The following is a 72,089-nucleotide window of genomic DNA, read 5'->3' as shown; positions in this document are numbered from 1 at the left end:
TAGTTCGCGGGCGATAAGGTGAAGAACGGTGATGCTGAATTTCCCGGAGCTTGGGTCCGCTGGGATTGTTGTATTAAAGATTGTATGGTATCCCCTTTTGAAGTTTGAACTATTGAAGCTTGTAGATGTTTGTAGAACTTGAACCTTTGCAGTTTGTAACTTGAATTTTGTACTTTGGAATTGTGGATGCCTTGCTTGGCACAACCTTTCTCGGTTAGAGATTATAGAACTTGAATTTTGAATCTTTGTATTTTGAATCTTGTACTTGTTGAATAGGTCTTCACATTCCCCTTGGAAATGGGTTCCCTGATCACTGATGAACTTGTGAGGAACACCGTATCTGTATATGATGTTTTCTTGAATGAACTGGGACACTTGCTTGGAACCCAATACTTTGAAAGATATGGATACTTAGACTCTCGAATAAACCCGGCCTCTAGCTGCTTAGAGACTTCTTCTTGAATTTAGAGGGAAACATCCGGTTTCATGCGACGGAGTTTCTGCTTGATGGGCTTTGAACCTGGGATGAGGGGAATTGTATGTTGACCGATGCTTGGATCAACCCCAGGCATATCATGATAGGACCATGCGAAGACGTCTATGTACCATGAAAGTAGCTTGATAAGATCATCCCGCTCTGATTGAGATAGAGTCAAACCAGTCTGAACTAGTTTTGGATCACTGCTGTTCGAAAGGTTAACTTTTTCTGTTTCCTCAATTATGGGCGTCCTATTTTCATGATTTTCAATAGCTTTTAGTATTTCAAGGTCAGTTTCTTGTGAAGAAAAGTTGTTTGGATTAGGAATATGTTTTAAAATTGGACTTGAAGAGTAGGAGGAAATTGAAATATATTGAAATTAGCAATCATTACATCGACATCTTTAACTTGAAGTTCGGCCTTTAGAGGCTATTGATTGATGCAAGACTCTAGCCCTAGACTCTTAGACTCATCACTAGACTCAGATCCAGACTCATCCTCTGACTCGGACTCGCTTGTCATAGATCCTTCGCCCACAGTAATCTCGAACATTTTGCCATTTGGAGCAGAGATTTTGAGGGACTTCCTCCAACCATTGACCATCTTCTCACTTGGAGTAATCAGCTTAGATGAGTCAAAATCTTCGATTTGAGTAATCATTTGGACCATAGTATCTTCAGGAATGATTGGTGTTGAGGCTGGCTACAGCGGCCATGAGCTGGGTGATTTGATCGATGGCGGCCATTTGAACTGTTTCTTGAAAGGGACTAGAAGTTTGATTTGTAGAAGGTGAGCTGGCTGCTCGCTCGATGCCGGCTATAAGGGAGGCTAGGGCTGATGGAGTTCTCTTCAACCTTTCTCCTCTTCGGCCAACCCACGGGATCTTTGGACTCCTAGTTTGACACATGGCATGATTTTAGAACTTGGACTTCCCGACACATGATATGATATGCATGCAATAAATGAGACCTAGACTTGATTCTAAGTGCCACTCCGAAGATTCGGGATTTTGAATTTTGTATTCGGGATTTGCGACCCGTTGGAAGTATTTGAAAGGAGCTTCATTTTTTGTGGAGGCTCTCTCCTTGTACTAGAACTTGGAATATTTGAAAGGAAATTTCGACCTCTTTGGATTTTGTACATCATGAGGGAGTTTTGACCCAACATAGAGCATGGAATATTTTAGGGGAATTTCAACCCGATAGAATTTGGACTATTTTAGGGGAATTTCAACCCAATAGAATTCGGAAAAAGCTTGAATTATTTCAAGGGATTTTCAACCCGATGGATTTGGAATGTTTCAAGGGAATTTCAACCTGTTGGATTTTGTATTATTTCTAGGGATTTTCAACCCGATGGAAATATTTTTGAATTGGATTTTGTATTATTTCAAGGGATTTTCAACCCATTGGAAATATTTTTGAATTGGATTTTGTATTATTTCAAGGGATTTTCAACCCAAAGTAGAGTTTGGAGTATTTTAGGGGAGTTTCAACCCATTGGAGTTTCGAATATTTCGAGGGAATTTCAACCCATTGGAAATGTACTGAATTTGTATTATTTTAGGGGAGTTTCAACCCGGTAGAATTTTGTTTTGGGGGATCGAATTTGTATTATTTTAGGGGAGTTTCAACTCGTTGGATTTTGTATTATTTCTGGGGATTTTCAACCCGTTTGAAAAATTTGGAAATTGGGTTTGTATTATTACAAGGGATTTTCAACCCATTGGAAATATTTCGAATTTTATATTTGGGAGCAATGGAAAGCGAGAATTCTTGTAGTTTGAAGATGGATTTGAAATTCGTATTTGATTTGGAATTTGAACATGGAAATGGAAAAGATGTATTTTGTATAGAATATGAGGCTTTCAATTTGAAAATGTGGACTTGAAAATCCGGCATTACGCCTCCATGGATTCTAGGCCTTTTGAAATTGGATTTGGAACTTTTGACTTTTGGAAGGGGAATTGAATAGGAATTTGAAAGTTGAAAGTCCGGCATTATGCCGCCGTGGACTTGGGATTTTGAAGTGCTTGAGTATAGGACTTGAAATTTGAAAGATTAGATTTAGGAATTCGGTCTTGAAGTTTGAAAGGTTAAATTGAAAAGTCGGCATTATGCCGGTATGAGTTTGGACATTTGAACTTGAAGCTTGAGATTGGAATTGGTAGTTTGAACTTGAGGTTCGAAAGATGGAATTGAAAAGTCGACATTTTGCCATCATAAGCTTGGACATTTGAACTTGAAGTTTTGAGGTTTGAATGATCGAATGGCGAATTGGATTTAGGAATTTGAACTTGAGGTTTTGAACACGTAATCGGAGGTTTGAAGGCTTGAACTAGAAAATCCGGCATTATGACGTCGTTGAATTGAATTTTGAATTTGGAACTTGAAATTTGGACTAGAAAATCCGGCATTATGATTTCGTTCAATTGAATTTGAATTTGGAACTTGAAATTTGGACTAGAAAATCCGGCATTATGACGCCGCTGGATTGAATTTGAATTTGGAATTTGGAATTTGGAATTTGGACTAAAAAATACGGCATTATGACACCGTTGGATTGAATTTGAATTTGGAATTTGGGCTAGCAAATCCGGCATTATGACGCCGTTGGATTGAATTTTGAATTTGGAAATTGAAATTTGGACTAGAAAATCCGGCATTATGACGCCGTTGGATTGAATTTGAATTTGGAACTTGGAATTTGCACGTGAGGCGTGTTTAAGGGTTTTTGAATCAAATGAAGTGGCACTCCTAAAAGACCTTAAATCGGCGATTTTGGATGCATGAATTTGGAATGATGCTCCTAGGGGTTTGGTTTCCTAGTTGGAGGCTAATGGTTTTGGCAAAGCTAGAACTCGAGGTTAGTCATTCACGCGTGCAAAGACGCCCACACAATGCACAAATAGCACGTTGTCACACTAACATGGATATGAAATGCGACATGCAAAGTTCTCAACCTAAGGTCGGTCTAAGTTTTGTATGATGCGAGTGGTCGGATTTGGCTGTCAAAAGGGTACTTGACTAAGAGGAGGATCCGGCAACAACTTGCACATCCACCTAAGGGACGTGTGTGTCGGCAGACGACCTCCATACTTGACATCGTGAATGTCAAGCAAATGCCAAGTTTCGGTAGGCGCGGAAATGGTCACACACTTTGGTCAGGAACCGTATGGAGAGTCACCATTTTGTTGCCCCCGGGGCTAGCCCGAATGTAGAACACATCCGTATTAGGCAAGGTAGAAATTCGTTTTGCACAAATATGGTTTTCGAAATATGCATGAAATGCCTAGAAAATGAAAATTGAAAATCGCATTCGAATATTGTATTTGAAAGGCTCGTTTTTCGACATTCGTTCTCAAGGTTTAGGAGTGTCCTTCGAAATTCAAAAACAGACTGACTCCCACTTGAAAACTTGAGCAACATGGGCAACGAGCCACTGTGAGCCACTGTGCTGGATGCAGGCAGTGGCGTCTGGCGCAGGGGCCTGCGCCTGGCGCCAGAGATGGCATCCAGAACTTAAGCAGATCGGTGGCTTGCTGCTCAAAGTATGCTCGTATTTTCAAAGTTGAAATCAGGAACTCCCCAGTGGAGTCGCCAGAATTGTAGGGTGCAATATTTAAAGGCATTATTGAAATTGCAATATTGAAGTACGTAATTGAAAGGTGCGATATTAAAATTGTACTATTGAATTTGAGATCCGAACGCTAAACGAGTTCTTAAGAATAAGTGCGTCCGACAAGGATTCATGTCTAAAAATCTCAACTTTAGGTCAAGTTGCTCAACCCAAAGTGTCTTAGATTTTGGACATAGAAATTGAACTTGAAATATTGAATTTTGAACATTGAACTTGTATATTGAAATGATATTGAACTTGTATATTGAATCTCAAAGACTAGACCTTTTAATGTTAAAAAGGTTTCATCTTTGATATGCTCCATGTATTGAAATGATTCTAGTTTAAGGAAGTGATTACAAACAACCTTAAACATCATTGAATCTTGAAATTTGGAAATTTGAACTTGTATATTGAAAAATGGAGTCTTGAATCTCAAAGATTAAACCTTTTAACATTGGAAAGGCCTCACCTTTGATTACTCCATGGTTTGAACATGATTCTAGTTTAAGGAAGTGATTACAAACAACCTTAAACATCATTGAATCTTGAAACTTTGTATTTGTATCATGGAAAATATTGATTTCGTAAAAGTATGTGATTGTTGTAAGTGACACATTTAAGAGTAAAAGTGCCAACTTTACTAATCATTTTGAAAGAGAAATTATAGAAACATGGTATATTAGGATTGGGATTCGGAAATACCTAGTTAGGTTTAGGCTAGAATTTCTCTTGGAGCTCCCAATTGCATATAAATTTGGGATTTGTATGAGATTTTTGAAGAGTTTGTATTTTGGATTTTGAGAGGCAATTTCAGAATTACGACGTTCTGGTTGTAAACTGTTGCCCTAAAATGCTAGAAATTAGGGATTTAAATGGGAAAATGGGACGCTAAACGCTGATGACAGTTGGCGCCAAACGCATCAACGGCGCCTGGCGCCCCTGACGTGGCACAGAAGGCGCCAAGCAAGGACGAAAGATGTCGTCCTTGCGTTTGGCTTGTAGTTGATGTACCTTGTACGAATTGTACTGTTTTTTGGCACGTTGCTTTGCTTGGTGGTTAAGGAAATTTGCGACTAAAAATTAGTCGTTTCGGTTTTTGAATTCGGTTTTAGGGGACGAGGCCCGGCTTGCTCGGTTTTGTGGGTCAGCGCCCGAATTTGGATTGCTTAGTGTCATTTCGACTGGAAAAGGCCTTGTAAAACCAATGGAGTGGTCCATTGGGTGAGATTGTACTTGGATTCTGAAATTGATTTTTGGAAATTGTATTTTGTACCGAGTTCCGTAAGGGGAACGGTCTCGGGAATTGGACTTTGCTCTTGAATTTTGGAATATGTCTTAGCAATTGGGACTTTCGCACCGAGTTGTCCCAACCACCTAGCTATAGGATAATGGTATCGTCATCATCCCAATGGGGAGACACGATTTAGGTATCTACAGGTACACATTCTTACCCTTGCTTACCCCTTTGCGTTTGTAACGCGACACTCCGCACCGTGGACACTTATCCAAATTCTCATACTGCTTATGATATAGCAGACAATCATTTGGACAAGCATGTATCTTCTTGTACTCTAAACCAAAGGGACACATGAGCTTCTTGGCATAATAGTTCGACCTGGGAAGTTCATTGCCAGCCGGTAACATATTGTTAGGTTATGATACATATGACATTACATAGATCATGCGGAAACAACCATTAACCCAGGACAACATATTATTTACACATAATCATATAGCATAATTTAGATGCATACTCTTTGTTGCGTGCCCTCCCTAGCTGCGCCCGAACCGAACAAGAACAAGTCTTTAGGACTCCAAGTGTCGTCCCTCCGTAGATAGTCCACAGCACGTCCGGATCCGCCTTAAGATTGACCAACTAGAATCGCCCTTAAGGTACTAGAAAATTTCGGCACTTTTATGAGCAAGATGTGTGTTTTAATTTTCTCTCAAAAACTCACTTTTGAATACTTTTTAAACTTCTTATAAATTGTGAGCCCTAGCCTCATATTTATAGGGGTATGGAAAAGGAATCGAAATCCTATTCAGATACAAATTAATTAAACCTAGAATCCTACAAGAACTCTAATTTAATTAATTTATCAAATAGAATTAGGAATTTAATCATTAACCGAACTCTGCATGTTTTAGGAAACGTGCACGAACACAAACACTTGCACACACACACACGGCTGCCACGATGGGCCCCATGCGTGCGCGCGAGCAGCAGCCCACGCAGCGCCCGCGCGCGCTGCGCGCTGCGCGTGCTGTGCGCGATGTGCGCGCTGCGCAGCCTGTTGGGCCTGGCCTTGCGCTGGGCCTGGCGTGGCTGTTTGTGCGGCGCGCTTGGCTTGCTGGGCGATGGCCTGGCTTCGTGCTGGGCCTCGTCCGGCAGGCCTCGTCCGATGCTTATTCGTACGATGCGCTTCCGATTAAATTTTCCGATTCCGGAATTCATTTCCGATACGAACACTATTTAATATTTCCGATTCCGGAATCAATTTCCGTTTCGAACAAATATTTAATATTTCCGTTTCCGGAATTATTTTCCGATTCCGGTAATATTTCCGATTCTGACAATATTTCCGTTTCCGGCAATATTTCTGATTCTGGCAATATTTCCATTTCCGATAATATTTTCCGATACGTACCATGTTTCCGTTTCCGGGAATATCATCGTTTCCGGAGTATTCATTTCTTGCCTGTGACGATCTTAGCTCCCACTGAAACCAAGATCTATCGGTTCTGAATATTCATAGATGGAGTATTTAATGCCATTAAATACTTGATCCGTTTACGTACTATTTGTGTGACCCTACGGGTTCAGTCAAGAGTAAGCTGTGGATTAATATCATTAATTCCACTTGAACTGAAGCGGCCTCTAGCTAGGCATTCAGCTCACTTGATCTCACTGAATTATTAACTTGTTAATTAATACTGAACCGCATTTATTAGACTTTAACATAGAATGCATACTTGGACCAAGGGCATTATTTCCTTCAGTCTCCCACTTGTCCTTAGGGACAAGTGTGCATTTCCTAATTCCTTTGTCGCTCGATGCTTGCTCTTGAACATAAGGTAAGAGTTGTCATCCTTATTACGTCCAGAGGTGTTCCTCGGTTTCAGAGTTCAACTGATCAAATAAACAGATAATCATAGCCTATGATTCATCCGAGCACGGCCATGCATTTCACAGTTTCTAGCTCTCCGAGTGGCCTTGTACAACTTTTAAGCATCTCATCCCGATTTATGGGAGGACAATCCCAATCTTGCGATCTTGAGATTAGACTTCGTTTGATAGGTGATTACCTGAGCGTTGCCTTTATAGCCTCCTTTTACGGTGCGACGGTTGGTCAACGTCAAAGCAACCAGTTCTCAAACAAGTAATCTCAAATCACTCAGGTATTGAGGATTTAGTGTCTAATAATTTAATGAAATTTACTCATGACAGATTTTCATCTCTTACAGTAAAGTTTCATAGGTCTTGTCCGATACTAGTCTTCCCAAAGTAAGTATCTATGCAAATGATTATGACATTGCCATGTCCACATAGTTCAAGAAACAGAACTACTAGTCATCTTGCATTCTAATCGTCTAACGTTTTCTATGCGTCCAATTTTATAGAAAACTCTGATTAGGGACCATTTTCAACCTTTGACATTCAAGTTCACTTGATAGACATTTCTTAGTCACAGGACTGGTCCTGACAGTCTATCTTGAATATATCGTCAAATTGAAGGGACTCATCATTTAATAAACCACAAATTAAATGGAAAAATGAATTCATTTCATTTATTGTGAATGATTAACCAATAATGTTTTACAAAGATTTAAACTCTAAAACTTTAAAACATTAAACAGAGACATCAAAGCCATTCTCCAATATGCTTGATTCCCATAGCTGCAGTGTGCGAGTTGTGCTTCGCCTGCGGCAGAGGTTTAGTTAATGGATCTGATATGTTGTCATCAGTTCCAATTTTGCTTATCTCGACTTCTTTTCTTTCAACGAACTCTCGTAGAAGGTGAAATCTACGAAGTACATGCTTGACTCTCTGGTGGTGTCTAGGCTCTTTTGCCTGTGCAATAGCTCCGTTATTATCACAATACAGGGCTATTGGTCCTTTAATGGAGGGGACTACACCAAGTTCTCCTATGAACTTCCTTAGCCATATAGCTTCCTTTGCTGCTTCATGTGCAGCAATGTACTCCGCTTCAGTTGTAGAATCCGCAATGGTGCTTTGCTTAGCACTTTTCCAGCTTACTGCTCCTCCGTTGAGGCAGAAGACAAACCCAGACTGTGATCTAAAATCATCTTTGTCGGTTTGGAAACTTGCGTCCGTATAGCCTTTAACAATTAATTCATCATCTCCACCATAGACCAGGAAGTCATCTTTGTGCCTTTTCAGGTACTTCAGAATATTCTTGGCAGCAGTCCAATGCGCCTCTCCTGGGTCTGACTGGTATCTGCTCGTAGCACTGAGTGCGTACGCAACATCTGGGCGTGTACATATCATAGCATACATTATTGAACCAATCAATGATGCATATGGAATCCCATTCATTCGTCTACGCTCATCAAGTGTTTTTGGGCACTGAGTCTTGCTTAGAGTCATTCCATGAGACATGGGTAGGTAGCCTCGCTTGGAGTCCGCCATCTTGAACCTATCAAGCACCTTATTGATATAAGTGCTTTGACTAAGTCCAATCATCTTTTTAGATCTATCTCTGTAAATCTTGATGCCCAATATGTACTGTGCTTCTCCTAGATCCTTCATCGAAAAACATTTCCCAAGCCAAATCTTGACAGAGTTCAACATAGGAATGTCATTTCCGATAAGCAATATGTCGTCGACATATAATACTAGGAAAGCAATTTTGCTCCCACTGACCTTCTTGTATACACAAGATTCGTCCGCGTTCTTGATGAAACCAAAGTCACTGACTGCTTCATCAAAACGTATATTCCAGCTCCTGGATGCCTGCTTCAATCCGTAGATTGATTTCTTTAGCTTGCATACCTTTTTAGCATTCTTTGGATCCTCAAAACCTTCAGGCTGTGTCATAAACACAGTTTCTGTTAAAACGCCGTTTAAGAAAGCAGTTTTGACATCCATCTGCCATATTTCGTAATCGTAATATGCAGCGATTGCTAACATTATTCGAATAGACTTTAGCATTGCAACTGGTGAAAAGGTTTCATCGTAATCCACACCGTGGACTTGCCTGTAACCTTTTGCGACCAATCTAGCTTTGAAAACTTCAAGTTTCCCATCCTTGTCCTTTTTCAGTTTGAAAACCCATTTGCTTCCAATGGCTTGGTAGCCATCTGGCAAATCGACCAAATCCCATACTTGGTTTTCAGACATGGAGTCTAATTCAGATTGCATGGCTTCTTGCCACTGCTTGGAGCTAGGGCTCGTCATAGCTTGCTTGTAAGTCGCAGGTTCATCACTTTCAAGTAATAGAACGTCATAGCTCTCGTTCGTCAAAATACCTAAGTACCTTTCCGGTTGAGATCTATATCTTTGCGATCTACGCGGGGTAACATTTCTAGATTGACCATGATTCTCACCAGATTCTTCTAAAGATCTCTGAGTTTCATCCTGAATGTCATCTTGAGCATTCTCTAGAGTTTGTTGTTCGACTCGAATTTCTTCGAGGTCTACTTTTCTCCCACTTGTCATTTTGGAAATGTGATCCTTCTCCAAAAAGACACCATCTCGAGCAACAAACACTTTGTTCTCAGATGTATTGTAGAAGTAATACCCCTTTGTTTCCTTTGGATAGCCCACAAGGATACATTTGTCAGATTTTGGATGAAGTTTGTCTGAAATTAATCGTTTGACGTATACTTCACATCCCCAAATCTTAAGAAAAGACACATTTGGAGGCTTTCCAAACCATAATTCGTATGGAGTCTTTTCGACAGCTTTAGACGGAGCTCTATTTATAGTGAGTGCAGCTGTATTTAGTGCATGTCCCCAAAATTCTAATGGAAGTTCGGCCTGACCCATCATTGACCTGACCATGTCTAGCAAGGTTCTGTTCCTCCGTTCTGACACACCGTTCCATTGTGGTGTTCCAGGAGGAGTCAATTCTGATAGAATTCCACATTCTTTCAGATGGTCATCAAATTCATAGCTCAGATATTCACCGCCTCTATCAGACCGCAGTGCCTTAATCTTCTTGCCTAATTGATTCTCTACTTCACTCTGAAATTCCTTGAATTTGTCAAAGGATTCAGACTTATGCTTCATTAGGTAGACATAACCATACCTACTGAAGTCATCAGTGAAAGTGATAAAGTAGCTGAAACCACCTCTAGCATTTGTACTCATTGGTCCACATACATCTGTATGGATTAAACCCAATAGTTCATTTGCTCTTTCTCCAACTTTAGAGAAAGGTTGCTTTGTCATTTTGCCAAGTAAACATGATTCGCATTTACCATAATCCTCTAAGTCAAATGGCTCTAGAATTCCTTCCTTTTGAAGTCTTTCTAAGCGTTTCAAGTTTATATGACCTAATCGACAATGCCACAGATAGGTGAGATCTGAATCATCCTTTTTGGCCTTTTTGGTATTTATGTTATATACTTGTTTGTCGTGATCTAATAAATAAAGTCCATTGACTAATCTAGCAGATCCATAAAACATCTCTTTAAAATAAAACGAACAACCATTGTCTTTTATTAAAAAGGAAAATCCCTTAGCATCTAAGCAAGAAACTGAAATGATGTTTTTAGTAAGACTTGGAACATGGAAACATTCTTCCAGTTCCAAAACTAGCCCGGAGGGCAACGACAAATAGTAAGTTCCTACGGCTAATGCAGCAATCCGTGCTCCATTTCCCACTCGTAGGTCGACTTCACCCTTGCTTAACTTTCTACTTCTTCTTAGTCCCTGTGGATTGGAACATAAGTGTGAGCCACAACCTGTATCTAATACCCAAGAAGTTGAATTAGCAAGTATACAGTCTATAACGAAAATACCTGAAGATGGAACGACTGTTCCGTTCTTCTGATCTTCCTTTAGCTTTGGACATTCTCTTTTGTAATGGCCTATTCCATCACAATAAAGACAGCTTGATGTGGACTTGTCCTGCTTTGATTTAGCATTGCCCTTGGACTTTCCACCTTTCTTGAATGGTCTCTTTCTAGCCTTGAGTAAATCTTTGGCTTCACAGTCCAGTACTATTTCAGCCTTTCTGACAAGGTGAATAAATTCTGCAACTGTTTCTTCTCTTGGTTCACTTAGGTATAGTTGCTTGAAGCGACCAAACCCACTGTGTAGTGAATTGAGCAAGACAGAGACTGCCATCCTTTCGCTTATTGGTGTTCCTAGTAGACTTAGGCGATCAAAATATGAACACATAAGATCCACATGGAACCTCAGTGGGACGCCTACCCTCTGTTTAGTGCGAAGGAGCTGAACATGTGTTTCTTGGACCTCCATCCTATAACACCTGTTGGGAGAACTAACCTTTAGACCAGACATTGATTCAATCAACTCATGGACGTTCAGGTCCCTGTCCTCCGTACTTCCACGACAGATATCCCTCAGATTCTTGATGAGCGTAAAAGGTTCATAGGCTACAAACCTTTTAGTCCAATCATCAGGGATATTGTTCAACATGAGACTCATAACCTTTTTGAGATCCGCATCCCAGGCGTAAAATCTCTCAGGGGTCATGTCTCTGGCATAGTAGCTTGGCATGGGATGTGACAGTACATACTCAAGTCCATTGAGTTTGACTATTTCAACTAGCTTAGCTTCCCATTCAAGAAAATTTGTCAGGTTCAGCTTGACCATAAGCTCAGAACCCATGATGATGTTTTGATTGTTGTTTGCCATATTAAAAACTACAATTGAAAAGAATAAACAAATAAATAACCATTCACAGTTTCTCTTAATAAACTTAAATTCTAGCATACATGCATAATTCAATGTTTATTAAGCATTTTATTCAAGTTATGTGTTCCGACAGGTGTGAATAAAATGATTCCAAGATCCTAAAATCATTGAAGAACTAAGCACAGTTTGTCGACTTAATCCTAGAACATCTTAGGTAAGCAAAAGCCTTTTGCTAATAGTCTAGAAACTATTCTTGGTTGATAGGTACGTCTAAGAACTTATTAGGTAAACCTATCGAATTTGCCACGACATAAAAGGACTCCTTACTTATATCGTTGAGTTTCACCAAAACTAACATGTACTCACAATTATTTGTGTACCTTGCCCCTTTAGGACCAATAAGTAACACCTCGCTGAGCGAAAACTATTACTAGATTGATGTAAAGGATATCCAAGCAAGTGTATATTTTGGCATGGCACCTTTTAACTCAATTTTTAAGTTTGGAACTTAAGGCTCTTACTATGTTGGTTAGATTTTAAGTGAACTAAAATCCTTAATCATGCAACATAATCAAGCTTTTGATCTCATGCATTTTAAGACATATTTAAAACAATAAATAACTTAAAACATGCATAAGATAAATGTGATCTAGTATGGCCCGACTTCATCTTGAAGCTTTGACTTCAAAGTCCGTCTTGAAAATCTCCGTGGGAGGCACCATTTTCTTCAAATAGGATAAGTTATAACTAATTACAACTATTTGATAGTACGCAGACCATATTTGAATTGAAAAATAACTTTGGTACTTTAGACCAATTACATTCAAATTAATGGTACGCAGACCATATTGTCTATCCTATTTGGGCCATACTAGTCACTTCATAACCTGCAAAACAGTACATATACAATATATACCATTCACCCATTCATTATCATGAATGGCCCACTTAGCTGGTTAGTAAAACACATTATGCATCACGTAAACATTTGCAGAAATTAATCAAGGGCACCAATAATCTACCAATTATTCAGTCCTTATTAATTCTAATCAAGTTGTTTTAACCTTAAGGATTTGTAGACCTAATCAAGAGTTTATGACTAAAAGCGCTCCCACTTAAACCAATAAATTTATATGCTTTACTAATTTTAAACATAAAAATGTATTTCTAGTCCAACCGGAAACATACAAATTTAATTAAAATTTAAAGCTCATATCAATTTATAGTTGAATCCAAAAGTTTAATTTAATTTCAGTCGTATTTAAATTAATTCATGATTTTAATTTTAGTAAAATAATTAGAATAAATAAAATTTATTATAATTACAATATTCAAAATTAAAATCCAAGAAAATAATTTAAATTATTAATTTTAAAATTAATTAAAATTACGTGAACTGAAATTTTCAAGTTAAACATTCAAAACGATCTTTAATCGTAACGCAAACACCCTACGCGTTGCACGCCCATGGGCCGCACGCACACAGCCATTGCTGGCCATGTGCGCGCAGCCCATGCGCTCGTCGCATAGCTGCTGCATCCCCATCGCAAGCCTCCGCACGCATTGGTGCTCGCTGCGCGCGCCAGCGCTCATCGCACGCGAGCTATCGCTCGCAGTGCACGCGCGACATCGCTCGCTGGGCGCGCGACATCGCTTGTCCTCGCTCGTTGTGCGCGCGAGCAATGCTGGGCGCAGCGCTCGTGGCACGCGAGCTTGCGCTCGCTGCGCGCGAAGCTGCGCGCTCTTGTGCGAGGCAGCGTGCGTTGTGGCGCAGCTCGCTTGCTGCCCACACGCGACTGCCTTGGCTCGCCCTTCGCCCATGCCCATTCGTCCATTGCTCGTGGCATACGACACAAGGCAGTGCTGCTGCCTTGTGCTCGTGCACTACGCCCTTGCTCATTGCATTCGTGCCGCACGGGCGACGAGCTCCCTTGCTCGTCGTCGCATGCCCGCATTATACAACACCCCTTAAGGGTAACACGAAGCGTCCATTGCTTCGTGCGTGCAAGTTTTATGAACGAATCGCATAAAAATTTAAAATTTATATTTAAAATTAATGACAAATTAATAAATAATATTAATTTCATAATTTTAGGGCGAAAAAATCGAAAATTTATTATCCAATTGATTTCCGATTGTTATGGATTCAAGTCTAGGTCATAAAAATTTAAAATTTATCATAAATTTACAATTTTTATGGTGGTTTTTAATCATAGGTTTCTAATTAAATTACAATTAATTATGAAAATCAAATTAATTCTAAATTATTCTAATTTTCAACAAATTAATCATAATTACAAATTAGATTGCATAATTAACAAGACTAGGCATTCAAACTTGTTAAACATATGCAGTAGGTCAATCAAAAATTCAAGATTTATCAACAAGAATCGCAAATATTTAATTTAACATCTTAAATTTACGAAATTTTGCATTCGAAAAACTAAAACCTTCGAAAAGTCATAGTTAGGCTTCGAATTTGAGAATTCTGGGTTCGGCAGAAAAATAATATTTTTGTCAAAATTTTAGAATGCCTTTTACATGCGGAATTGACACAAAAATCACTCAATTCGGATGAGTAACGAAGAAACTGCCGAAAAACTGCGTACGTATAATTAAATAAACGCAATTTGCAATTAATTAACAATTACGAAAATTAATCACCCCTTTTAATTCTTGCAAATTTGTAATATTTAACCATGTTCATGCAATTTAGATTATGAAAATAATAAGGGGCTCGTGATACCACTGTTAGGTTATGATACATATGACATTACATAGATCATGCGGAAACAACCATTAACCCAGGACAACATATTATTTACACATAATCATATAGCATAATTTAGATGCATACTCTTTGTTGCGTGCCCTCCCTAGCTGCGCCCGAACCGAACAAGAACAAGTCTTTAGGACTCCAAGTATCGTCCCTCCGTAGATAGTCCACAGCACGTCCGGATCCGCCTTAAGATTGACCAACTAGAATCGCCCTTAAGGTACTAGAAAATTTCGGCACTTTTATGAGCAAGATGTGTGTTTTAATTTTCTCTCAAAAACTCACTTTTGAATACTTTTTAAACTTCTTATAAATTGTGAGCCCTAGCCTCATATTTATAGGGGTATGGAAAAGGAATCGAAATCCTATTCAGATACAAATTAATTAAACCTAGAATCCTACAAGAACTCTAATTTAATTAATTTATCAAATAGAATTAGGAATTTAATCATTAACCGAACTCTGCATGTTTTAGGAAACGTGCACGAACACAAACACTTTCACACACACGCACGGCTGCCACGATGGGCCCCATGCGTGCGCGCGAGCAGCAGCCCACGCAGCGCCCGCGCGCGCTGCGCGCTGCGCGTGCTGTGCGCGCTGCGCGTGCTGTGCGCGCTGCGCAGCCTGCTGGGCCTGGCCTTGCGCTGGGCCTGGCGTGGCTGTTTGTGCGGCGCGCTTGGCTTGCTGGGCGATGGCTTGGCTTCGTGCTGGGCCTCGTCCGGCAGGCCTCGTCCGATGCTTATTCGTACGATGCGCTTCCGATTAAATTTTCCGATTCCGGAATTCATTTCCGATACGAACACTATTTAATATTTCCGATTCCGGAATTAATTTCCGTTTCGAACAAATATTTAATATTTCCGTTTCCGGAATTATTTTCCGATTCCGGTAATATTTCCGATTCTGACAATATTTCCGTTTCCGGCAATATTTCCGATTCTGGCAATATTTCCATTTCCGATAATATTTTCCGATACGTACCATGTTTCCGTTTCCGGGAATATCATCGTTTCCGGAGTATTCATTTCTTGCCTGTGACGATCTTAGCTCCCACTGAAACCAAGATCCGTCGGTTCCGAATATTCATAGATGGAGTATTTAATGCCATTAAATACTTGATCCGTTTACGTACTATTTGTGTGACCCTACGGGTTCAGTCAAGAGTAAGCTGTGGATTAATATCATTAATTCCACTTGAACTGAAGCGGCCTCTAGCTAGGCATTCAGCTCACTTGATCTCACTGAATTATTAACTTGTTAATTAATACTGAACCGCATTTATTAGACTTTAACATAGAATGCATACTTGGACCAAGGGCATTATTTCCTTCACATATCACTTAGCGCCACCAACAACTCAGTGAAACTAATGTCAGTCCAACCTCCGCTTGTCTTGATATTGTAGAGTGTTCAAACAGCGGAAAGCTTGCTATAGTTTGTACAACCAGGATACAATGGTGTTTCAGCCGCCTTAGACAAGCACTCAAAAACACGATCGCGAACCTCATCCTCGACCTCGTGCAACATGTCCTCCACACGATCATTATCATCATGAATATTATTTTCAACGTCATTGTCATCCTCAAAACAATCGGCTTCCTCTTCCGCATAGATAGCTTCTTATTGTTCATGCACAACATTCTTACTAGAATTACCTACGTACACTCCACTCTCACCATGATAAACCCATACATGGTAATTAGGTCTAAACCCACGCATAAATACATGATCTCTAATCACCAAAACATTATTGACCGTGTTCACATTCTCACAATGGGCACAAGGACAATAAAACTCTTTGATCCCCGCACTAGCTTGATGTTGCAAAGCACTCATACAGAACTCCGAAACCCCATGCATGAAATCCTTTGTGTCACGTCTACCATTCACTACAAGAAATTGATTAATTTCCGACCGCCAAAAGTAGTTGGTAAAACGCGAAAAACGGTTGGTAAAAGATTTACCAACCGCCAACGGTCGCAAAATGGCGGTCAGTATTCACCTAGACGGTAATTAAGTAAACTCCGACTGGAAGGCGATCGCTAAAATTTACTGACAGAACTAGCGACCGCCAAGGCAGTCGCTAAATTAGTGACCGCCAAGGCAGTCGCTAAATTAGTGACCGCCAAGGCAGTCGCTAATTTAGTGACTGCCATACCGCCAAGGCAGTCGCTAATTTAGTGACCGCCAGACGGTCACTAATTTAGCGACTGCTAAGGCGGTCACTAATTTAGCGACTGCTAAGGCGGTCACTAAATTAGTGACTGCCATGAAACCTGTGACCTGTATTTAAGCGTTTAATTAGGTTATAATTTGTAAATCCTGTAATATTAATACGAATTTATATAAATCCTGTAATATCGTATGAAACCTGTCAATGTTATAATATTAAACTTGTTCAAAGTCATACAACAAGATTCATAATACACCTGATTTTGTTTAAACATGTTACTACATTCATAATATATAGGACTCAAAAGAAAACTTGTAACTAGGTATACAAGAATACTAACTACCTAACACAAAGGTGTCCCGCCGCCGGTTGGATCTCGAGGATCCTGCGACTGCGAGAAAGGAAAACCAGTACATTGACTGAACATCCTCTCGTAAGACTCCATTGCCTTTTTCATCTGGGCGGCATGTTCTTCTCTCTCTCGTCTCTCCCTTTCTCTCTCTTGTCTCTCCCTTTCTATCTCCCTTTGATGCTCTAGTCGCTCTGCTTCTCTTTCTTCTCTCTCTCTTTGCCTCAAAAGTAGATCGTCCTCCAAAGCCTTTAACATCTGATTTTTTTGTTGTTTCAAGCTCAATGGATTTTTGGGTCAACTGTTGTTGAGTCTCTTCCAAGCGATTTGACATTTGAGAATAAATAGATGGGGTGTATGAGCTAGAAGAACTACCACCCTCTCTAGATGGTGCAAAGTATAGAGAGTCTCCACTCCCCAGCCCGGGGACCTTTCCCTTCTTTCTCCCACCTACTGTCTCAAAGTAGATTTGGTTGGGATCTTTAGCAATGCCTTTTTCAACGCATTCAGCAACATTTTTTTCATAGGTTTCCTACAAGAATTAAAATGATTATCACCAATGCATAAAAAATATATTAAATTGAGCACATTTAAACTTAACACATATATAGGCTAAATAAGGCATTTTCGCTCCCATTTTTCAACTAAAAGAACTAAGGGCTGATTTTAAACTTAAAACGTGTTTCATAAGCTTAGTTTGAACTTGCTAAGACACATTCAAATGTATTTACTCACATCTAAGTCCTATTTGGTCGTTATAGGTCATATTTTGCCTAAAATGTCATTTTCTCGCCCAACTTTGAGCTAAGGAACCAAACTTGTCATTTCAAACCATTTACATGTTTTATGTGGCATATTCAAGCTTTCTAAAACTGATTCTAATCAATTTAAGCACATTTAAGTCATATTTGGTCGATATAGGACCTATATCGACCAAATAAGGCATTTTCGCTCCCATTTTTCAACTAAAAGAACTAAGGGCTGATTTTAAACTTAAAACATGTTTCATAAGCTTCTAAACAAACCAAAACCCCCGTTTAATTGGCATAGAAAAACAAAAACTCTACCACTTTAGCATATGTATACAGAAGTTGATTTATCGAATGAATGCATGCTTCCAAAGGTCCTTATCACTTCAACTTAACCCATCCTTGAACGTCTAACCCCACTAGTGAATGCATGTCAACTATTCAATTCTAAGGAAAATCCGGCAGCATTTCCCTACTGTTCACCAAGTACACGATGTAGGTAAGTTATTACCTACATATGTACCCAGAGACCAAAATAGGGAAATGACGAGCCAGTATATTCCTTAGAATAAAAAAGAAGACATACATTCACTTCCTAAGTGAGATTAGACGTCCAAGAACAGTCCCAAACCGGGGACTATTCAAGACTTACTCCTAACGAGTAAGTCTTGAACGGGTATCTAGGCATATGATGATGATGCATTTACTTCTAGACAATAATGTAAACGGTAAACATATATACATAAATGCTCGAAAATAAAGTGTAAAAGGAGGAAAACTCACCTAAAAAACAATCGACAATTGAATTTTCTACTGAACAGGGTGGGGAAGCGTCTAGCCTGCACATAGGAGCAAGAAGCTATTAGATTACAAAAAAGTGAATTGTGTTCTTGATAATAAAAAGATTTTAGGCCGCATACAGATGAGATCAACAAATTAAAAATAAGAAATTGTGTTCTTGATAATAAAACATTTTAGGCCTTATTTTCATAACTCATTTTTTTCTTCGTTTTTATAAAATTTTAAAGTTTAATTAGTTTAGTTTTTAGTTTTCATTATTTATTTCTAATTGTATTTGTACTTCTATTTGTATTTCTATTTTTTTTTTTTATTATTATTATTATTGTTATTATTATTGTTGTTATTGTTGTTATTGTTATTGTTATTATTATTATTATTATTATTATTATTATTATTATTATTATTATCATTATTATTATTATTAATGTTATTATCACTAATGTTATTATAATTATTATTATTAATTATTATTATTATTTGTTATTATATGATTAACGTTATTGATGTCTCTGCCTTATAGCTCCACCATGCCTCAGCCTCCCTCCCACCACCTCCCACCACCACTAAACCACCTCAAGCCACCACCTCCCCCACCACTGAACCGAGCCTCTGCCTCCCTCGTCCCCCTGCATCATCCAACCCCCTCCCACCACCACAGAATCACCTCCACCAACTCAACCTCCTCAAGCGCAAGAACAAAATAGAATAAACCATTTTCGCACAAACCAAGCAAAAATAGAGAAAATAAGGGAGTAATTTAACTAAATTATGCAATTACACCATACCTAGGAACATCAACCACCGAAAATGGAGAGAATTGCGTGGTGAGTGAAGAGAATTGTATGCCTCGTCGCCGGTGAAGAAGGAGCAGAGGAGGGCGTGCCGGACGCCGGTGAAGAAGGACGCAGAGGAGGACGAAGGTGAAGAAGGACGCAGAGGAGGACACCGGTGAGCGAAGAGAATTGAGAGTACGTGACTGCGAAGAGTAAGGACTTCGAAGAACTGCCGGAGTCTGGAGGCCGGCGAAGACGAACGGGGAATGCGCCGGTGGTTGGAGGCCGGTGAAGAAGAACGGCCGGACGTCGGAGGAGAGGAGACGACGGTGATGGTGGGCGGTGATGGAGAGAAGAAGAAGGAGATGAGATTATGGAGGTACTGAAGGAAATAATGCCCTTGGTCCAAGTATGCATTCTATGTTAAGTCTAATAAATGCGGTTCAGTATTAATTAACAAGTTAATAATTCAGTGAGATCAAGTGAGCTGAATGCCTAGCTAGAGGCCGCTTCAGTTCAAGTGGAATTAATGATATTAATCCACAGCTTACTCTTGACTGAACCCGTAGGGTCACACAAATAGTACGTAAACGGATCAAGTATTTAATGGCATTAAATACTCCATCTATGAATATTCGGAACCGACGGATCTTGGTTTCAGTGGGAGCTAAGATCGTCACAGGCAAGAAATGAATACTCCGGAAACGATGATATTGCCGGAAACGGAAATATGGATCGTATCGGAAATATGAATATTATCCAAGTCGTAGATGTTGCCGGAAACGGAAACATGGTACGTATCGGAAAATATTATTGGAAATGGAAATATTACCAGAATCGGAAATATTGCCGGAAACGGAAATATTGTCAGAATCGGAAATATTACCGGAATCGGAAAATAATTCCGGAAACGGAAATATTAAATATTTGTTCGAAACGGAAATTAATTCCGGAATCGGAAATATTAAATATTGTTCGTATCGGAAATAAATTCCGGAACTGGAAATTTAATCGGAAGCGTATCGTACGAATTAGCATCGGACGAGGCCTGCCGGACGAAGGCCCAGCACGAAGCCGGGCCATCGCCCAGCAAGCACGCGCGCGCCACAAGCCCAGCCAAGGCAGCGCCCAGGCCTACCACAAGGCAGGCCCAGCGCGCGCCAAGGCCACCGTTGCGTGGGCCGCGCTGCGTGGGCTGCTGCTCGCACGCGCATGGGCAGCCCTTGTGGCTGCCGTGTGTGTGTGAGTTTGTGCTCATGCGTGATTCCTAAATCTACAAGAGTCAGTGTATGATTAAATTTCTATTCCTAATTGGATAAATTAATTAAATAGAATTCATGTAGGATTCTAATTTCAATTAATTCGTATCCTACTAGGATTACGATTCCTTTTCCATAACTCTATAAATAAAGGCCTAGGGGTCATAATTTATACACAAGTTTCAAAGTATTCAAAAGTGAGTTTTTTGAGAGAAAATTAAAACACACATCTTGCTCATAAAGTGCCGAAATTTTCTAGTACCTTAAGGGCGATTCTAGTTGGTCAATCTTAAGGCGGATCCGGACGTGCTGTGGACTATCTACGGAGGGACGACACTTGGAGTCCTAAAGACTTGTTCTTGTTCGGTTCGGGCGCAGCTAGGGAGGGCACGCAACAAAGAGTATGCATCTAAATTATGCTATATGATTATGTGTAAATAATATGTTGTCCTGGGTTAATGGTTGTTTCCGCATGATCTATGTAATGTCATATGTATCATAACCTAACAGGTACGTACGGTACTACGTGACTGCTGCAATCTGGAAATGAAGTGAATGCTAGGTTAAGTTGCGCTTGTTTCAAATTGGAGGGAAAATATTATTGATTTAAATATTTTTTTTTTTTAACTATCAAAAATTTCTCTTGTTGTATAAGGGCAACTTTTGATGGGCAACCTATAAGGTTTTTTCCTCTAGTGTGACGACGCCTGACCTGGCAACGACATGTCCCTGACATCATTCCATCTTCTGACGACGACGCAGTCTAATGAGGACGCCTGACCTGGTGACGACACGTGTCCTGACGTAACTTCATCTCATGGTGGCGACACTTTATGGCAGAAACGCATAACCTGGAGACAACTTCTTTGGTGAACTCAAGTGGGTCGGACTTCGTGTTTGGGAAGGATATTTGTGGATATATGTTTGGAGGTAGAATCTAGCCATCTCCCCACAGACGGCGCCATACTGTTTATGCCAAATTCCGTATGGACGATCTTTGGTTGGGACATAGATGACTAGATAAGTAAATGACGAGAAATAAAGAGAAGAAAATAAAGGAAGACAAGACACGAGATGGTGACGCGGAAAACCCAAAAGGGACAAAAACCGCGGGTGGCAATGAGTCCACCAATCCACTATGTTGTTGGCATAAATAACCTAAGTGATTACAAATACAATGTATATTTGCGAGTATTAACATTGCTAATAGTAGAACATAAGTTAAGATAGTGTAGGACATACGAAGTGGGTGAATAAGTATATTGGTTAATATCATTGGTGGTATGACAGAAGGTATTTTGTGAGGGTGAATGGATCATGGAAGGAATTATATTATTTAGGATATAGATTAGATAAATATGGGTTGGAGAACGTAGTGGAAGGTCTATGTGGAAGGTAATGGGAAGACTTCTTTGTCTTGGTTGCAGGAGCTACGAGAATTCAGAGTAATTGCAGTAGCTAGTTTAGCTCTGGGGAGATAGCTTGGCCGAGGAAGTAGATAACGGGTAGTAAGGATTTTATTGTAGGTATTTTCTGGATATCGGAAGTAGTATTCATCGTAGTTTAGTAGTCTTTATATAGTAGTAGGTTTAGTATTGTTGAGGGAATAACGGTGGTAGTTGACCCTTGATTTTCTCTACCTTCCTTGGTCTTCTCTAACTGTTTGCTTCATTTTGACTAACTGATTTGACCTTGTCCAACAAAGCATGAAGTGGAGATATTGACTCCTTAAATGTAGGAACCGAGCGCGGCACGTGCGGTACAAAACGACCCATAACATGATTCATTTTCAATTTTTTTTTTTATCATACTTAAGAAAAAGTAACCCGACCCAAACAAGCATTCAAATAAACTCCAGTAGACCAGCACAACACAAACCGAAATCCCCAAACCATTGTTGTTTATCATCCGGCCCAATTGCATTCAAATTAAAAAAAATTGCTCTTCAAACTTTAAACTGGTCTGGCTAAAAATTTGCGTTTAAAGTCTACTCTTTTAACTTTGTTGGAGTTTGCCTACCATCTGTTCGATGAAATGTCTGATCGAACTCTTCTATAGAAATTCTCTCTTCTAACCCAGATTTACAGATCATCCTTCCCAAACTAATCTTTCAATTGTCGCGAAGTTAAATTACAATGCAAAGATTACGCAAACTTACATCATCTTCAATTCTAAGCATAGTCAACAAAACTTTGCCTTCTTTAGTACAAGAAGCTGGCGCTGCAACCCCAGGGAGCTTCCTGAAATGGGGTTCACTTGGTTTTGTTCGTACATCAAAGTTTGCATCTGGGTTTTCTCCATTTGAAGTGAAGCCATTAAATTCGATCATGGATGTTGAGCGTGCTAAGTTTAAGTCTCCTGAGGATCTTACTATGATATGGGATGATGTAATAGCTTTTGAACTTTTCAATTGCTTGATTGTTTATTGCTGGTTTTGAATTTATTGGTTGTTTGGTTTGTTTTTATGGTGCCGAAACCTTATTCCCAAAAGGATGGGTTCGGTAAATGGGTGTGGTTTAGGTTTTACCCTGGTTGTCCGTACTACAACCCCCGGGTTTACCGGGAATGGGACTGGCACTGAGTAGCAAAAGAGTAATGAAAGGATTGTGTTTGGTTAGTTGAAATGGAGTAAGTTGTGTGCTGTGCTAAATGTGGGTACTTTTACAGGTTAGCCTATGTTTGAAGAGAAACCTTAGTGTTTTGCTGTTTAGTTACTGTGCCTCAGCATTGCTACAACTAAGAACTAGGAGGATAAAATCATATAAGTCATATAACAAGTGACATTGAGCTTAGTCTATGTTTGTGCGTTAACATGGTTTCATTGAGACTGAAGGGAAATCTCTTCATATGTTTGTACATGTCCCGAAGATGTGATCTTAGTATCCTACCGAACTTTGCTTGATTCATATGTGGTCTTAAATGATTGTAAACTGCAATGGGGATATTATCCAATGTCTGTTCAAGTAAATTAAGGTTTTTGACATCACTTATATGCGTGCAGTTAATTACGATAGTCTGTTTGGGGAATTCAAATGGAATAAATTGTCTGCAGTGCAAAATGTGGGTCGTTTTATGGTTAGTTTGGAAACATGTTCCTTTGTTTTTAATATTTAAAGAGAAACAGTGAGTTATTCTTTCAATTTACCACGCCTTAACTTTGCTGCAAGTAAGAACTAGGAGGTTATGACAAGAAATATTTAGCTTAGACTGTTTTATTGTGTCCATGTTTGTGCATTCACATGGTTTCATTGAGAATTTGAGATCTTAGTGAAAATGAGTTTTTGGCTGATTAATTCCTGAATATATGTTCTTAGTATATTACTGAGCTTTGCTCGTGTCGTTTGTAGTCTCGAATATGATCCTAAACTGTGATGGGAATATAATCCAATATTTGTCTAAATATTAGGCAAGTTGGGGTTTTGAATGCACTTATATGCATGCAGTTAATTAATCTGTATAAAAGAAAGCGTGTTTTATTTTCATATCTAGTGATTTTGTTTCCTTTATCTCATTACATACAGTTGTGATCTGGACTTATTGAGGCTTTTCTTCATTGTCAGTTTCACTTGGGAAGAGGTCATATTGGCGCAACCATGAAAGCAAATATGTACAAGTTATTCGAGCAAAGGGCAAACGATTGGTATTCCATTGTAGTATTGCTCATCTGGATTGCTTCTTAACGGTCTATAATAATGCTTTCTTATTTATGCTTTTTTTGCCCTTGTAGTCAATATTTTGTCATTCCGTTGTGGAGAGGAAATGGATATACAACCATGTTTTCTCAAGGTTTGTTTCCTTACTACCTATAGTATGAAAACTTATAAAGATAATGCAGATTTTTAGGCTTGTTAACTCCTGGACGTTAGTGTTATAGCGTGAATGACAGTGTGAAATAATATTTTTTGGCTAATTAATAGAATTAATCATTAGGATCAGTCTTTTTCATTCACATAGCCCAGAAAACCCAACAAAAGCATTGGTATCCAACCTACTGTCACCCACTTGTAGCATCTGTTTGGGTATTACATCCAAACTCAGAGTGAAAATGTCTGTGCATGCCACTTCTAAACAATGTCTTCTAAAGCAGTATGTTTACATTTTTCGGTCAAAAATGATGCTGACCCCTGAATCCGCTTCAGAATCTCAACAAAGTACATCAGATAACGTATCCAGGCAGAATGCTCTTATTCGTACTGCTCTTGATTGCAACATCTAACCCTGGTCTGACATTGGTAAGAACTCACAGAACCTAAACCAAGACTGCACTAGCATAACAAGGCTGATCCTATTCTATCAATACACAAATTTTGGAGCTTCAGAAGTTAGAAGAAACAAAATTTGAAGTTTTTGTTCGATATTTCGTCCATATTGGTGGTCTGTGGCCGACCTAGTTGAAAAGAGTTGGTATAATATGATTGAAGAGAATGAGAAATTACTTATAATTCCTCATGAGACCTGTAAGAGGAACTTACATGTCTCTGGTCGACCTCTTAGTTCTATCCCAGTATATATATGGTGGCCTAGGAAAGGAAACATACTGTTTGTAGGAGATACAATGGTTGGACAGTGCAGCATAAACGCTTTACATCACTCTATAACTGCTGATGTATGCATGCTATAGAGTGCATTGTATGATGAGAACAGAAACTGGATAAGGTTAAGGGTTTTTTCTGTTGGGTGTGATTAAGCAGTTTTAGTTGCAACAAAGCAAGTGTCCTAAGCGCATCTAACTTATACGGAGTAATGAAAATTCTCCTTTTCTCCCCCAAATACCTTTGTACTCACTTCAATCTACCCCCCTCCTCTTTCATCTTGTTAATAGTAAGAAATAACAAAACTATGGATTTGCTTCTTTTTGGGGGAAGAAGGTTATTGGCTAGGTTTCCTTTTAGGAATTGTTAAATTTTTTCTTTATCTATTTTTCTTGTCAAGAACTTTCAGCTATTGATTTATGTTAAACCTTTGAGGGGCATTAGAGTTACCCTCGAGGTCCTGCAAGGTTGCAATGGGTCATAGTTATGGAAAGGAGAGATGGAGTGGAAACGAGAATGAAGAGGATATGAGAAGGGTCAGGGTGAAATTAGAAAAGGACACGCAGCCACGCAGGTTAATTAGGAAAAGTTCTATTCGAGGTTTTCCTGTGTTAAGGATATTTGCCTGGTGCCACCTGTAGGATGTATTCCTTATGATATAGTACTGCTAGGGCTGACCACAAAATTGAAACCAGATGTCATAGCTTTTATTTGTGTAACATGGTGAGACATTATATTTTGCGCTATTATATGAGCATGATGCTATTTTGTGTCAGTAATTTTAGATGACAACTTTGTGAAGGTCCATTAAGTAGGGCTTTGAAATTCTGATTTCTGAAATGTGAAGCCTATGCTGACAATTGATGTTGTGAAAGGTGAGGCTTAGCTATTGACCAGAACTACCTAGTTAGATGATTTAGCCACTCTTTTGGTTGGAGTTTTAGCAACTAGCCAATACCACCTGGTCTATTTTGGAATGAGAGTTATAGATTATGAATTTGTTTGGGTAGAATTGTGAGTCCTCCACTTTTCATCTACGTGTTATTGTATTTAGCTTGCTTCTTCTGCCTATCTGCCGTGGCTTATGATTTTTGAGCTGGAGCACTGGATTTCGTTCTTATCACCCTTTAGTAGGCGACGTGAACTTTATAATCATTGAAAAGGTACCAGACAAATGAATCAAAGTTTTGGGAAAACTGTTGACATTGATATGTACGGAGTATCTTTTATCCCTTTCTCCCTTTACTGAAGTTTCATGTCTATAAGCCTTATTCAGTACAATGTAGTACTCCGTGAAATGGTTTATGTGAGGAGAGTGCTAATTCGTACTTCTCCGTCATATATAAGGTTTTCTTTTTTGGCATCTGGTTTAGGTGTAGCCTAGAGGCCCAAGACTGGTTTTGGCTGATTAATGCCATCTAGTTTATATGCTTGAAAAGGTATCTCAAATTCTCAGTTTTAGGACTCTAGCAGTCAATCCAAGTTATGTCCCGTATATGCCATTTATTGAGAATCAGCAGGCAGGTTAGCATTTCATGGCCGCTTTTGAGTTTTATTAGCTAATTTAAGCTGGATAATTAAAAATTTGGTACTCTGATCTCAGCTCTGTGCATTTGATCTTCAACTCTTTAAGGGTTCAATTCACAGAACGAATATATTAATGTTTGTAACGCAATCATTCTCTTGGACGTCCTCCCGAATGAGTGTTGGAGTTTTTTGTACAGATGTGCATGTATCAGTGTACAAAGTAGCTTGCACAAAGTAACAACTAGCAACATAAGGAATAGTTTTGATGTTTCCATGCATTTGCGCAGATTAGTTGGCTGATGATAAGATCCTTTTAAAGTTTTGGCATCTTTATTTTTTTTTAACTCAAACCTTTCCTGTAATATAATTGCAGTGAAGATCCCACACATAATTTTCACTGGGCTGGAAGATTATAAAGCTCGAGGAACTCAGGCATCCCCGTATTTTACTGTTACACACTACACAGAATTTACAGACACCAAAGATTTGGTACTTGTTCGTGGAGACGTAGTATTTACCAGCAAGCTCACTGACGAGGAAGCAAAAGTGCTTTTGGAGACCACTCAATCTTTTTACCTTAATGATGTGAGGTACAAGCTGGTGGAACGGTTCAACAAACAGACTCATGACTTTGAGTTCAAGGATGTATTGCAGGCCTTGGAAATGCCTTCAATGTAATTTTTTTTTTCCAGCAAAATCATACTCGGGGTCAGTCAATTCAGTATATTTTTGGGGGAACTAATACTTAGAATAAAAACTCATGATTAGTTGGCTTCCTGCTGCTGTTTAGGTTTGTTGTTTGCCTCAATGTTCAATGTGGTGCAGTTGATATACATTATTCAAGTAGAATCGAAATCACTTTGGAAGAGTGGGATATTCAGATTTGTAATTTATACACTGTCTGGGTCACTTCCTACCAACACATACGTACATTACTTGTATGATGCATGTCACAGTGATTTCCTAATGAAAATTTTATAATGGTTCTATTAGAGTTCAAATTTTCTGCCATACAATCCATTTACTACTTTGTGTGCCACTCTTTCTCATTTGTTGATAATAGTGCAATTTTATATAGAGTATATGAAAATAAAAGTGGTTGACTAATTGTAAATATCAACGAATATGAAGAAATGACACACAAGTGGTATACAAATCAGAGGAATTTGACTCGTTTTATTAATCCATGTGTTGTCATTAAACGATTACAATTTGTTGCCGTTGATAAACGGGGAGGGGGGGGGGGCTAGTTCCCTTTGTTCCTTCCTTCCTTCCATGGGTAAGAACATTAGGGATTTAGGGTGCAATATCACCTCCTTGGTGAATAGAGTTCAAATTTGAAAAAAAAAATCATTGTATTTCGACTATTCGAACATGACACTTGTTTAAGGAGGACGTCTCTTTAAATAGAAAAGGGATATAGAGTTGAGCATTATGTAGACGAAAGCCTTTATAAATGTGTCGACAAACAATGTGTAGAGTGAGGGAGTTGAATGCTTTGCAGAGTTGAACTAGATACGTAAATTCATACATTAACACCAACATTTATAAGTAAAACCATGACGATATATAGCAATTCACACACTAATACGGAGTAGCGTGGAATAAAACTAGAGATGACAATATCTAACATAACACAACTGAAACCGACACGACACAGATACATAATTACCGAGAGAAAACACAGAACCAATACGACACGACACAAAATCTACCAACCTGAACACGACCCGTGTAGTTTAATTTGTCATGTTATGCGATTATCCTACTTAATTTTAATAAATTTTGTAATATTGACCTACGACCAAACACGAACACGACAAGACACAAAATCTACCTGAACACGACTCGTTTAGATTAATTTATCATATTATGCAATTACCCTATGGAGTACTTAATCTAATATATATATATAAAGGGGAGTTTTTTGGAGAACATTTAGAGCGTCCACGTAGGATTTCCACGTCATCACATGTTATTAACTTATTAATTAATTAAATAAAGAATATTAGAGTCTTGCCATGATTGACCACTTAATAAGATAAGATGATAGATAATATGATAAGATAGATTCCAACTAAAATTTATCTTACTTCTCTTCAACCTTTTTATATATATACATATAAGTTTTTGATGGGAATTTATCCTACTTCCTTTCTACGTTTTTGTGATAAAATATGCAATGTGACGCAATGTGGTGTTAATTATACCCCGGGGACAGATGAGATTATTATCCAGTGTTGTTATTTTTTGGTGTCTGTTTATTGTTTCAGAACATGAGAGGATGAAGCTTAAGGTGTGAATTCTGATTCGTGGGAAACAGTTGATATGTTGTGTTGTTTCTTTGATGGTTTTTCTGTGACACATCTTGCTAACCATGTCGTCTAAGTTTATATGCTTTGTTCTCATAAATCTCTTTATGGGCTATTGGCATATCACACATTTTTGGTCAATCATGATTTTGCTATGTCTATAAACTTAAATGCCTATGTCTTGAGTAGTTATCGTATTTGTGTTTTGTATTAGGTTCATATGTATTAGAAAGCGTTGTTTAGTTTTGATACGTAGTATAGCGGACTATTTTGGATGGGTATGCGTTATTTCCATGTCATCAAATCTCTGAATAATATATTTCAGATTATTAAAATAAAAATAGATAAATAAGCACCTAATAAAAGATAATAAGAGATAAATTTTACTAAGAATAAAAAAGATAAATAAGTACTAAGTAAATAACAGAAAAAAATACAATTATCCTATTTAAAAAAATAAGATAGAATTACAAATAGTGAATTTTCACAAAGACAAAATACCATTGGGAGTGGATAGAATAGTCAACGAAGAAAAGTAGATATAATTACAATTCTTCATTCTATACAATTGCATACGTATGCATATCCTTAATAGAGTTTATGTGACCATTCTATACAATTCTTCATTCTATACCATTACATACTTATGCATATTCGTTATAGAGATTATGCATATTCGTAATACTATAAAACACTCTATGCCTAGATAATTATCAAATATGTAATAGAGTTTTATTTATATTAAACCTTCAATATTTGGATTAATTCATATCATAAATTTAAATCATAATAACTATTATTAAGCATACAATAGAATTCTACTTTCTATTATACTTATAATTTATAAAATACCTATTTCTATACGATGATATGTATGAAAATTGACAAACCCGTGCATCGCACGGGCTTCAATACTAGTTTTAATAAATTTTATAAAGAACATGATATTAACCAAACACGAACACAATACGACACGACACAATTACCGGCTCTAAATAAAACCTTGACCTCCAAGCATCCAACTTGTGTTTCTGTGAATCGTGATTTGTGATTTGGGAGTACTTCAAAAACACCCCCAAATAAGAAGAAGAAATCAAAACCTCTTAACAGAGTACCGTTTTCTCTATCTTTCCCCCAAACCCTTCAATTCCATATTTCAATCCCATCTCCTTCTACACTATTCCACGCTTCTTCAAAAAACCCTGCTCTGCTTCCTCACTCTTGTAAGTCCCCCTTTCTTTCTCTCTGCAAAACCCTCTCAATTTTTCATGTTGTTGTTGCGGCAATCGCATTCAATTCCTCCTCACTTCTCTATTCTTGTTTCTCTACTTTCCAGGCGTTTCTCTCTCCTCTCCGTCAATGGCTGACGCCGCCACCACCTCCACCACAGCTACAACAAATGCTTCCTCCGCCGCCGTCGCTGTAGAAGACGCCAATAAGGACATTGAAAAGCTCTACGAGTTTGGCGAGCGTCTCAGTGAAGCCAAGGACAAGTCTGAGGTTTCGCTTAATATTTCTCACATATTGTTTCAGCTTTTAGGGTTTGTTTTTTTTATAAGTTCTTCAATTGTGAGGTTTAATTTGGAGTTCTGAATTTTTTATGTTGTTAACTGTAGAATGTGAAGGATTATGAGGGGATTATTAAGGCGGCGAAAGGTAGTTCGAAGGCTAAACAATTGGCTGCGCAGCTAATTCCGAGGTTCTTCAAATACTTCCCCAACCTTTCGAGTAGTGCCGTTGATGCTCATCTTGATTTGTGCGAAGAGGAAGATCTCGGGGTTAGTTTCTACTATTAATGGAAGTGATTATATGTGATTGTTTTAAATGCTTCATTCGTTCTGAATTAACTGCCACATTGATACTTTGATAACCGGATGGAGTATATTTTTTTGGAATTCATACATAATGCCCGTTAGTTACTACTAAAGATTCAATGGAAGTGTTACTAGTACAAAGTGATTTGGTTCTGGTCGAAAAGGTGGGGTCTTGGGACATTTGGACTTGCTTTCTTTAATGATTTGGCTAGCTGGTGGATGATTAAAGTGAACACTGTAATGTTGTCTAGCTAATGTGTGATTTGAGCATAAATGCTACTCTTAGGGCTCTTGTTAGCTTATGTAATATGTGGGATTGGATGGTAGTGAGCACACTGTTTGGAAGTGTATCTGAAGCATTTGAGTTTTCTGCCTGCTCCGCAAATGGAGACGACATCACTACATTGCATAACTAGCTAGAAGTACAAGATTAATTGGGAGAAGATGCTGATCACTTGAAGTAGTGAGTTTGTTGCTGGATGTGAATTAATTTATCATTTTTAGTATAAAGGTTTGTTACATTATCTATGAGCTTGGTCTTGTTGAAGGATTTGGTTATAAGAGTACACAGCTCTGTGTTTAAATGAATTATGCAAGGAGGCAGTGATTTTTTTGTTTTGTTGTCTGATCGTGTATTATCTTCACCAAGAAAATTAACCGTTAATGAAGGTGGGTGGTTTATCAATGTTCAGCTTGTTTTAAATCTTGTTACCCTGTGACTGAGATAGCTTTTCTTCAGCTCTTTTGGTGTTAATCACTTTACTATAATTGGCGATACAATATTTCCGTGGATGATAATCATACCCTAATAGAATCCGCAGTATAGTGGTTTTATGGAGGGATTAGGTAAGAGACTCTTTACCTCACAATAATCTTGCTAGAAGGTGGAGATGATTTAGAGTAGTATTGGAAATATTCTTGGTCTTGTAGTAGGGATTTTAAGATTCCTGTTCGTTACTATTTTTTCAGGTCTTATAACCAACTGAAAATAATCTTTACAGGATATGTTTTTTGTTGTGGGTAGGGTGGGCCGGTGGGGGGGGGGGGTCTACTGCAAGAGAAGTGTTATGAAGAATTTTGTTGCAAGATCTTTAATTATATTCATTTATATGTCATCCCTAAGAATGAGAAATGGAAATGACAGAAAAGGTTAAACCAGTAGAATTGAAGTATCAAGAAGATTGAGTAACGGAAATTAGTGCAGATACACGCTTCTCCTTTAGAAAATGAAGGATATGGATTTAAGAGAATTCTTCATTTATTTTTGTAATTCTCGCTTATCTAATGATGCCTGAATTACTCCTTCATGCCTAGTGTAAAATTGTGCTTGTACAAGCATCAATTCTTGACGTAGGAGCAACCTTATCATAATTAGAGCTCAAAATGGTTGCAAATCTCTTCCTTGTTATTTGGTGATAATTCTGGTTTCATGGACTGGTCTTCGCTAAGAAAGGCGTATTTCAGTTGCTTTTGCCTTGGTCTTGTGGCTATGATTAACCCAAATTCTGTGGGAGGCTTGGTTTTTGGTTATTAGGCAAGTTGAAGTTGTAAAAGGCTTGAGGGGTAAGTTCAAGTGACATTCTGCATTATGGTGCAATGATGTATGTCCACGCAACAATATGTGTTGAGGAACATGCAGCTCCAAAGAAACAAATGGTGTGCATATTTTGTGCTGTTCGAACATACTCCAGCTATGACATCAGCAAACAGCTGGTTACACACAGTTACCTCAGATTATGGAACTTTAGGAATCATTATACAGTTAGGTGGAAATAAACCTCTTGCCAAAAAAATTCTGCTTCTTAACCCCCCCCCCCCCCCCCCCCCCTTTCCCCCTGTTTTGTCAATTCACTCGAGCATACATTGCTGATTGAAATGATTATAGGCATATAGCTTAATATTCTTTTTTTGACAAATTTAGGGCTGGTGCACTATAGACTTGAGCGTACATGCTTGTGGTTATAACCTATTGTACTAGTGTATTGGTCAGCATACTGAATTTTCCTATAATTATGTCTTTATTGGTGTATAAATCTCCCTTTGTAGACTCGTATTTTCTGAAACTAATCAGAGAGAGTACTAAATTTAATGCTAAAGCTATTTTTTTTGTTATTGTGATTGGTGAATACCCATGAACACCTTTTATTTCATGCTGGAATAAATATCAGTCATGTGTTGACTTGATTCTGCTACTTCTATTGTATCCTATAGTTTTTTTTTTACCACAGCGGCACAGCCTGAATCTGTTGTTTGTAGGATGATGCTTTGGACTTTCAGGGTTAATATTCATATTTGTAGATGTTTTAGTCTTATGTTTGTTCTGTCTTTGAGCCTTTGTATGACCAAAACACTAACTCCTGTGTCTCTTTTGCAGGTTCGTGTCCAAGCTATAAGGGGTCTTCCCCTTTTCTGCAAGGATACACCAGAATATGTCTCTAAGATTGTTGACATTCTTGCTCAATTACTCATGGCTGGTAATATATGTGTGTTTTTATGCTGTACTTGGTTAACGTTTTGCTTACTTTTTAGATTTTAATGTATGATTCCATGACAGAGGAGAATGTGGAAAGGGATGCTGTTCAGAAAGCTTTGATGTCTCTTCTGAGGCAAGATGTGAAAGGTATGTTACATTAGAATTCTTGCCATTTATATAATCAAGTTTTTTTTTTCAAATGGCCAGCTACAACGTCCTATGTCTCTTACAGTCTTACGCTCTTACCTCCTTTATTTTGTTTTATCATGTTTTCTGAGTGATTGGAAGGTAAAAGATCCTAGACACTTTTGATGTGTTCATTTGTAGATGTTAACTTTTAAGTTGTATCATTCCCAACTGACAAGGATGCATCAGTCCAAGATACGTTTTACCACCATACTATATCATCTGCATGACCTAACATTTCTTATTCCACATTTTCTGTTTACTTTAGAGTATTAGTGCACTATTATTTGTCAGATAAAAAACCACTGCAATGTTACTTGTCCCTTGTCCCTTGTCAGTGAGTGATACTAATGCAATACTATCAACTCCTTAATGTATGTGCCTAATTTTAAAAGATACTTATTTGGAAAGGATGGTGTAGCTTTTCTGGAACCAATAAAATTTCCTTGAAGGACGTATTCAATATTCATATGCCAAACATCTTAAAACTCTAACTAGGTTATTCATATTCAATATTCAATATTCATATGCCCATGCTATGCGCTGGTTATATTTTCTAAACAAATCTACATAATGGTGTTGAAATAGAAGTTGAAAAGAGTAATTAGCTAATTAATAAAGTGATCAACTATTGTGAATGAGGAGGTTATAAATGTTAAAAATTTAGGGAAAGAATTGACACCAACAATCCCACCTTTCATCGACCTTCTTATATTGGTCCGGACTATCAATTAACTCAATATAATCCCACCTTTTGCGTACTTATTCTTAAAATGGACGGATGGAGCCATAGTGAAAAATGACCTGCTACAGAAGGTTAAAAATCCTATGTGGCACCTATGTGGCATAAATGGCTACTCCGTATCTCCTTATAACAGTTTAAACAACCTCTCTGATTTTTTTCCTCCATCTTTTCACAGCCTTTTCTCTCTTTTCTTTAATTTTCTTGTATTTCGCTCTCTCTTGTCTGCTCCCTGTATCTTCTACATTTGATCTTCTCATCTCCTTTATCTTCTCTCTTTCCGATGCAGCTCCTTGAATTTGCAAATTAAGCATAAGAATCAAACCCAATGATAAGAATTAACAAAGCTGAAATATTTTAATTCAACGAAATTCCTTCCTCCAGTGAGGTGATATGACTAAGCAAATCTGATTTTGCTCTAATTTCCTCATGTGAGAAAATACTCCATTACCCAACAAGTGGGTTTTGTGATTCTGCTCTAATTTTCAAAGGTTGGGATTATTTGGAACTCAATTCACTGCTATAACTTCACGAAACTAATACGGAGTATAATTATGGATTGGCAACCATTATTTCCCCTTATTTTTGAGCGATTATGATTGCAGTTTCTTCTTTTGGATGGTATTGATTTTTCCTTCTCCTCATCTATGTTAACAGTAAGCAACTCGTAATTTCGGTATATACTACAGAGTATTTACCTTTTTAAATATTTAGAAAACTTTTCCTTCTTGATTATGTGTATTGGTCTGGTTTTGGATAGAAAAATGACGACTATGTCATAAATTATGTTAATGGAGGTTGTTGAAAGTGAAACTATGACTATTTATTTGAACACTTACCCTATCATTGTATTTCGCGAGTACAAAGAGTGGTAAAGCAGCACTAGGTACGCTACCTTGCTTGACAGACAAGAGGGTCTTGGATGGTGTTTTGGATGAATGAGTAGTACGAGTAAATGAAGGGGATGGGTAGTTGAAGTATTAGTGCGGGAATTAAACAAGAGTCTTAATTTTTTTTTTTTCATTTTTTTGACGAAAACAAAATTCAGCTTCAAGTTGGCTGGCCTTCTCTCAAACCTTATTAACTGCCACATAGGATTTAACTTGTTGCTACCAGTTATTTGTCACTAGGGTCCATTTTAAGAATGAGTGTGCAAAAGGTTGGATTATATTGAGTTAATTGAAAGCCTGGACCAATATGAGAAGGTCGATGAAAAGTGGGATTATTAGCGTCAATTTTTCCAAAAAATTATAATTAAAAGTTTTAGGAGGGTCATGAAATATTTTATTTCTTTTTTGAAAAAAAGAAAAATAAATGGGATTTTTATTGAGTGCAAATTTCCTATTCTAAACTATTAGTGTAGATACAAAGTACTACGTATATGAGTTCCCTCTAAAAGAAAGGTTAATGTGAGCTTCTGTTCCTTCCAAATTACACAGAATGTTCAATGGGAGACAGTTGTAAAAGAGCTAAGGAAAAGAATTTAATTAGAATTTAATTTGTTTTAAGGCAAAAGATATTCAACTAATAGGTGTGGAGAAATTGGACAGGTGGATTGTACAAAAAAGAAATGCATGCTCTTCCTTTTGACAGTTTCTATATAAATAAACCCTTAATAGGGAGTTACAAATCTAACATCACATGAAGGATCTCTGAAAAAGCTACTGGTATAGACTCAATTGGGTGCTCAACAGGATTCGTATAAGATTTTGATGATTTGGTTCTATGAGAATGACTTTGTATTGGAAGTTGTAATAAAGTTGAAAGGCGTGAAACTTTCAATAGTCGCATGATTTGGCCTTGAAGTTGGAGAGCTTAGTATGACTAGTGTATATAATATTTAGGATGTGGGTCACTGATAGTAAAGATTAAAGACCGGTGCAAGGTTACATCAGTTGAGAGTCTGAGATCCTGTATATAGTGTACACTACTGTGATGAGTTTTTTATGGTAGGGTTGTATATTTTGACTGTTTAAGTTGTGATACTATTTGATGGAAACAGCTGAAAGGCTCTAATAAACTGTGTCAGAGTGTCAGACTGCTTATGGAATCTGTATTGATGGGATGGAGTTATATTTGGCAAAGGTTGTTGACTGGTTCAGACTTCAGATATTAGTTATACTGGTTTGCTAGTGTCTGTAGAGCTCAAGGAAAAACTAGAGAAGCAGTGTAGAGGTGTGATATGAGGGCTTGGCATAAAGGCTTAAGAAGACAGGTTTTCCCCAAGTCCCCATTCCCGCGAACCCATTTCATGGCTAATGGGATGCTTTGTGTTGCCGACGAATCTCACTGTGGTATATATATGAACCTTAAGATTTTTTATTTTCCATGACTGATGCTAGTGTACAATGTAAGTAATTTAGTTTGGCAGTAGTTCTAGGAACAATAGAAAAACAGTGAAATGTGGCCATTACTTATTTCTTTTTCATAATTTTGAAGAAAGAGTACTGATGTTAAAAACATAGATTTGAGAATAAGGTGCTGACCGTTGTTAATCGCTAGATACTGAACTATGAAGCTCTAAGAGATCACAATAGGTCCTGGGGAACATGTCGTATGTTCAGCAGGCTTCTTTAATTTGCAATACTCCAATCTTATCTCTTAATATTATATTTGACGATTTGTCTATTGCTTTTTTATAATTTTGAAGAAAGAGTACTGATGTTTAAACCTTTGTTAATCGCTAGATACTGAACTATGAAGCTCTAAGAGATCATAATATACTGGTCCTGGGGAACATGTTGTTTATTCAGTGGGCTTCTTTAATTTGCAATACTCTAATCTTATCTCTTAATATTATATTTGACGATTTGTCTATTGCAGCATCATTGTCAGCACTGTTTAAGCATATTGAGAGCATAGAGGAGAGTACTGATGAAAATATACGGGAGAAGGTCTTGGCCTTTATAAGAGACAAGGTACAGTTATTCATTTACCTGAAACTCAATTCTTATCTGCTATATTTAGACTGATACATAGTTGTGGGAAGGAATAGTAGCCAGCTGTCTGTTCTCTGTCAGAACTAACTGAAGCCGTTATGCAGGTTTTCCCCCTTAAAGCTGAACTTTTGAAGCCACAAGAGCAAATGGAAAGACATATAACTGATTTAGTTAAAAAGGTATCTTTTATGTGCTAGTATTCACCTTCACCCAATTTCAGCTATGGAAGTCACTGGACTCTGCTGTTAAAAAGATAATCTGTTTTACTTGGTTTGTTGTATTATTATTGACAAATTAATATCTTGCAGAGTTTGCGAGACGTAACTGGTGCTGAATTTAAGATGTTCATAGACTTTTTAAAAAGTTTGAACCTGTTTGGTGATAAAGCTCCTACTGAGCGTGTCCAAGAACTTATTGAAATTATAGAAAGCCAAGCTGATCTGGATGCACAATTTGACGTGAGTCTTTTTTTCTTTTGTTACTGACTGCCAATACCTTCTTTTGATATCTCAGAATAATTTTACTTTGTTTTTTTATAGACTATTAGACTAGAACATTGTTGTTTCATTGTACAGATGTCAACAAGCTGGGTTTCTGGCTTAGTGTAGAAACTCAGTTTTAGTGAAGTCGTATACACATACCTGTTCTGTGAAATTCAACGCATAGTTCACGTAAATCCCAATGTATTTCCTCATGAAGCAATAAGATTCTTGTCTCTTTAACAATTCAATCCAACACGTGTCAATGGATGATAGATTAAACTGGTCAGCGGATTTGTACTTTTGTAGTTTCACATTTTGGATTTCTTTTCTCTTTTTATAATGGACGATAAAACGATCAAGAGAAAAACAGCGCTGCTTATATCTTTATTATTTGTCTTTTCTCTCTTTGGGGAGGGGGATTGCTTGCACAGCACTTTGCAATGGATTGCTTACGCTGACAATAATAATAATAATAAATCTGAATAATCTTCTCCCAATTGCAGGTCCTAGATGTAGACCATATCAACAGGCTTATATCATGCCAATATATTGCAATTCCCTTTTTCATGGTAAATATTGTCTTTGGTTTCACTTTCTAAGCTCTTTGATTATATTTTCTCCTAACAATTCATTTCTTATTTTGCGCAGCGGGGGGCATCAAATAGCAACTTCCTCAACTATGTGAACAAACATATAATTCCAGTTTTTGATAAGGTATTATTCATTTAGAAACTTATTTTGCAGTGCAGGCCACACTCATATGTGTGTATAATAAGTGATATTTTCATCAGTTCTCTGCTAGTTCAATGTTTACTCCGTATTTATTTGGTTTGTTTGCATTTCTATTGCATTTCAGCATAGTAGAGAATCTGAACTACTCCCTCCGTTTCGAAATAATAGGGACACTTTGACTTTTGTCACTATTCACAAATTTCAATTTGACTATCATTTGTGATTTATGGGTGAAGAAAGATATAGTTGTGTGGGGTGTTGTTTGATTCGTCTCGATAAGTACTTTATGAATATCAACTTTTTATAATTTTTACGAATACAAAATTAGAGATATTAATGTCTAAACATTGGCAAGTGTGAAAAGTTAAATTGTCCCCATTATTTCGAAACAGAGGGAGTAGAATATAAGAACCATGGACGGGTATTTGAAAGATAATGGCAGTAACAACATAGGCAAAAAGGCTGAAAGCAGGCTGAGTTTTGTAAGATGGGCCTACCTTGAGGGAGCAAAAATTGTCTTATTCGTTGTATTCAGATTTCAGGATTATATAGCAAACTTTGGCTGAGTAGTAAATAGGCTAAAGTCGATCAAGTGGAGCTAAGCCTCTCAAACTTGACTCTTTTAAAGTTTGCAAAGTCTAGTAAAAGTGTAAAACACATATTTTAATGTTTGGCTCCAATTTTCCATATATATATATATATGTTCTTTTTAACTAAACCTGAGCTTGTACTCAAATAAAGCATCGAAACTTGTTAACAGTGCCAAGGTAGCATTTCTAACTCTCGTAATTCTAACTTTTTGTGGGTTTTGCTCATCTGGTCAAGTTTATAGTTCAAAGATGGTTATTATTACTAGTTTATTCTAGTTTAACATCTTTAAAACTGAAAAAAACATCTTGTAAATGAGCTTATGTTATTTTTTTTAATACTTGGCTGATAGCAATATTTATTTTTTGGGGACTTGCTCAATAATAAGTTTCTTGCTCAAGAAAGGAATTTTTATTTCGATGCACAAAAATGGGAGTTTTGTTAATTAAATACGAAGTGTTAGCTCAAGCTGCTCATCATTTTAATTGCTTACTTATTTATTGGCTAATCTGTGTCCCTGCAGTCTGAACTGTACTTTAGTTCATCTTTGATTTGAATTGGTGGGATTTTCAGTTTACTTTTGGGTTGAATGTCTTTTGAACATTATACTTGGCCATGGTGGGAGTCTCGGAGCTTTATTTAAGGGATTATGATAATGATGTAGTTATCCCATTGTGATCTTTATGCATTTGTGGAGGATTTTTGGGAGCTTTATTTAAGGCATTGTGAAATGGTGTAGTTATCTCATTGTGATCTTTATGCATTTGTGGAGGATTTTACCTATTGCTTCTGCTAGGTTCTCGAATAGTTTATTAGGTCATTTTCTTATTCATTATTTTTTATTCACTTAGATTCCAGAGGAACGAAAGCTAGATCTACTAAAAAATCTTGCTGAAAGCTCTCCATATACCGCACCACAGGATGCACGCCAGATCCTTCCTTATATTGTTCAGCTTTTAAAGGTACGTGTTGTATTACTTGTGTCACTTGTTTTGGAAATGCATCATGTGAATTCCCTCTGCTGTCAGCATCACAAGTAAAAGGATGAAAATAGAGATTGGGATAATTGTTTATATGTGGTTTTATTTTCCCCCGTCAAGGGAGTAATATGTCTGCCTTTTTTGGTATACTTCTAGAGTTCTAGGTATACGCTCTACTGACAATATCTTATTTCTTAATCTGTTTCAGAAGTACATGCCTCGAAAGAGGACTGGAGAAGAGATGAACTTCACATATGTTGAGTGCTTATTGTACACTTTTCACCATTTGGCTTCGAAGGTTACAATTTGCTCAAATCCATCTTTCCTGCCCTTTGTTATGTGTGCGCTTTTGATGTTCTTCTAACTTAAGGTTGTTTTTCGTGCTCTATTTCATCCAGGCCCCCAATGCCTCCAACAGCTTATGTGGTTACAAGATTGTAACTGGCCAACCATCAGATAGGATAGGGGAGGACTTTTCAGAGAACTATAAGGACTTCACAGAAAGGTAATGAATATCTATTGGACTTCTCCCTAGGATATTTCATTAAATTTACTATAGTGATTAGTGAGCAAAATAGTCAGACTTCTTCTAATCAGCTTCATTTGTACTATGGATCATGCTGAATTGGGCTGTATTGCTGTCGTATCTTTTGTGTTCTGTTTTTGTCCTTTGGAGTCTGGCTTAATCTGGCCTTCAGTTACATCCTCTGCTTAAAGTTTCCTTTCAGATATAAAAGGTTGAACGAATCATGTCATTACGTGGCAGTGGCTGAGCTTTCTCCTTTAGGATGTGAGAGGAAAAACTTACACTTTCTCTGTATTTTAATAATTGCACCTTTTGGAGTTTCACGAGTTGTGATTGAGGTGGGGTAGGGGATGTGGAATGAGTGAGACTTTTATGGGCCTAAGACCTAAGTACGCCATGTCCCTCTCAACTCTTGATGATTAATCAATACAATATTACAATTATATTGTATCTTTATTTCATTTGTAGATGTGAATATGTGATTACACATTATTTTAGATTGATATTTGGATGGGACCTCATCACTCTCCAAACCTCGCTTTGCCTCATGTACACTTGCACTTGCTTAAATTTCTTTGGAGTTATTCCCCCATTCAACGATTCGAAGTAGTAAAACACACCTTTGCTCGAATTTCATCTTGGCCCTTGCTTAATTTTAGGGTTTTTTGTCTGATTAATGTTATTATATTCGGTTGTCACAGGTTGAATTGTGTTGAGGAGCTCTCCAGGGCTACCATGAAGAAGTTAACTCAGGGTATGGATGAGCAAAACAAGCGGATGGCATCCGCATCGAACGAAGTTAAAGACAAGATTGTAAGTATACCATTGTCGATGTACTACCTTAAGGAATTTTCAAATACCACACTTTTTAAATGCTGGGGGAGAGGGAGGTAGAACTGTGTGCTATCTGTAACGGCATATGATCGGCGGTATTAAATGGGTTAAATTGAAATGGGCTTGTATGTAAATTTTGAAAGGGAAGTCTCATGGTATTGCAACTCTATCCCCAGATATGTGTAATGTGTTTTTCCCACAAGTTTTCATTACCATTCATTTCCATTTTAGAGCTGATGTTGAGCGGCAATGGAAATTTATGAAGAAAAACACATACTTAGAGGTGGAGAAGCACTTACATGGACAAGGATTTGGGAATTCCTTTGCAAAATTAATATATAAAATTATTATCACCGACATTTAAAGGAATTGCAAGATTTTCAAAGAATGCTGAATTTACTATAGGTTGGTTTTATCCCCCCTAATGGAGAATTTTCTGACTGTTTGACGTTTTTTTGGAGTAAATTCCTAAGAGGAGATTGTAGGGTGTGTTATAGCTTATATGTGATCCATGTCTTGGTTTTTGTGCAGAAAACTGAAAAACAAAATGCTACGACAGGACTGAAAACTTGCAATAACATTCTGGCTATGACTCAGGTATGAGAAAATTAGTGTCTTCAAACTTGCGTCTTTCATGATGTCCGAAAGCAATCTACTTATCTTGTGATTTTCTGATCCAGCCACTACATAAAAATTCACCTTCATTTATCGGCGACAAGAGGATCAACCTATCATGGAAAGAACCAGTAAAATCAGCTGTTCCTTCAGCTACTGTTGGGTGAGAATTGCATATCCAACTCTTAGAATACATCTACTCCGTGTTATCTGACCATTATTGTTTTGGGGGCTAGGGGTACTGTCACTCTTACGTATCGAGCACTGAGTAGAAGAGTAGTACTACCCTAATAAGACGTCTGGAATAGTGGAATCTGTGTTCACCTTGTAAACTTACTATAAGTATGGTTTGGAAGTCTCCACTTAGGGTATGACCTCCCACAAGATCTTCTTCACAACCCAACATCAAATTGAAGAATGTAAAGACCAGCCAACCTCCATTTCTCTTTTCATTTTTTCCCATTCATTTTTTCCACTGCCGCCTTAGATTTTCTGTATACCTCCATTAACTACCCCATGTATAGTCTAGCTCCTGCTGGGACGTAGTTGTTGACCAACAATTGTCGCAGACTTGCAGTGCTCTTTACGGCTTCGCTATGGATTTAGCCTTTTAATAGAGAGAGAGAGTGGTATTGCAGCTGAAGGGAGAAGAGATACTGGTTGTAAGTTGTTTTTCTGTGTGTGTGTGTGTGGGGGGGGGGGGGGGGGTGGGAGGGGGGGAGTCATAGCGAAGAGATAAAATGTTCTTTAATTAAATGCTGGCAGTTATAAGTCACTCGGGTGTTCATTTTTTCCATTATTTTTTTAAAAAAAAAGTATTCATAAGTTTTTATATTAAAATTCTAGTATCTGCATAATTTAACATTGCTGGTGGGGATTGGGGTCGTTAGGAACTTGTTTGTAATTTGGGATCTGTTATGCAGATTAAGAGTCATTTCAGCTGCTTACCTTAAATTAAAATACATGTCTGAACTCAATTATGATTTTTTTTTGACACAGTTTGAGATTGTGGTTTGTTGTTTTTCCTTTGGGAAAATTTGACACATGTAGTTATTGCAGGGGCAAACGGCCAGCCAGTGCTGCTCTTAATGGCTCCAACAGCAATGCAGCCAAAAAAGGGCGAGGAGGCGGACAATTTCAGAACCAGCTTGTTAACAGGGCATTTGATGGTATTTCCTACGGAGGGAGAGGTGGCGGTAGAGGGGGCCGAGGAAGAGGATGGGGTGGTGGGCGACCTGGACGTGGTAGAGGGAGGGGATATAGGTAAAATTCCCAGTTCAAAGTGAACCAGTTTCACTTGAAGTGCTTTTGGAAGTGGCAGAGTAGTTGGAACCTGGATAGTTATAAACAAGTGACGCGGCTGTGCCATATAATGTACCAGAACTGCTCTTGATTGACAAATGACAAATTTTCTGTTTAGGGAAGCAGTTGAGCTGATGTTTAGTTTGTACGTTGTAGGGTTGAGATTTACTTAGTTACATTGTTACTTTAGACATTTGTTTTATTTAAGACTTATTATGAGCCTCGTTATTCTTTCATTCCCTTGAATTGTATTCTCGAGTTGGCTTTCATGAGGTGCGTTCTTCAATGTGATTATCCATAGCTTGTGGGATGCTGTTTGTGCTTTTGCCAGTTGTTGTACGCAGATAAAATAATTGGCAAGTGCACTGCAAAATTGTAGACTAAGCAAGCATATTCACAATGCACTCATATCATATGCTGATATCTGTGATCTCAAGCATTTCTACGTACTTGTATCACCATTTATACTAATATATTAAAAGGCGTCCTTAAGAAAGTATACGTTGACACATATACCTCTCCTCATTACGCCACGTCACCAATAATTAGCATCATGATATGTCATGATCAAACACCAAAACTCTTTGTTAATGGTTACACTTCCTATCATCTTAAACAACCACAACTATATGTTATATATTTCTACATTCCGTATATATTTTCATTTGACGTTAAATAAACATTAAATAAAAGTGAATGCAAAAAAAAAAGGAAAAAAAAAAAGAATGATTACTTAATTTATAAATGTACAATTATTACTTTTCTAGCTTAAGCCTCAAAAACAAAAAACGGTGTAATAAATCAACTAATTATGAAGAAAATTATCTATCTTCCTTTTGATTTTCGAATGTGTTGTTTCATATTTGGGAAGGTTGTTGATCGGCCACTAATCTTGTGTCACCATCGTAATTCGATGTCGACGACGACTCCATCTATATGTGCACATATTTACAAAATAAATAAACCCGAATAAAAGTAAGAAACCGGGGCAACGCCCGAGCCACACACTAGTTGCGAATAAAAAGTGAAGATCCTTGACAAATAAAGATCGAGATCAAGACCAAGATCGACAACGTGTCCAAGATTCACGGCTTTGATAAATTACTATGACTATTTGGGGAGCATTGTTGTATGTAGATCTTTCCAAAAGTTGTTGAACCCGGATAACTCAAACCCATACCCCTTTATGACTATAAAGTCTGAATCCCGAAACTCTCGGCGGATGGCCAGTGACCCAAATCGACCTGAGTAAAAGCGAACCGTTTTAAACTTGGTATCCCGAAAATTGCGAAAACGAAAGTGGCTTGCCGAAACGAAAGTGGCTCTGTAGAATAGACCTATTCAAAATCAAATATAACAAAAATAATTTTGTTTGTCTCCCGCAAAAACTTTCTCCCAAATTTTTTATTTTCTAAAATTGAATTGATTCAAATGGACATATTTTAACTTATACTAAAATCGAAAAGTCTTCTCACCCGAATAAAACCATTCAGAATTTTTCCCGAGTTACATATTCTTTTATCTTGATATGAATAACTCATTAGTAAAATGATCGAACTCCCTGATTGTTACCTCTTCTAAAACTTATGCAAACTTATTTTAGTTATAAATTGTACTTGTCAAACCACCTTTTTTTTAAACTTATCTCGACTGAATTGAACTTATCTAAACTTAATTTCCCTTAAATTAGGGCTGATAAGGTGAATAGTATAGAGCCTAATTTCTTATAAGATCATTTTGAAACTGGAGTAGTAGTATAGTAAAAAAAATAATATTCACAGTTAATAATTAAAGTTCATCATAGTTAGCCGTCAACATCTTTTCAAAGTAAGTGAATCCCATAATTTTATAGTGAAACTACATTAGGCAAGAATCAAGTACGGAATAATAATAATCATGTAAAAATATATTTTCTTGAATAAAAAAATTGATGAAAAAGTTAAAAATGTTGTTTATTCTAGTTTAGAATGCACGACTTTCCCATATTAAAAAAAACCAGTTTAAAGATACCGATAAACTTAGAAACAATGTCATTAGCTCCTTATAAATTAATTTACAATTTTATTTAATTTTTTGTTTTGAGGGAAAATTCTATCACCTACTAATGTAGATAACATTGCCTGTATAAAAAAATAAAACGTTATAGTTATTATACGATGAATAGGTATTCGATCATTTAATAATGATTTTTTCAGCTCCATAAAATAATATGTACTATGTATTCTTTTACTTATTTAAATAAATAAATCTAGTAAAAAGGAAAATTTTGTTGATCTAGGTCAAGGAAGGTTAAAAATAATGAATGCTTTAGCATAATACTTTTATTTACATATTTATAGAAAATAGATATATGCATATATTTTGATTTATTGGAGGAAAAGATATGCAAATTTAGTCAAAGTATCAGATTTATTGCGTTTATATTTTATTTTCCTTAACATTCTTTTAAGAAGGAAACAAAAAGGGAAAGAAGGTTTTGGCGGGAAAAAATCGCACCAGGAAGTGACACATGTCATTCCTGGTGTCTGTTTTAGTATATAGTAATAGATTTAGAGAAAATAGATATATGCATATATTTTGATTTATTGGAGGAAAAGATATGCAAATTTAGTCAAAGTATCAGATTTATTGCGTTTATATTTTATTTTTCTTAACATTCTTTTAAGAAGGAAACAAAAAGGGAAAGAAGGTTTTGGCGGGAAAAAATCGCACCTGGAAGTGACACATGTCATTCCTGATGTCTGTTTTAGTATATAGTAATAGATAATAGATAATAGATGTGAGCGGGGGGTGAACTTCTTATAAACGTAGGGAGAATAAAGTATTTGAAGACCCGTCTGACTCGGGAATTCCTAATACAGGTGTTTTCCCAGTAGGGCATATATCGATTATCTATACGAGTCGATACAGATATACTTTTACAATATATTTGAATCTCATTATTGAGGCCCCGTTTGGTTTATTATTGTAAAATATTTTCATGGAAAAAGATTCAAACATTTTACACTTTTTGGTTTGCATGAGATGAAAAACAAATTTCTATACTTCCTCAAAGGTGGAAAAACCCTTTTTCCGTTTGAAAGGAAGAAAACCACATTTCTTGCTGACTTCTTATTCTTTTTCCCACCAATCTTATCTCATTTTCTTAGAAAGAACTAGACAAAGGGAGACTACTTTAGAATTGTATTTTTCCATGGAAAAGCATATTCTCTAAAAATGATTTACGCCATGCCATACCATACCATACAGAGTTTAAGTAAAACTCTGGCTCAGTTAGAATTGATAGAAGTTAATATACTCACTAATTTGAAATTGTGGATCTTCTGGTTCAATTATTAGGGCACTGCGTGAAACAAAAAGCAGATTGCCCACTCAATTTACACACACACAAGCCATTACGATTGAAAGGAACAGAGTGCCACAAAGCTTTAAAGAACACCATTACCCTAAATCATCACACTTTTTCGAAAAGGCTTGCAAAGATCTAGTTGGTTAGTATTGTTTTCTTAATCGTTCAATAATTACCGAATGGGTTGATTAGTCTTGCTCTCAATTTTCGCTGAAAATCTTAAAATATAACCTCTTTGTCTATGTCTAATTTTTTCCCCTTACGGCATGCTTGGATTGAGGGTAATGTATTAAAGGGGTAATAAAAGTCAAACTAATGTAATTGAAGGTGATGATGAAGGGATGAAGTGGTGGCAAAGAAAATAAGCTAGTGTTGACAAGAAGAAAATAAAAGGGAAGGTGGAACAAATACCCTCATCATGGGCGGATCGGAATAGTTACCCACTGTTTGGGCTCCCAATTGAATACCAATTGGGCCATTAAGTCCAAAGCCCAAGGGCTCACAACAACAACATCAAACCCACTACAGTCCAAAAGGCTATTCAGCCGCCAGCCAAGGCCCAAGGCCCATTTGCAATAAATAACCTAAGGGGATTTATCGTACAAACACTATAAATAAGCCGTCAGGGCTCACTTACCAAGGGACGTCCATTTCACGCCTTAAGACTACTCTTCTAGAATCCGAGCATTGTTCTTACTTAGGCATCGGAGGGGCTTTCCTCGGAAACACCCCCGAGGCTAGTAACTTGTTCATTGTGCAGGTTAACTTGGACACGACACATTCGAGCTAGCAAGATCTTCAACACACACGAAAGGGCCTTCATTCGAAGCCCATTGTTCCATCCACTTCAACACCGGAACAATTTGGCGCCGTCTGTGGGGAAGAACACTTGAAAGCTCCGAAAAACACTTCACTTTTCACGAAAAAATGGAAATTCCCAACAATGACAACCAGGTGGGAGATGTCCTCGTCCAAACGGATTCGGAATTCGATGGAGGGGAACAACTACACTTAGTGGCGAGATCGCAACCAACAAGGGCCACCGCCACAACCAGCAGACCACTCCCTTCTCGAGAAGAGCTCTCTGCGGCCATGACCATCATGCAGAACTTCCTCTTCAACGAGAAAGAACAAGCCCAGGCAACAGCACGACGAGAAGCGAGGAGAGCTAGGCGACAGATCTTGCTGAACATGCCCTCGACTGACGAGGACAATGCGAGGCCCGAGCAAGATCTCTCCACAATGTCAGGAACGCACCTGATGACAAGGTGGAGAGAGAGCACGTGGGACACGCAGCAGAGAGATGCACAACAGCCAGAGTGGTTCGCAACACCGTCTCCAACACCGCAAGCTCTCCAAAGTGGGGCAAGTGATCGCACTCGGATCCGAAGCTCGGTCCATAGCAGACTGCGACCTTCAGTTCATGATAGGCTGGGTAGCCCCTGTGGGTCCAGTAGACAACCCGAAGGCAGTGGCCAGTCGAGAAGGAGAAGGAGAAGTGACCGAACTCCTATCCCCCTACACGCCCTCGAGCAATCCCTTAGAGGGAACTCGAAGAGCGAAGGTATCAGGGCGAGGCTAGGAAAGAGGATCATGACTCCAGCATCATCCCCATTTTCGGATGACATTGTCATGGAGACAATCCCCAAAGTGAGGCTGCCAGCACACTTGACATACAGCGGGGTTACGGACCCGAAGGATCACGTCATCTCCTATGAACAACAGATGTTTCTAAGTCCCTACTCCGAAGCCTGTTGGTGCAAATACTTCCCAACCACGCTGACAGGAGTTGTGGGAGAATGGTTCAGATAGCTGCCGAAGGGATCGGTCAAAAGTTGGAAGAAGGTGAAGAAGAGGTTCTGTGTGCAGTTCGTGAGCAACAATCGCCCAGAACGAACCACTGCCGAGCTAACTTCTATACAGCAAGAAAGGGACAAGAGCCTGCGAGACTTTATGACCAGATTCATGAAGGAATCCACCAACATTCCGAACCTGCAGCCACACGTGGCAATCTTCGCCTTGAAACACGCGCTACGGGAGGGAAAATTCCGAGACAAACTGACAATGAAAAACCCCTCCAAGATAGCGGACATGCTCCAAATGGCAGATGCGTTCATCAGAACAGAAGAGTTCAACAAGGCAACAGCAAGGCTAAGAGGATCCTCGGATCCGAAAGATAACAAAGCAAATCAGAGTAAGGTCGAGGGCAACTCGAGAGAGGGGAAAGAGAAGGTGGGTGCGAGAGAGGCGAGCCCAAAGAAAGATGGGAAAAAGCGCGAATTTCAACCCAAATACACCAACTACACTCCACTCGCCATACCCCGAAGAGAAATTTTCAATCTCCACAAAGATGATGAAAAGTGGAAGCTACCAGACAAGCTCAGATCCAACCCACTCCGTAGGAACAAGAACAAGTGGTGTGAGTTCCACGATGACTTCGGCCATACCACTGAGGAATGCAACTCGCTGAAGGACAACATCGAGGACCTCATCCGCCGAGGCTACCTAAAGCAATACTTGCTCGACCGTAGAACGGAGAGGGAAGAAAAAGAGAAAGCAACGTCTAGAAAGCTACAAGAGCAAGCCCAGAGAAGAGTCCATGAGACCGAGGGGCAAAAAAAGAAACCAATTCTCGTGGTGTTCGGAGGACAAAGGTCCGGCCACGCCAGCAAGAAACACTTAAGAGCTCTCTCCCACCGAGTCAACTTCAGCAGTGTTGGGGAGAACCAACCTACCCCCCCGAACATGACCTTCACTGATGATGACTGCCTCGGGACCCAGTACAAACATGACGACCCGTTGGTGATCGAAATGGATCTCAACAACCCCACAATGTCCACAGAGTACTAGTCGATGGAGGAAGCGCCGTCAAAATCATCTTCAGGAACTGTTTCGAGCAGCTCATCCTCGAAGAGGGAGAAGAGTCACTGACCAAGGTCAGCTACCCATTGATCGGATTCAACGGATCCGCAGCTATTCCCCGAGGAAAGATCACCCTACCCGTCACAATCGGCCAAGGCCTGGCGGCGAGAAACGTCTGAGAAGAATTCCTGGTGATGGACTGCGACTCAGTGTATAACGTCATCATGGGACGAACCATGATCCACAAAATACAAGCAGTCCCATCCACATACCATCAGATGATGATGTACGTCTCGGATGCAGGCTTCGCCGAGCGGATAAAAGGCGACCAAGAGGTGGCAAGATCAACCTGTCACACGACCATCCGAAAGCCGAAGCTAAGAGACAGTCCTGAGGACGAAGATGAGAAGGGCCCTCCCCCAAGTGGAGAAAAAGAGGCTAAGAGGAGAAAGGCAGAGCCGAGAAGTCTGGTAAAGCCCGCAGAGGTTGATGCTCGACCAGAAACCCTTTCCCCCGAACTAGACCAAGAAATGGAAGACATTCCGCTAGAGGATGATTCAGACAGAAGTGTCCGAATAGGCGGAGGCTTGGGCTCGGGACTTCGAATAGAGTTGATCCAGTTGCTGAGGGATCACAAATACATCTTCGCGTGGTCGGCAACTGACATGCCAGGGATAGATCCGAAGATGATCTGTCACAAGCTGGATGTCAGTCCCAAAGCTCGGCCAATCAAACAGAAGAAAAGAAACTACTCCTCGGATAAAAACAAAGCTATCGCCGAGGAGGTAAAGAAACTGCAAGAGGCAGGCTTCATCGAGCCATGCATGTACCCCAAGTGGTTGGCCAATGTGGTCATGGTCAAGAAAGCGAATGGCTCATGGCGCATGTGCGTTGATTTTACTAATATGAACCGAGCCTGCCCAAAAGATTGCTATCCCGTCCCAAGGATAGATCAGCTAGTGGACTCAACCAGTGGCCATGCATTGCTGAGCTTCATGGACGCCTTTTCAGGGTACCACCAAGTGTTCATGCACCCCGACGATAGAGCGAAGACCGCCTTCATCACAAGCGCGGGAGTATTCAACTACAATGATGCCCTTCGGATTGAAAAATGCCGGAGCCACCTACCAAAGACTAGTTGATCACGTCTTTGCCGATCAAAAGGGAAGGAACGTCGAGGTTTATGTGGACTATTCCATAGTAAAAAGCGTGAAGGAAGATGATCACATCAAGGACTTGGCTGAGACCTTCGCCAACCTGAGGAAACATAACATGAAATTGAACCCGAAGAAATGTGTCTTCGGGGTAAAGTCAGGGAAGTTCCTCGGATTCATGGTGAGCGAAAGGGGAATAGACGCGAACCCGGACAAGGTCCAGGCTGCGCTAGATTTACCCGAGCCGAAGACAAAGAGAGACGTGCAAAGGCTAACAGGCAGGTTAGCCGCACTGTCGAGATTCATATCGAAAGCTTCGGATAAAGGGGCACCCTTCTTCAAAGCTCTCAAACCAAAGACCCTCCCAGGAGGAGAAGCAGAACCCATCAAAAAGAAAGGCGTCCCGAGGAAAGTGGACCCCGAGTTAACATGGGAACAAGAGCAAAAAGACGCATTCCAGCAACTCAGGGCTCATTTGGCTCAACTGCCGACGCTAGCCAGGCCAAAAGAAGGGGAAACTCTGTACTTGTACGTCGCAGTCAGCCCCGGAACCGTAAGCGCAGTGCTCCTCCGAGAGGAGGAAAAGAAACAACAGCCAATCTATTTTACCAGCCGAACCTTAACAGACGCCGAAACTCGGTATCCACTCATTGAGAAAGTAGCATACGTAGTGGTGGTAGCAACTCGGAAATTGAGACCCTATTTCGATTCCCATCAAATAGTGGTGCTAACTGACCAACCGCTGGAGAAGGTGCTAAACAAAATAGAGAGATCGGGAAGATTGACCGCATGGGCTTTCGAGCTATCTGAGTTCGGGATCAAGTATCAGCCAAGAACAGCCATCAAAGCGCAAGCGCTCGCAGACTTCTTGGCCGAATGCTCATACCAGGAAATGCTAGATGACACCAAAAGGACATGGGAGGTCTACACTGACGGATCTTCCATTGTGAATGGCTCGGGAGCCGGAGTAGTACTGATACCCCCAGTGGGAAAGAGCATAGAGTACGCCCTAAAGTTCGGTTTCAAAGCAACCAACAATGAGGCCGAATATGAGGCCGCAATCGCAGGAATAGAGCTGTGCTTATCTCTGGAAGCCGAACATGTTTGTCTCAAGACTGATTCTCAGCTCGTAGCTGTAGACACCTACTTTTGTCCCCATTCCCGAAAGGGAAGGTTCGATGATGAGAACATAAATCTCCACTTGACAACGCATCTCCTATAAAATAACGAATCTCAATTCCCCTTTTCATTTCACCCGGAACCTACTATTTATAGAAACCTGCTATTTATGGAAACCTGCTAAAAATAGTAACTGCCGTAATGGGTAGTTGTTAAAAGTAGCAAGTCATAAAAGATAGAATCTTGTCAGAATTAGGTGTTGCACTCCAACATAAATCCTAAATGAGATAGAGATTACGAGAGAATCATATTCCTAATATGATTCGAAAATAAGAGTTACGTATTAATTAAAATCCTAACGAGCCTAGAGTTCGTAACGGGCCCAGACGCATTCCGTCATAAAGTGAATACGCGCTAAAAGACTCGGATAAGTCTCAAACACTCCGGATTCTAGGAATCCGAATCCGACTAAGAAAACAGCCCAGATCCTATTTTCAACGCCTGGTTCTGGGCGTCGAAATCTTCGGCGCCCAGGCCTGGGCGCTGAAATTACCTGGGACGTATTCTTTCCTAATTCCTCGTGGATTGGAGCTCTACAATTCTATCTTTCCACGAACTCTTTTCTATAAATAGGACCTTAAGTTCAACGTGAAAAGGACAACAACACACAATTATTATTCTGAGTATTGACTCTAAACCCCTAAGCCTAAGCCTCACGCTGCAAAACTGATCACGCGTTCTGTCGCAATCGATTCATAAATCGAACAGAACGTATCCCGTCCCATAATTTGAGATTCGTTAAATAAAAGGAGAAATAGCAAAGTCAAAGTGGTTAGTTTTCTGAGAACCGTGACGCACCTCTCAAGGGTGCGTCGTAATGTGTCCCTTTTCCATGATTTAATTGCTTTCCTCGCCCTTTTATGAACTGTTAAACTAACTAAATCTGATTGTTCTACCACGCCTAATAAGTATGGTATTTTTGGGAAATTGGATTATCATGCTAGGTCCCTTAAAACAATCTAAATCAGATAATCGCGTTCGATCTAGTACTCTATGTTGCATATTGCTAAAATCAACTCAGATTAGTTTAATAGTTAACGCATGTCCCTTCAATTATTTATGCTGAGCTAGTAAGGATATCCTGCCTCTGGAGTTATCGATGAGCGAGTACTCCTCTCGGTAGTTACAGTCCCCCGAACCCTCAATCTCTACCTTGCGGGTGTATGTTGAGAGATCCCCACACCAGGGATCACAAGGGAACCTACGGCCGTCGTGGTCAAACATAATTGCACTCCCTTTATGTCACGATAACCGGGTTTTGTCAGTTTTTCTCATTGTCGTTAAAAACTGAATGGCGACTCCTATATTACTAGTCAATTGGGTGTAAACTCATAGAAAATCCAATTACACTTGATTTGACAAAAAGAAACGTCACACCCACGAGGGACAAGGTCACGCATTAGCCTCGTGCTTTTTCGACCCCCTCACAGTGGCGACTCCACTGGGGATAGTGAAGGAAATACTCGTGCTTGTAGGTAATCAAAATAGCCGAAGGGTGAAACGATCCTATCCCGCGTTTATTTCCCCATCAAGTTGGGACGACCTGAAAATCAGCATATTAATGTGAACGGACAGAACCGCATAACGAATCTTGGCTCCCTTGGATGTTTCATCTCGGGAGTTGGGACTAAGGATACCCATCGCCAACCGGGGGGTGCATACGCTTCGAATGTTGTCCACTCGGCACTTTCGCTAGTAGTACACCCGTCCCAAACCCAATCGCTCGCCCATTAGGTCCCTCTCATTGGTGCATGCCCCCTTGGCTTACATCGTGATTGGCCTCTTGGGCGAAATTCGTCTGTTGAAGACACTACCTCGACCGGGGCATGTGTTGGATCTGCGATAGAAGCGGTACCAAGCCAGGCGCAAAAACTACCTATAGAAGCCTATCATAAACTACATGACATATTATTATTGCCTCATGGTGTAATGTCAGTTATGTGTAGCGAAATATATGATTGTGTGTGACAAACTATCCTAGAAAAACCAACGACCTTAAAAATTGCCCAAACATTCATAAACCAATTGGCCAAAGAGTTATACCAAAATACGTGTTTCGCAAACCCGAACGATCGCCACAAAAATAAGTGGTGCTCGGGATGGCCCGTAACTAATCCCACAAACGCTGCACAACACGTAAAGGACGTTATTAGGCAAGCACGCAAAATCAAAGTCGCAAAAACAAAAAGTAGACGTAAACAGAAAACGAGAACCAGCCAGGGACGCATTTTCAACGCCCCTGGCTGGGCGCCATTATTTCTCACGCCCACCTCTGGGCGCTGAAGTTGCTGCCTGGCCTTTTGGTCAGGCACAGCAGCCTCGGTGCCCACGCATGAAGAAAATGCGTAGCAAAAAAAACTTTTCATGATTTTTTTTTGCTACGAGGGCGTATGAAAAGGCACTCGATTCTAAAAGCGACTTAAAAAAAAATATAACTCTTTGTGTCGTTGTTAGGCCTCCTATGACGACGATGTTCGGCACCAAAACCGAGCATGCTAATTAAAATAACCTTGAATGTCACATGGGCAAAGTATTCAAAAAATGATGTTCGAATGAAGTTTTCAAGGAAAAATAATGTTCGAATAAAAAAAAAATCCGAGTCTAGACTAGGCTATGCCAAAGTACAATCTAAATCCTAAGTCTTAGTTGTCTTATCCATAGAATCGGTCCAAATGCTTGGTGTCGTTCTGCAAGTTAAAAGGTTAAACCATATTGAGTCTCCCTTCCTAACATTTAAATCAATAAGCACCCATATGTAATTGTCATCCCTTGCTAAGAGTCTACGGCCTCAATACTCTCTCTCACCAATAAAAAGAATATATATTAGTATTTGCAAAATGGAAACGGTCACATTATGAAAATCATTCCCCCATAGTCGCACAACCCCCAAAGTGAACCTAAGGTGTCAATACCATTAGCAAAAATTAATGGCCTCAAGGCTTATGATCACATTGGGTCACGACTATCATAGTCCTCTCGAGCCACTCGCTCCTTGAAATACTCCTAAGTACGGACTAAAAGATTTTTCATAAATGCAACATGACAAACCATGAAAATACCCAAATCGGCATGCCATAAGGCTACCATTGGGGTAAAGCAATACACACTAAGAGAGAAGCCGCACTAATGATTCTAGTCTTGCAAAAATAAAAATTCGATCTCCCCAATTAACTACCTTGCCAACATTAAGCAAAATGGCACATGACAAATGAACACTCAAGGGTTAAAATCTAAAGTGTCAACCAACGAAAGTTATGGTCCAATTAGCCTAAAGTCTGAAAGTTGCTTGGTCAAGTATTATAGGCTTACGCCACGTCATCATTTTGAGTCTAGGCCACCTCCTTGTATTCCTACACGGGTTATAATCAAAAAAATTAATGAAAGTTCGAGTCTAAATCACAACTTCCAATTAAATCCCGGGAATCTGAAAAGAAGCAAAAAAATTATTTTCGATGTAATTCTTTCGTTAAATTTCAATAAAGTAAAAACAACATTTTGAATCTACGCTATTTGCACATTTTAAGAAACGACTAAATACGCTTGCAAAGCAAGACAATTTAAAGGTCCACCCTATGCCTACTAAAGCTAAAGGTCCACCCTAGGCCTGCTAAAGTTAAAGGTCCACTATAGGCCTACCAAACGAGGCTCACCCAGTCTCGCCTCGTGACTCAAAGACCACAACCATCTACCTTTTAGCCCAAATAAATTTTTTTGAAGGATTTATGTTGGGGAGAAATCCCAAGCAAAAAGAGAAGATAGAAAGAGAAAAGAGAAAAGGGAGAGCGAAAAGAGCGAGCCATACTTAGCCCGTACCTCCCAAAGTGCAAAATTTACCCAAGTAGACGAAGGAAAAGAATTTAGTCAACCAATCCGAATCATGCCACAAAAACTACATAAAGTTCTGCGATGTCTACCCTTTCCAATCCTTATGTTCTTAGACACCTTCGCTCTGGGGCCTCTGTTCAGCTCATTTAACCCATCCATGTTATCATTGCCATAACCCAAGAAACCATTACCTCGACTCTTGTTCCTGAACTTGTTATCAATTGCAAACCACGTACGGCCATTGACACGCGCGTCATACCCGTTATTTCCAAAACCTGCTCTTACATCACCACTAGCATAATGACCATATAACTTGTTTGAATACATCCTGTTGATATACCCTTGAGCCGTCCCCATGCTATTTATTGGCCTTGGTTGATGTAATCCTCGTGCTTGACTAATGCTTATACAACTCATTCAACCCATCTTTCAAGCCGTTTTGAGTCACGAATATAAAAAAAAAAAAAAAAGACAAATGAAAAGTACATTCTACACTTAACGCTTAACAAAAAAAATAATAAAAAAATACTTTGCAAAGCGCCTTTAAAGTTCGTCTAAAAAGGGAAAAGAAGCATTTAGCGCACCAAAAAAGATCCGCCCTGTGAGGGGGTCGAAAAAGCGCGAGGCTAATGCGTGACCTTGTCCCTCGTGGGTGTGACGATTCTTTTTATTCAATCAAGTGTAATTGGATTTCCTGTGAGTATACACCCAATTGACTAGTAATATAGGAGTCGCCATTCAGTTTTTAACGACAATGAGAAAAACTGACAAAACCCGGTTATCGTGACATAAAGGGAATGCAATTATGTTTGACCACGACGGCCGTAGGTTCCCTTGTGATCCCTGGTGTGGGGATCTCTCAATATACACCCGCAAGGTAGAGATTGAGGGTTCGGGGGACTGTAACTACCGAGAGGAGTAATTCGCTCGTCGATAACTCTAGAGGCAGGATATCCTTACTAGCTCAGCATAAATAATTGAAGGGACATGCGTCAACTATTAAACTAATCTGAGTTGATTTTAGCAATATGCAACATATAACACTAATTCGATCGTGATTATCTGATTTAAATAGCATTAAGGGACCTAGCATGATAATCCGATTTCCCAAAAATATTATATTTGTTAGGCGTGATAGAACAATCAGATTAGGTTAGTTTAACAGTTCATAAAAAGGGCGAGGAAAGCAGTTAAATCATCGAAAAGGGACACGTTACGACGCACCCTTGAGAGGTGCGTCACAGTTCTCAGAAAACTAACCACTTTGACTTTGCTATTTCTCCTTTTTATTTAACGAATCTCAATTATGGGACAGGATACGTTCTGCTCGATTTATGGATCGATTGCGACAGAACGCGTGAACAGTTTCGCAGCGAGAGGCTTAGGCTAAGGGTTGGAGTCAATACTCAGAATATAATTGTGTGATGTTGTGTGTCCTTTCACGTCGAAATTAGGGGCCTATTTATAGGGAAGAGTTCGTGGAAAGATAGAATTACAGAGTTCTAATCCACAAAGAATTAGGAAAAATACGTACCCAGGTATTTTCAGCGCCCAGGCCTGGGCGCCGAAGATTTCGGCGCCTTGAGCCAGGCGTTGAAAATAGGGTCTAGGCAGTTTTGTTTAGTCAGATTCGGATTCCTAAAATCCGTAGAGTTTGAGATTAATTCGAGTCTTTTAGCGCGTATCAATTTTATGACGGAATGCGTCTGGGCCCGTTACGAACTTTAGGCTCGTTAGGATTTCAATTAATACGTTACTCTTATTTCTGAATCATATTAGGAATATGATTCTCGCAGTTTTCTATCTCATTTAGGATTTATGTTGGAATGCAACACCTAATTCTGACAGGTTTCTATCCTTTATGATTTTCCACTTTTAGAAGCTACCTTTTACGGCAGTTACTATTTTTAGCAGGTTTCCATAAATAGCAGGTTTCGGGTGAAATGAAATGGGGGAATCGAGATTCGTTTATTTTATAGGAGACGCGTTGTCAAGTGGAGATTTTACGTTTTCATCATCGAACCTTTCCCTTGCGGGAATGGGGACAAAAGTAGGTGTCTACAGTTAGCCCCCACTTTGATTGAGTCTTGGAGTAAGACGATGGTCAAAGTATTAGACGGAGTGCGTCACACAAGGCATGGTGTATGTGACCTGTTTTGCGAGGGTCTCACGAGCCTCCGAGTGATAACATTTGACTTAAGGGTCATCACTTGAAGTGTCGACATATCCCTCACGTGTCATTGGGATTTGTCAACTGATAGTATAGAAACTTCCTCACTTTGTCATTGGAAGGATCTAAAGGTGCGTAGAAACTCCCTCACTTTGTCATTGGGAGTAGCTACAGATGTTTTTCGAAATCAAAGCTGTAAAGTGTAATTTGGCCTGGCCAAGCCCAATCACGAGGTAAAACGTTTTTAAAGATTCTCATTTTCAGGGCTAGCTAAACGAGAAAACCCCCTTGTTTTTATAGGACGTAAAACGAAGGAAAATCCAGCACATCGTTCTTTTTTGGAAAAACGGAAAAACAATCCTTTAATTTTTGGAAAAAGGGAAAACCAATCCTTTAATTTTTGGAAAAAGGGAAAATCGAAAAAGTTATCGCTGCAGCGACTAAGGACATGCGCGGTTAGTGACGCAGACCCCGCCGGCTGAAGATGGCGAGCCTGTCCGTTGAGGGTGGACGCCCCGTCCGATAGAAGTGGACGAATCTGTTTTGATGTTTTGAAAATAAGGACCTACGCGGTTTGTGACGTAGACCCCGCCGGCTGAAGATGGCGAACCTTGTCCGCTGAGGGTGGACACCCCGTCCGATAGAAGTGGACGAATCTATTTTGAAATTTTGAAAATAAGGACCTACGCGGTTTGTGACGTAGACCCCGCCGGCTGAAGATGGCGAACCTGTCCGCTAAGGGTGGACACCCCGTCCGATAGAAGTGGACGAATCTATTTTGAAATTTATTTTGCTTTTTTGAAAATAAGGACCTACGTGGTTTGCGCCGTAGACCCCGCCGGCTGAAGATGGCGAGCCTATTTTAAATTTGAAGATTTTATTTCTTTCGAAAACTGAGGACCTGCGCGGCTAGTGACGCAGACCCCGCCCGCTGAGGGTGGGCGAGCCCATTTTGAATTTCTTATTTTGCCTATGTAGAAGGGCTTTTGTGATTACAACCTGTTGGTGGGTCGTAATATTTCCTGATTAGATGTGTCCTATAAGTGGGTCCACACTGTGTATATTTTTGTTTAACAATATATTTTTTTGAGATATCCAAACATGATATGGTGTATGGCGCAGTCTGGGAATGTGATTTTGATCGCGCGCTCTTCGTTGGAGTCTATTTTTTCGCGAGCCCCCAAGCACTGGGGCTTGTCGGTTATTTTTCGCATCTTGTAACCATGTTTGGGGTCATGCTCGTATGTGCGAGCGACCTTTGTAGTGGTGTGCTACTTTGACAAAGTCGTGAGGTGCGACTTTCGGCAATTTTCAAGTCGAATGAGTATGGCAGGGCCGACTAGAAGTTAGGGCCTTTTTTGAGCCTGGGTTCATTTTCGGCGCCCAGGCCTGGGCGTTGAAATAATTCACGCCCAGGTGGGGCGTTGAAAGTGTTGTTTGGGCTGGTCTTTTGATGGCACAGCTGGCCTCTTGTTCATTCGTTTATTTCACTTGGAAGTTCTATGTATTCTCTTTTCTTTTGTTTTTTCTTTGTTTTTAGAACGTGATGATTTTTTTGAGAAGCCGTAGCCGACTGGTGGACTACGGTGCTTGTCGCTTTGGGGCGATTATTTTATGGAACTTTTGCTCTTAAGGCGTACAGTTATTGCGATAGTTGGGCGAGTCTTTATGGTCCGAGGAACATATCTTGAGGCGTAAGACTTTGACCGCTCTTGTTGTTGTATATTTTTCTTTTTGAACGTGTTCGTGAATGTTCGATACTTAGAATGATGATATGTATGTGCGAACGAGCGTTCATGGAATGGCCGTTGTGTGCAGTCCATTAATCAGTTTGCTTGAATCATTTTTTTTTGAGCAATGACTGATTTTGAATAGTTTTCTTAGAAGCTTGATAAGGTTCAGGTCCATTCATGAAGTGGGCTCAAACATCGTGCCTTTTCGATTGTTCAAACATTTGCTTCGAGATTTTTTTTTTATTTTTCTATGGTTGTTTCGTAGCTTGGAGCCCCCAAGTATGCATGTTGGGATGCTTCCTTTTGGCGTACGATTTTTGTAGGTTCTTTCGAGAAAGATGCCTTGGGGTTCCGCTCGTGTAGGTGCGAGCTATCCCTTCCGCGGAAGGTAATGTTTTGCTACTTTCAATCCTTAATGTGGAAGTCGTGTGGCTTGCATTTTGAATTTGGGCGATAAGTAGTCTTTGCCTCTTTTACACATGTTCTTGGTTGTGCCCGCATTGGCGCAATATGCCTTATTCTCTTTTTTAGACTGGTACTGTGGGATGGTTAAACTTACGGTACGACGTAGGCTTGTGTGGCCCAGCATCGTGTCTTAGGACATTCCTCCAGGTGTTGGGATATCATTATTATTTTCTTGCGTTGGAGTACTTCATCACGCCTCGTTTAGGTGCTCGAATAAGTGTAGCACCTTCTGCATGGGCGTACATGGTTTATTACTTCGTTCGATGCGAGGATTCATAGATGTGTCTTTCTTCTTATATTTGGGCAAAACTTGGCCAGCAGAAAGATTCAGCGCCCGGGCTGGGGCGTTAAAGATATCGGCGCCCAGCTCTAGGCGTTGAAAATGATTTCTGGGCAGAATTTTGACAGTTCTTTTTTCTTGATTTTTTTCCTTTCGCTTTTGCTTTGGAACGATGTAGACTGTGTAACGGACGCTCGTAGGGCGGGCGTTATGTGCAGTAGTTTGACCGGAGTTTTGGTGACTCGCGTTTTTCTGTTACCCTTGTTAGTGGGGTGACTTTATATATTCTAAGTGGTGCTTAGAATTTGGGAGGGGTTGTAGCCATTCTAAGGCTCGTTTTACACGATTAAAGCTTAGGATTGTGCCCCTATGATGTATGTATAGCATTAGCGTCGAGAATTTGCGATAAAATCGTCATTTCGAGCATTTTTAGAGTGCTTTTCTCAAGCCCCCAATTGTAGCTACGGGATTGGCTTAGTGCTATAATGCTTTGCATACGTTTTTATGGGTTCATGGTGACATGTATCATGAATAGTTTGAACCAGACTCGTTTAGTGCGAGGTATGTTCGAGTAGTGATTTTGCTACTTCTCTTGTAAATGTCGTATTGTGCGACATTGCCATGGTCAAGGTAGTCACATGTTGAAGTGTGCCTTGACCAAAAGTTAGGTGTCTTTCTTTACCCATAACCATATTTAGAAATCTTTTGACTCACTTGCAACATCGAGATAAACGCATACTTAGCTTAAACCAACGACACTTTATTTGTCCGAAGAAGTCTTTAAAAATCATTTGAAAATTATTTAAAATCCGAGTCCTACTGTGTACAATCCGAGGTGTCCCAAGTAGGTTGACTTATAGAAGGGTTCGTACAGGATTACATGAGTGAATCAAAATACTGTTACGATTTTTGGAATGCTGTCTAAGGATTTGCTGGAAGCCAGGGTGCAGGCGTCAAGATATACTTGTGCCCGTTTGGCATGTGCTTTAGGCTTTTAGGGCCATCTTTTCCAGAATTGCGGGAATATAAACCGTTTTCAAATTGACTTAGATTTACTTGGTGTATGTCTGCAGAAAAGGTCAAGGTATACTTAGTTCTTTCCCTAGCTCTTTCATTTCACTTTTTAGCCCCCAGTTGCTGTTATGTCTTCCCATTAATGATGCTTTCAGATTTCGATTTTAGATGCCCATGTCATATTCCTGAGTAGTGCCAAGTCCTATTGACAATGTACCATTTTTTTATTTTTTTTCAAAGGGGATTAGCAAGCATTTGAATTACCATGAACGGGTGCCCTGAGTTCGAAGGAACGATGGGGCGATGCCGTAGAACAATCCTCTTTATTGCAAGCTTACTGCCCTTACTACTTGTTGGCGATCATGACTGTGTCTAGTGGTGAAAGAAAGTCTTTAAGTGAGTTAGTTCGCTTTAGGGAGGGTCAAGTCGAGTACTTTAGAGGTCATGGACGCTTGCGCTAGCCCCATCCAATTGATGCAAAGCGATCTTTTTGAGTCTTGGCTAAATGCCTAGGAGTGTGAGTGATCCTTTTGGCAAGGGTACGTGCCCTTATTATTTTTTGATGTATGCTTGTTTTGGCATTTTGGTGACTTGGATTCTTCCTTTAAATTTTTCTTTCGACTTGGATTGCAAGTGATTAAATTTCAATAAGGGACTTCTATTTTTTATTCTTGTTTTTCTATAGGCTTTAATATTTCTGCAAATTGGTTGGACCGAATCATGGATTGCCTACGTATCCGCCTTAAATAGATTTAATTTGAAATCAGGTCTTGCGTAGTTCTTAGCCTAGAAAATGGTTTCTTAGAATGCAGAATTCGATAAGTATGTTCTGAGGTGAAAACATATTATTTGAAACGGTGGAATAAATGAAGTTTATTATTATTTTAATCTACTGCTTTGCCGTAAGCCAAAAATTTGTTTTATATATTTTTTTGAGTACATGTATTTTTTGGTGGTACGTATGTCTGAATACGTGTTGTACCCCCCAAGTGTTCGTTATTGTTCCGTGTATGTGCGGATAAAATGACGAGCACTTCTGGACAAATTTTAGCAAGCAGGGAGAATCAGCGCCCAGGCTGGGGCGCTAAAGATTTCGGCGCCCAGCTGTGGGCCTTGAAAATTATTTATGGGCGGATCTTTTTTGGTGCGCTAAATGCTTCTTTTTCTTTTTAGACTAAATTTAGAGGCGCTTTGCAAAGTTCCTTTTTTATTATTCACATTTTATTTTTTTATTATATTTTTTCCTTAGGTTGAGCGTAGAATGTACTTTTCATTTGTCTTTTTTTTATTCGTGACTCAAGATGGTTTGAAAGACGGGTTGAATGAGATAGGATAAGTTGTATAGGTATTAGTCGAGCATGAGGATTACACTTGCTAGGGCTCACAATTTGCAGCCTCAAGCTAGTGTCATGAGTTTAAATCAACCAAGGTCAATGAGTAGTATGGGGACGGCTTAAGGATGTATCCACACAAGTTATATGGTCATTATGCTAATGGTGGTGTAAGAACAAGTTTTGGAAATAAGGGGTATGACGCACGAGTCAATGGCCGTGCGTGGTTTGCGGTTGACAACGAGTTCAAGAACAAGAGTCGAGGTAATGGTTTCTTGGGTCATGGCAATGAGAACATGGATAGGTTAAATGAGCTGAACAGGGACCCAGAGCGTAGGCGTCTAAGAGCATAAGGATTGGAAAGGGTAGACACCGTAGAATTTTATGATTTGGATTGGTTGACTCAATTCTTTTCCTTCGTTTACTTAGGTAAATGTTGCACTACGGGATAAGTATTCCATGGCTTGCTCTTTTCGCTCTCCCTTTTCTCTTTCTATTTTTTCTTTCTTTTTTCTTGGGATTCCTCCCCAACATAAATTCTTCAATTTTTAATTTGGGCTAAAAGGTAGATGGCTGTGGTCTTTGAGTCACGAGGCGAGACTGAGTGAGCCTCGTTTGGTAGGCCTATAGTGGACCTCTAATTTTAGTAGGCCTAGGGTGGACCTTTAAATTGTCTTATTTTGCAAGCGTATTTAGTCGTTTCTTAAAATATGCAAATAGCGTAGATTTAAAATGTTGTTTTTACCTTATTGAATTTTAACGAAAGAATTACATCGAAAGTAATTTTTTGTTTCTTTTCAGATTCCAGTTTCTGGGATTTAATTGGAAGTTGTGATTTAGACTCAAACTTTCATTAATCTTTCTGATTATAACCCGTGTATGAATACAAGGAGGTGGCCTAGACTCAAAATAATGACGCGGCGTAAGCCTATAATACTTGACCAAGCAACTCTCAGACTTAGGCTAATTGGACCATAACTTTCGTTGGTTGACACTTTAGATTTTAACCCTTGGGTGTTCATTTGTCATGCGCCATTTTGTTTAATGTTGGCAAGGTAGTTAATTGGCGAGATCGAATTTTTATTTTTGCAAGGCTAGAATCATTAGTGCGGCTTCTCTCTTAGTGTGTATTGCTTTTACCCCAATGGTAGCCTTACGGCATGCCGATTTTGGTATTTTCATGGTTGGTCATGTTGCATTCATGGAAAATCTTTTAGTCCGTACTTAGTAGTATTTCAAGGAGTGAGTGACTCGAGAGGACTATGATAGTCGTGACCCAATGTGATCCTAAGCCTTGAGGCCATTAATTTTTTGCTAACGGTATTGACACCTTAGGTTCACTTTGGGGTTTGTGCGACTATGGGGGAATGATTTTCAGAATGTGACCGTTTCCATTTTGCAAATAATATAATATATTCTTTTTATTGGTAAGAGAGAGTATTGAGGCCGTAGACTCTTAGCAAGGGATGACAATTACATATGGGTGCTTATTGATTTAAATGTTAGGAAGGGAGACTCAATATGTTTTAACCTTTTATTTGCAGAACGACACCAAGCATTAGGACCGATTCTATGGATAAGACAACTAAGACTTAGGATTTAGATTGTACTTCGGCATAGCCTAGTATAGACTCAGATTTATTTTTTATTCGAACATTATTTTTCTTGAAAATTTCATTTGAACATTATTTTTTTTTTGAATACTTTGCCCATGTGACATTCAAGGTCGTTTCATTAGCATGCTCGGTTTTGGTGCCGAACATTGTCGTCATAGGAGGCCTAACAATGACACAAAGAGTTATTTTATTTTTTACAAGTCCCTTTTAGAATCGAGTGCCTTTTCATATGCCCTCGTAGCAATTTTTTTTGAAAAGTTTTTTTTTTGCTACGTATATTTTTTCATGCGCGGGCACCGAGGCTGCTGTGCCTGACCAAAAGGCCAGACAACAACTTCAGCGCCCAACAGTGGGCGTGAGAAATTTCGGCGCCCAGCCTGGGGCGTTGAAAATGCGTCCCTGGCTAGTTCTCGTTTTCTGTTTGCGTATACTTTGTTTTTGCGACCTTAATTTTGCGTGCTTGCCTAATAACGTCCTTTACGCGTTGTGCAGCGTTTGTGGGATTCGTTACAGGCCATCCCGAGCGTCGCTTATTTTTTTGGCGATAGTTCGGGCTTGCGGAACACGTATTTTGGTATAACCCTTTGGCAAATTAGTCTATGAATGTTTGGGCAATTTTTAAGGTCGTTGGCTTTCTAGCATTATTTGTCTAGCATTATTCGTACACACAATCATAACATAGTCACATAGTTCGCTACACATAACTATATTACAAACATGGATTTGAAAATTAAATATGTCACGTAGTTTATGATAGGCTTCTATGGGTAGTATTTGCGCCTGGCTTGGTACCGCTTCTATCGTAGATCCAACACATGCCCCGGTCGAGGTAGTGTCTTCAACAGACGAATTTCGCTCAAGAGGCCAACCCGCAAGTGCAAGCCAAGGGGGCATGCAGGCGAGAGGGACCTAATAGGAGAGCGATTGGGTTCGGGATAGGTGTACTACCTGCACAAGTACCGAGTGGGAAACATGCGCGGCGTATGCACCCCCCTATTGGCGAAAAAAGGTATCCTTAGTCCCAACTCCCGAGGGAGCCGAGATTCGTTATGATGTTCTGTCCGTTCACATTAATATGCTGATTTTCAGGTCGTCCCAACTTGATGGGGAAATAAACCCGGGGTAGGATCGTTTCACCCTTCGGCTATTTTGATTACCTACGAGCACGAGTATTTCCTTCACTATCCCCAGTGGAGTCGCCACTGTGATGGTGTCGAAAAAGCGCGAGGCTAATGCGTGCCCTTGTCCCTCGTGGGTGTGACGATTCTTTTTATTCAATCAAGTGTAATTGGATTTACTGTGAGTATACACCCAATTGACTAGTAATATAGGAGTCGCCATTCAGTTTTTAACGACAATGAGAAAAACTGACAAAACCCGGTTATCGTGACATAAAGGGAGTGCAATTATGTTTGACCACGACGGCCGTAGGTTCCCTTGTGATCCCTGGTGTGGGGATCTCTCAATATACACCCGCAAGGTAGAGATTGAGGGTTCGGGGGACTGTAACTACCGAGAGGAGTAATTCGCTCGTCGATAACTCCAGAGGCAGGATATCCTTACTAGCTCAGCATAAATAATTGAAGGGACATGCGTTAACTATTAAACTAATCTGAGTTGATTTTAGCAATATGCAACATATAACACTAATTCGATCGTGATTATCTGATTTAAATAGCATTAAGGGACCTAGCATGATAATCTGATTTCCCAAAAATATTATATTTGTTAGGCGTGATAGAACAATCAGATTAGGTTAGTTTAACAGTTCATAAAAAGGGCGAGGAAAGCAGTTAAATCATCGAAAAGGGACACGTTACGACGCACCCTTGAGAGGTGCGTCACGGTTCTCAGAAAACTAACCACTTTGACTTTGCTATTTCTCCTTTTTATTTAACGAATCTCAATTATGGGACAGGATACGTTATGTTCGATTTATGGATCGATTGCGACAGAACGCGTGAACAGTTTCGCAGCGAGAGGCTTAGGCTAAGGGTTGGAGTCAATACTCAGAATATAATTGTGTGTTGTTGTGTGTCCTTTCACGTCGAAATTAGGGGCCTATTTATAGGGAAGAGTTCGTGGAAAGATAGAATTGCAGAGTTCTAATCCACAAAGAATTAGGAAAAATACGTACCCAGGTATTTTCAGCGCCCAGGCCTGGGCGCCGAAGATTTCGGCGCCCAGAGCCAGGCGTTGAAAATAGGGTCTGGGCAGTTTTGTTTAGTCAGATTCGGATTCCTAAAATCCGTAGAGTTTGAGATTAATTAGATTCTTTTAGCGCGTATCAATTTTATGACGGAATGCGTCTGGGCCCGTTACGAACTCTAGGCTCGTTAGGATTTCAATTAATACGTAACTCTTATTTCTGAATCATATTAGGAATAGGATTCTCGCAGTTTTCTATCTCATTTAGGATTTATGTTGGAATGCAACACCTAATTCTGACAGGTTTCTATCTTTTATGATTTGCCACTTTTAGAAGCTACCTTTTACGGCAGTTACTATTTTTAGCAGGTTTCCATAAATAGCAGGTTTTGGGTGAAATGAAATGGGGAATCGAGATTCGTTTATTTTATAGGAGATGCGTTGTCAAGTGGAGATTTACGCTCTCATCATCGAACCTTTCCCTTTCGGGAATGGGGACAAAAGTAGGTGTCTACAGTTAGCCCCCACTTTGACTGAGTCTTGGAGTAAGACGATGGTCAAAGTATTAGACGGAGTGCGTCGCACAAGCCATGGTGTATGTAACCTGTTTTGCGAGGGTCTCACGAGCCCCCGAGTGATAACATTTGACTTAAGGGTCATCACTTGAAGTGTCGACATATCCCTCACGTGTCATTGGGATTTGTCAACTGATAGTAAAGAAACTTCCTTACTTTGTCATTGGAAGAATCTAAAGGTGCGTAGAAACCCCCTCACTTTGTCATTGGAAGGATCTAAAGGTGCGTAGAAACTCCCTGACTTTGTCATTGGGAGTAACTACAGATGTTTTCGAAATTAAAGCTGTAAAGTGTAATTGGGCCTGGCCAAGCCCAATCACGAGGTAAAATATTTTTAAAGATTCTCATTTTCAGGGCTAGCTAAACGAGAAAACCCCCTTGTTTTTATAGGACGTAAAACGAAGGAAAATCCAGCACATCGTTCTTTTTTGGAAAAACGGAAAACCAATCCTTTAATTTTTGGAAAAAAGGGAAAACCAATCCTTTAATTTTTGGAAAAGGGAAAACCAATCCTTTAATTTTTGGAAAAAGGGAAAACCAATCCTTTAATTTTTGGAAAAAGGGAAAACCAATCCTTTAATTTTTGGAAAAAGGGAAAACCGAAAAAAGTTATCGCTGCAGCGACTAAGGACCTGCGCGGTTAGTGATGCAGACCCCGCCCGCTGAAGGTGGGCGAGCCTGTCCGCTGAGGGTGGACTCCCCGTCCGATAGAAGTGGACGAATCTGTTTTTTGAAATTTGTTTTGCTTTTTTGAAAATAAGGAGCTATGCGGTTTGTGACGTAGACCCCGCCGGCTGAAGATGGCGAACCTGTTTGTGTTTTGAAGATCTCATTTTTTGAAAACAGAGGACCTGCGCGGTTAGTGACGCAGACCCCGCCGGCTAAAGATGGCGAGCCTGTTTTATTTTGAAGATTTTATTTTCTTTTCATTTTGGAAAACTGAGGACCTGCGCAACTAGTGACGCAGACCCCGCCCGCTGAAGGTGGGCGAGCCCTGTCCGCTAAGGGTGGACGCCCCAGAATTCGTCTTTTCGATTTGGAACTCGCGTGGTTCGTGGCGCGATCTTGCCCGATTGAGGTGGGAAAGTCGTGATTTCTTTTGAGAATTTCTTTTATTCATTCTTGCAAGAGCGAATTCTTTCGAGGGATGCTCGGATTTAGTTGTAACCTGCATGTGGGTTGACGACGTGCTTAGACGGACCATTGTCTTGTGGTCATCATCTTTCATGGTTTTGAGCTAGTCTTTTCGGCTCAATCTTGCCACTACCTGGGTCCTTGATTAGGGGACTATGTATAAGTTTCAATGGCGACCTTTGTCTTGAGGTCGTAAACCGGTTTTATTTTTTGAGACATCCAAACACGGGACTTTGTACAGCATAGTCTGGGAATATTGTTTTAACTTTGCATACTTTTTTGAAATATATATTTTCTTTCGAGCCCCCAAGCATTCGTGCTTGACGGTCATTTCTTGTCAAAGAGGTTCCTTGGGGATACGCATTCTGTAATGCCCTTGATCATGTTTGGGATTGTGCTCGTAAGTGCGAGCGATCTTCGTAGTGGTGTGCTACTCTTGACAAAGTCGTGAGGTGTAACTTTCAGTAAGGAAATTGGCAATTTTCGAGTCGAATGGATGCGGCAGGGCCCAATAGAAGTTAGGGCCTTTTTTTTTTTAGCCTGGGTTCATTTTCGGCGCCCAGGCCTGGGCATTGAAATAATTCACGCCCAGGTGGGGCGTTGAAAGTGTTGTTTGGGCTGGTCTTTTGATGACACTGTTGGCCTCTTGTTCATTCGTTTATTTCACTTGGAAGTTCTATGTATTCTCTTTTCTTTTGTTTTTTCTTTGTTTTTAGAACGTGATGATTTTCTTGAGAAGTCGTAGCCGAGTGGTGGACTACGGTGCCTGTCGCTTTGGGGCGATTATTTTAAGGAACTGTTGCTCTTAAGGCGTACAGTTATTGCAGTAGTTGGGCGAGTCTATATGGCCCGAGGAACATACCTTGAGGTGTAAGACTTGATCGCTCTTATATTTTTTGAACGCGTTCGTGAATGATGATATGTATGTGCGAACGAGCATTCATAGAATGGCCGTTGCGTGCGGTCCATTAATCAGTTTGCTTGAATCATTTTTTTTTGAGCAATGACTGATTTTGAATAGTTTGCTTAGAAGCTTGATAGGGGTCAGGTCCATTAATGAAGTGGGCTCAAACATCGTGCCCTTTCGATTGTTCAAACATTTGCTTCGAGATTTTTTTTTATTTTGTTATGGTTGTTTCGTAGCTTGGAGCCCCCAAGTATGCATGTTGGGATGCTTCCTTTCGGCGTACTATTTTTGTAGGTTCTTTCGAGAAAGATGCCTTGGGGTTCCGCTCGTGTAGGTGCGAGCTATCCCTTCCGTGGTAGGTAATATTTTGCTACTTTTAATCCTTAATGTAGAAGTCGTGTGGCTTGCATTTTGAATTTGGGCGATAAGTAGTCTTTGCCTCTTTTACACATACTCTTGGTCGTGCCCGCATTAGTGCGATATGCCTTCCACCTTTTTTAGACTTGTACTTTGGGATGGTTGAACTTATGGTGCAACGTAGGCTTGTGTGGCCTAACAACGTGTCTTTGCACATTCCTCCAGGTGTTGGGATATCATTATTATATTTTGCATTGGAGTACTTCATCACGCCTCGTTCAGGTGTTCGAACAAGCGTAGCACCTTCTGCGTGGGTTTGCACGGCTTATTACTTCGTTCGATGCGAGGATTCATAGGTGTTTCTTTCTTATTTTCATATCTGGGCAAACTTGGCTAGCAGAAATATTCAGCGCCCAGGCTGGGGCGTTAAAGATATCGGCGCCCAGCTCTGGGCGTTGAAAATGATTTATGGGCAGAACTTTGACAGTATTTTTTTCTTTCGCCTTTTTTTGGAACGATGTAGACTGTGTAACGGGCGCTTTATAGGGCGAGCGTTATGTGCAGTGGTTTGATCGGAGTTTTGGTGACTCGCGATTTTCAGTTACCCCTGCTAGTGGGGTGACTTTATATATTCTAAGTAGTGCTTTAGAATTTGGGAGGGGTCGTAGCCATTCTAAGGTTCGTTTTACATGATTAGACCTTAGGATCGAGCCCCTATGACATATGTATAGCATTAGCGTCGAGAATTTGCGATAAAATCGTCATTTCGAGCATTTTTAGAGTGTTTTTCTCAAGCCCCCAATTGTAGCTACGGGATTGGCTTGGTGCTATAATGCTTTGCATACGTTTTTTATGCATTCGTGGTGACACGGATCATGAATAGTTTGAACCAGACTCGTTTAGTGCGAGGTATGTTCGAGTAGTGATTTTGCTGCTTCTCTTGTAAATGTCGTATTGTGCGACATTGCCATGGTCAAGGTAGTCACATGTTGAAGTGTGCCTTGTCCAAAGGCTAGGTGCCTTTCTTTACCCATAATCATATTTGGAAAGCCTTTGACTTACTTGCAACATTGAGATAAACGCATACTTAGCTTAAACCAACGACACTTTATTATGTTCGAAAAAGTCTTTTTTTTTAAAAATCATTTGAAAATTATTTAAAATCTGAGTCCTACTGTGTACAATCCGAGGTGTCCTAAGTAGGTTGACTTATAGAAGGGTTCGTACAGGATTACATCAGTGAATCAGAATACTGTTACGATTTTTGGAACGCTGTCTAAGGATTTGCTGGAAGCCAGGGTGAAGGTGTCAAGATATACTTGTGCCCGTTTGGCATATGCTTTGAGGCTTTTAGGGCCATCTTTTCCAGAATTGCGGGAATATAAACCGTTTTCAAATTGACTTAGATTTACTTGGTGTATGTCCGTGCAAAAGGTCAAGGTATATTTAGTTCTTTCCCTAGCTCTTTCATTTCAATTTTTTAGCCCCCAGTTTCTATTATGTCTTTCCATTAATGATGCTTTAAGATTTCGATTTTAGATGCCCATGTCATATGTCTGAGTAGGGTGAGCCCTGGTTAAGTGCCAAGTCCTATTGACAATGTCTGTTTATTTTTTTTCAAAGGGGATTCACAAGCAATTGAATTACCATGAACGGGTGCCCTGAGTTCGAAGGAACGATGGGGCAATGTCGTAGAACAATGCTCTTTATTGCAAGCTTACTGCCTTTACTACTTGTTGGCGATTATGACTGTGTCTAGTGGTGAAAGAAGGTCTTTAAGCGAACGACTATGTCTAGTGGTGAAAGAAAGTCTTTAAGTGAGTTAGTTCGCTTTAGGGAGGGTCAAGTCGAGTATTTTAGAGGTCATGGACGTTTGCGCTAGCCCCCATTCAATTGAGGCAAAGCGATCTTTTGAGTCTTGGCTAAGTGCCTAGGAGTGTGAGTGCTCCTTCTGGCAAGGGTACGTGCCCTTATTATTTTTCGATGTGTGCTTATTAATTTTGGCATTTTGATGACTTGGATTCTTCCTTTGACTTAAATTTTTCTTTCGACTTGGGTTGCAAGTAATTAAATTTCAATAAGGGACTTCTATTCTTTATTCTTGTTTTTCTATAGGCTTTAATATTTTTGCAAATTGGTTGGACCGAATCATGGATTGCCTACGTATCCGCCTTAAATAGATTTAATTTGGAATCAGGTCTTGCGTAGTTCTTAGCTTAGAAAATGGTTTCTTAGAATGCTGATTTTAAACAAGTACGTTCTGAGGTGGAAACATATTATTTGAAACAGTAGAATAAGTGAAGTTTATTATTATGTCCCTCTGCTGCTTTGCTGTAGGCCAAAATATTGTTTATTTGTTTTATTTTTTGAGTACATGTATATTTTTTGGTGGTACGTATATCTGAATACGTGTTGTACCCCTCCAAGTGTTCGTTATTTTTCCGTGTATGTGCGGATAAAATGACGAGCACTTCTGGACAAAATTTAGCAAGCAGGGAGATTCAGCGCCCAGGCTGGGGCGCTAAAGATTTCGGCGCCCAGCTGTGGGCGCTGATAATTATTTCTGGGCGGATC

General features: G+C 39.5%; 2 protein-coding genes across 3 annotated transcripts; both read left to right on the top strand.

The window, feature by feature from the left end:
• Positions 1-22,731: 22,731 nt before the first annotated feature.
• On the top strand, positions 22,732-27,892 carry LOC110785822 (uncharacterized). Its single transcript, XM_021990336.2, has 4 exons — positions 22,732-23,219; positions 24,393-24,472; positions 24,560-24,618; positions 27,265-27,892. The coding sequence occupies exons 1-4, from the start codon at positions 22,968-22,970 to the stop codon at positions 27,567-27,569; spliced, it is 696 nt and encodes a 231-aa protein (XP_021846028.1). The 5' UTR covers positions 22,732-22,967; the 3' UTR covers positions 27,570-27,892.
• A 2,342-nt stretch (positions 27,893-30,234) lies between these two features.
• Positions 30,235-43,652, top strand: LOC110785821 (apoptosis inhibitor 5-like protein API5). Of its 2 annotated transcripts, XM_021990335.2 has the most exons (17): positions 30,235-30,426; positions 30,540-30,703; positions 30,820-30,981; positions 33,392-33,491; positions 33,572-33,637; positions 37,242-37,336; positions 37,462-37,536; positions 37,666-37,815; positions 38,343-38,408; positions 38,488-38,553; positions 40,011-40,121; positions 40,348-40,437; positions 40,538-40,644; positions 41,367-41,478; positions 42,031-42,096; positions 42,180-42,277; positions 43,174-43,652. In XM_021990335.2, exons 2-17 carry the CDS (start codon positions 30,563-30,565, stop codon positions 43,379-43,381), a joined length of 1,713 nt encoding a protein of 570 aa, XP_021846027.1. In that variant the 5' UTR covers positions 30,235-30,426; positions 30,540-30,562; the 3' UTR covers positions 43,382-43,652. The 2 variants fall into 2 exon arrangements, with proteins under 2 accessions (XP_021846027.1, XP_056687142.1); XM_056831164.1 differs by having other exon boundaries at positions 30,293-30,703.
• The last annotated feature ends 28,437 nt before the right edge of the window (positions 43,653-72,089 follow it).

Source organism: Spinacia oleracea, chromosome 6, assembly GCF_020520425.1.
Source record: "Spinacia oleracea cultivar Varoflay chromosome 6, BTI_SOV_V1, whole genome shotgun sequence".
In the NCBI taxonomy this organism is placed as follows: domain Eukaryota; kingdom Viridiplantae; phylum Streptophyta; class Magnoliopsida; order Caryophyllales; family Amaranthaceae; genus Spinacia; species Spinacia oleracea.
This window is presented reverse-complemented; position numbering and strand designations above follow the sequence as displayed.

Coding starts and splice junctions, on each gene's coding strand:
- LOC110785822 (XM_021990336.2), top strand. CDS start 22,968: ATGCAAAGATTACGCAAACTTACATCATCTTCAATTCTAAGCATAGTC. Junction 23,220..24,392: donor TTACTATGATATGGGATGAT/GTAATAGCTTTT, acceptor CTTCATTGTCAG/TTTCACTTGGGAAGAGGTCA. Junction 24,619..27,264: donor TACAACCATGTTTTCTCAAG/GTTTGTTTCCTT, acceptor ATATAATTGCAG/TGAAGATCCCACACATAATT.
- LOC110785821 (XM_021990335.2), top strand. CDS start 30,563: ATGGCTGACGCCGCCACCACCTCCACCACAGCTACAACAAATGCTTCC. Junction 30,704..30,819: donor AAGCCAAGGACAAGTCTGAG/GTTTCGCTTAAT, acceptor TGTTAACTGTAG/AATGTGAAGGATTATGAGGG. Junction 33,638..37,241: donor TCTGAGGCAAGATGTGAAAG/GTATGTTACATT, acceptor TGTCTATTGCAG/CATCATTGTCAGCACTGTTT.